Below are 54,496 nucleotides of genomic sequence, written 5' to 3'. Positions count from 1 at the left end.
TTTTCCAAATAGTATTATGTAATTGTTAGGTATTCCAGAAAAAAAATGGATTTCATGGAAAAATATGTCTTAATAAATGCTAGAAAACCATGGGGAAAAAAGGGCTTTACTCAAGAGAATGAGAAGACAAACCATAGCTTGGGAGAAACTCTTCAGAAAAAAAAAAAAAAAACACAACTCTGAGAAACACTCTTTGGACTGTTACCCAAAATACAGAAATAACCCTTAAAATTCAACACTAAGAAAACAATCTAATTTTTAAAATAAGCCAAGACCTGAACAGACACCTCACCACAGAAGGTATACAGATGTCAAGTAAGCATCTGAAAATATGTTCAACATCAGGTCACTAGGAGATTGAAAGTTAAAACCATGACATACTACTACACACTTCTTAGAATGGCCAAAATGGGATCCCTGGGTGGCGCAGCGGTTTAGCGCCTGCCTTTGGCCCAGGGCGCGATCCTGGAGACCCGGGATCGAATCCCACGTCAGCCTCCCGGTACATGGAGCCTGCTTCTCCCTCTGCCTGTGTCTCTGCCTCTCTCTCTTTCTCTCTCTCTCTCTCTCTCTCTCTCTCTGACTATCATAAATTAAAAAAAAATAGAATGGCCAAAGTAAGAAAACACTGACAACATCGAATGCGAGGATGCAGAGCAATGGGAACTCTCACTCACTGCTGATGGGAATGCAACATGGTTCAGCCACTTTGGAAAAGAGCTTGGTAGTTTCGTACAAAAGCAATCATACTCTTATATCCAGTGATCATACTCATCATTATATTTACCCCAATGAATGGTAAAGTTGTGTCCACACAAAAACCTGCACTTGGATGTTTATAGCAACTTTATTTATAATTGCCAACACTTGGAAGCAACCAAGATGTCTATTGGTAATTGATAAACTATGGTACATCCAGACAACGAAATACTCTTCAGTGCTAAAAAGAAATGAACTCTCAAGCCATGAAGAGACATGGAAAAATATTAAATGCATATTTCTAAGTGAAAGAAGTCGATCTGAAAATGGCTACATGTTCTGTGACTCCAACTATGACATTCAGAGAAAGGCAGAACTATGGAGACAGCAAAAAAAAAAAAAAATGTGTATGTGTGTGTGTGTGCGCGCGCGCATGTATCAGTGGTTGTCAGGGTCTAGAGAAGAAGGAGGGATAAATAGGAAGAACACAGAGGGTTTGTACCACTGTGGCATGGGATGAAGATCAACAGTGAAGGAGGCTGTGGGAATAGGGAGCAGGGGGCATATGGGAACTCTCTGTACTTTCTACTCAATTTTGCTGTAAACCTAAAACTGCTTTAAATCATGTCTATTAATTTTTTTGAAGCCTTTACCACAGGACTTTCCAGAGCCATTACTATGTGAATATTATATTCTAGATGCACAAGAGGTGATAGAACATGCAGTCTTTCCCAAACTTATTTCAGGGTTTTTGTGGAACACCTTTTAGCATCTCCTATGCCTCATAAGCAGCTCATGAGCTGCTGCTCTGAGCCACTCCATTCTCCCCTATCCCTCACCTACCAGGGCCCTAGTCCAGCTTTTGCCATCTCTCTGGTCCCCTAGGTCTGGTCTTATTCCCTCAAACACATCATCCTCAGCAATGCAAGAGTGAGCTGCCTAAAACTCAACTCAGATGATGTCACTCCACCATATGTAACACTAAGGCCAAACTCCCTCCTAGGGTATGGGAAGCACCCATGGCCTGGCTTGGCCATACCTCAGTCTCATCTCTTCCACATCAGACCTTACAAACATTGCACTGCTTGTGCTTCCCCAAACGGGTTATGCTCGTGCAGATGTCTTTGTCTTTGTTCACATAGTGCTGTCTGGAATACTCCTTTCCCCACTCCCATCCAACCTGTGGGTTAGCTCCTACCTCTTCCTTAGGACTCAGCTCTAACACCCTTATCTTTAGCGAAGTTCCCCTGACTGTGCTAGGAGACCCTAAGCTCCCATAATATACTGTATAAGCAATTCTAAGTCTGTTGCCCTGTGAGACTGTGAGTTTCTTGAGAGCAGGAACTATGTCAGATTAATTTTTCCTCATCTGTTCTTCCCAAATTCTAAAAGCTGATGGGCCCCCAAGGCTCCATCCTCTTCTGTCCTTTCTCCTTAGGCATTTCATCTGATCTCACAGCTTTACATACCATCCATAACTCTGATGACTCCCAAATGGACACCTCCAGCCAAACAATTTCCAATGCAGACATGTATACTTGCTCCATTCTTTTTCCAGATCTCTATGCAAGTGGCTGCTTATTCAGGTTTCCGTTCAAATGTAACTAACTTCCTGACTACTCCATCTCAGCGGTCCTATCTTGTATCTGAAATTAAATAGTTTACTTGTTTATTTGTCTCTCCTACCACACCATCCCATGAAATTGGGGAGTATTGATTCATTGCTTTATTCCAGAGCCTATGACAGTGTTTGGCACATTGTAAAAACACTTATTAAATATTCATTGAATGAATTAATGCCCAACATAGGTCTGGCACATAATAATCAACATTTGAATGCCAAGGATCCCCTACTGTGCAAAATGTACCACAGGAATTGCTTCATTTTACCTCCAATATGACCATAAGCTCCATTTTACACTGAGACCCAAAGGTTCAGTGGCTTGCCTGGGAGGGGACACAAATACTGGCAGCCTGATCCAGAGCTTACTTTCTTCACCACTACGCTATCCTCTCATTTGCCTCTGGAAGTATTTAAAAAGTACACTCAAAGGAAAGGGGGGGTGGGGATGAAGGGAGGCCGGTCTCAGCTTCTCTATCTGGTGGGGGAGAAATGGGACTTAAGTTTCAATGTTCTGTGGCTCTAGCAGGAGCAGATATCCACAGTTCCCTCAGCTCACAACTCCAGACACCACTGGACAAAGGACATAAAAGGTCCCCTTTCTGACTGCCTGAGCCGGGGTCTGGTCCTTGGCATCTTCAGTATAAAATTTTTTAAGATACAGGGAGTAGGGGACCTGTTCCTGGAAAGCAGAAAACGTAGGTGCAACTCATCCTCGATGAGTGATACACAGTAACAGCCAAGCAAAGGGTCCTTCCCTGCAATATTTATTAAGGAATATACACATACACAGGAGAAAGGCAACCAGGAATTGTGGTTCCCACAGGTGAAATCTTTTAAGCAAAGTTTTCTTGTTTTAATTTTCAAGTAGGGTGAACAACGAGTGAGAGGAAAGCTATCCAAGCTCTCCACCTCATATACCTGCAGAAGGTGGGGAAACAGCAGCCTGGGATACATAGGCATGAAAGAGTGATTGGCAGACTGGGAGAGGGAGGAGGAGGACGGGAGCTATCCATGAGATTACAGTTTTTTTAAAAACTATAAGAAAAAATTGTAACAGTTTTAGGCTGTTGATAAATTAACTCCTCTCTGTGTAAACCTAAAACAAAAACAAAAACACTCAGAGCAGATGGGGAAAGAGTGGGAGGTGAAATACACATACACACACGCACACGCGCACAAGCAGTACACACGTTAAGCTCTGCATTCCCACTGGAGGGGCTGGTCCTCCAGCCATAGAGCCAGATTCCACTGCAGGGAGGATGGAGGTGGGGCAGGGTGTGTGTTCTTGTATGGGACCTTCATAAAGTCTTTGGTGCTAATAAAGGCTAACTGAAGCGACAAGTCCTGAAGCCTCAGGTCCAGAAAGCAAGTCAGGGCAAGGAGAATATTTTTGCTCATCCTCACAGGAGAGGGTTTGCCTCGGCCCAGGGCTAGGGCCAACCTGATCTAAAACCCAAGGTATATTTAATATGATTTCAGTACTTTCTTCATTTCCATAATTATGGGAGCATGACGTCTCCCTCTTCAACCAAAAATTTAAACATGTAGAAATAGCTTAGCAACACATACAGAAGTACCTCTAAAGCTTCCCCACTTTGCCTAAAAGAACCACACCTCCAGACCTTTCTGAGAGTCTGACAGGAGGTTTAACCTAAAGGAAAAGTACTCAAAGGTGTGCACCTTTCTCCCACAGTGTAAGTGCCTTCTGCCAACAATTCCTAAGGTGCTGGTGCCAGGAGAGGACTGGGGTTGAGGCTGCAGAGAGTCGGGATGGCTAGGAGACATGTACAACATAAAGCAACAGAGAGGTCTGCGTGTCCAGGAAGTGGCTGGGCTGGGCAGAATGCCAAACCCCAGGCAACAGATTGAGCAATTTCTAAACCAAACAGAGAGGTAGGAAAGGGAATGGGATGGGGGAGTTGGGGAAGGAGGAAAACTGGGAGAGAGGGGGCTGAGGTGAGTGGGAGCCATACAGGTGTTTTGTTTTTATTTCCACATCTGAGGGCTGAGAGTCTGATTCGCTGCCTGTCCATTTCCGCCGTTCATCGACTGTCCATAGCTCAGCATGCCATGGGCTCCACAGAAGTTCATCCCAGCCATCTGCTGGGTCATCTGAAAGGGAGAGAGGAGACTTTCAGACCAGGCTGTGGGCACGCAGCCAATTACTGCAAAAAAAGCAGGGTAGGAATCCTCCTGTCTGTGGGGAGGGGGAGAACAACAGGACAATGGGGAACTGTTATGGCACAGATCTGCCCTGAACCTTAATAATAGATCATTTTGAGGGCTCCAGACCACGTAAATAAATGAAGGACTTCTCAGAAAGGAGATGTTGACAGAGACTAATGCTCAGGGAGGGAAAGGAGTCCTGGAGCTAGTCAACATAAAAGCAGCATGAGACGTTATTCTCTTCTTTTCTGGTCTCTCATCCTAAAAAGAAGGGGCCTATTGTTAACTTGCCAGCCCTGAGAGTACACAGATGAGCCCCCATGGCAGCGCTCCTGTCTTATCTCCAGCAGAGTTATTACTGTCAGGGCCAGTGAAAGTGCTCGTGCACGCTCAAGCGGAGAGAAAAGGAAAAAGACACTGGGCTGTTCAGAATGAACAAAGGCAGGCAAAAAAAGAAAAAAAAAAAAAAAAGACCAATGGGTCTTCAGTGTGTGAGAGGGGAAGTTGCTGGGAGAAAAGAATCAGTGGAATAAGGTCTGGGTGGGGTCAGGGCCTCTATGAATGAGACTGAAAGCCTGGCCTCTGGCAGTGAACAAAGGAAACTATTTATCAAGAAAAATGCCTTAAATCTCCCAAGCCCGGTACCTTTCTGTGTAAGTTCTCTTTCTTGAGGAGAAGGTCTATTTTTCAATCCCACCAACTTCTTTAGAGAAAACCTCAAGCTTATAGAAAAGTTGAAAGAACAATAGAATGAAACCCATATATCCTTCTTTAAATTCTCAGTTGTTAACACCTTGCCCCATTTTCTCTCTGAGATTTATGTATCTTGTGTGGGATCTTCATACACATGTATGTGTAAATGTTTGGTGAGCATGGAAAACTGCAGGTATCCTGACATTTCACTTCTTAGTAAGGCAGGGGGCATCTCGTAGGAAAGAGTACTTTCCTAAAATCACAATACAAGAAATTTAACATGAATACAATATTCTAATATAGGTTACATTTCATTTTCATATCCCTTTTGTCTCCTAAATTTAATATAGAGCAATTCCCCCACTTTTTCTTTCCTGACATTGTTTTTGGAATCCAGGCCAGTTATTTTGGAGAAAATCTTTCAATTTGGATTTACCTCATATTTTCTCATGATTGGATCCAAGTTAAACATTTTAGGCAGTGATATTGTGTCCTTAGTACAAGATACCAGGAAGCACATGATGTTCATTTGTCCCATTGTTGGTAATCTTATGTTTGAGCACTTGGCTAGGGTAGTATCCACTGTGGGCTTTTTCACTGTAATTAGTAATTAATCTAAAGGGTACTTCTACAAGAATATGTGAATATCCTGTTCTTTCTACAATTACTAGTTGCCATTCTTCTGTAAAGAAGGCTTTCCCTCCCTCTCTCCCACACTCATTTCAAAAAATATATCGCTATGGACTCATGGATTTTTTTTTCCTTTGGTGTTATAATCCATCAGTGTCATTCCTTTTGATGTTCAAATTGTCCCATATTTGGACAATGGGAGCCTCCAGAAGTTGGCCCATGGGTCATTTTGACATGTTCTCATCAGTTTTATAGCACTTCATTACTTATACATATAAACATGGAGGACTGAAAATAAGTGAATTAAAATCCCAACTATGAAAGCTAGAAAAAGATCAAAGTAAGTCAAAAGGCAGCATCCAGAAGGAAATAATAAAGATAAACCAGAAATTGAGGACAAAAACAAACCAAAAATATAGAATAAATAAAACAAAATCCTGTGGTATATATGTATATATATTTTTTGTTTGTTTTAAAAGAATAGATCACTAGTTAACCTAGTTGAAAGAATGGACAAGGAGGGAGGAGAGCACAAACATACAAAATAAGACATGACAAGGGAAAAATAACCACTGAAACAAGAAACTTTAAAAAAAATCATGAGATAGACTGCTTGCTTGGCTTAACCTTTGATAAATGAATCTGAAACCCTAGATGAATTAGCTAATCTACGTAAACAAAGTTTTCCAAAGCTGTCTTTCATAGAACAAAGAGAGAATGCAATCAAAGAATTACTACACAAAAAAAGCACAAGGCTCATACAATTGCACATAAGAATTCCACTCAATCTCCAAAGACCAATACTATATAAATCATTCCAGACTATAGAGAAAGGAAAACATGAAAATAGTTTTCATACAGCAGGTGAACATTGTCACCCAAGCCTGAGAAAGACATGCACACGTGTGGGCACACACATAAGCCATTCCAATAATACCTCTTTGTCCATTTCTTTTTTTTTTAAAGATTTTATTTATTATTCATAAGAGACACAGAGAAAGAGGCAGAGACACAGGCAGAGGGAGAAGCAGGCTCCATGCAGGGAGCCCAATGTGGGACTGATCCCGAGACCCCAGGATCACGCCCTGAGCCGAAGGCAGACACTTAACCTCTGCGCCACCTAGGCGTCCCTGTTTTCAGACTTTTGAATCACTTTGTTTCAGCTGGCTTTGTTTGTATGTAGTTTAAAATTAGGCATTGCTTTGTGAGTCAATTTAAATATCTTTTTCTTTTCATAGGAAAGCTCCTATGACTGCTACCTATGACTGATATGTTTGTTCTTAGTTCTATCACGTTACATTTTTACTGTGTTTATTGTATTTGTTATACTTCATAGTCTATGTATTCCATTTTATTGTAAAATATTCCTTAGGTATCTATAAAATTTTGTTTTTTCTTCTAGTGGATACCTTTATACTAATAATTTCTGTCTTTAGTTTCCTTTATCCTGTCCTCAAGCTTCTACCATTTGGTATGTCAGCTTATTACATCATTTAACTTCCACCTATTTCTTGTACAATAATCAATTTATCCTACCTCATCCTTCTTACCTTCTCCCTTTTTTATCTTCTCTTGTTATCATTGTTTGTTTGTTCTAAAAAATATATGCACAACATATATTTTTTCTATCCTTGTTATTACCTTTAGATTCTCATTTAGTCACCATCAGTTCTTTTGCCAAAATGTCCTCAGTCATCTCTTAAATGGATGTAGCTTAAGTTCTGGTACATTCCACAAGAAAGACATAAGTATGATATTCTCTGATTTCTTGCATATTTAATATTTTTTAAAATAGCCTCAATCCTTGAAAGATAGCTTGTCTGGCTATACTTGTCTCACATGTACATGAGTATCTTGAAAATACTACTCCCATTGCTATGTTTTATGTTGCTGTTAAAAGTCCAATGTCCAAAAAAAAAATAGTCCAATATCAATCTGGGTGTTCTTTTTTCTTTAAAAGTAGCAGAGGGGCTCCTGGGTGGCTCAGTGGTTGAGCCTTTGACTCCAGTCGTGATCCTGGGGTCCTAGGATCAAGTCCTGCATTGGGCTCCCCACAGGGGGCTTGCTTCTCCCTCTGTCTCTGCCTCTCTCTTTCTGTCTTTCATGAATAAACAAAATCTTTAATAAATAATAAATAATAAAAATGGCAGACCTGGGGGTTTGGGAGGTAAGGAGATGGTTAGAGCTCTGAGAATTTTTCTTGTTCCATAAAGTTTAAAAGTTTCCTGGAATGTATGTTAGAATTTACCATTCTGGGTCAACCCTCCATACATACTCAATGGACTCTTTCAATATTATATTCAAGTCTTTTATTTATAGGAAGTTTTCTTGTGTTATAGATTTAAATATATTAATTCTGCTCTACTATTTGGTTTTTCTTGGAGAGTCTCCAAATATATTTATGTTAGGCCTTCTTTGCTTAATTTCTGTATTACCTTCACTTGGATTTATTTTCCTGCTTCCTATATTTAGTTTCCATTCTCTGACCTGTGTCAAACATTTCTTCAATGCCAAATATATTTTCAGTTGAATCTATTCTCTTCTGGCTAATTTGTAATTCAGACATTTCTAAGACAGTTGTGTCTTTTTTCAATTTCTTTCCTGAATTCAGTAAAGTTTCATTTCATAACTTCCAGTTTTTTGTCCATTTTGGTTCTAAGTTTTTAAATTTCTGATTGAAGCTGTTTTGTCTTCAAGTGTTAAAGGACATTTCATTCAGGTTGGTGGTTTGTATAACAGTTTTCTTCTGCTCATGGCTGTTTGGGGGGTGGTGAGAATTTTCATTTCTTAATATGGTTTGATTTTTTTTAAGATTTATTTATTTATTTATTTATTTATTTATTTATTTATTTATTTATTTATGATAGACATAGAGGGGGGGCGGGGGCAGAGACACAGTAGGAGGGAGAAGCAGGCTCCATGCCGGGAGCCCGATGTGGGACTCGATCCCAGGACTCCAGGATCGCGCCCTGGGCCAAAGGTAGGTGCTAAACCGCTGAGCCACCCAGGGATCCCTGGTTTGATTTTCATTTTCTATTTTCTTCTCATAGCAGTTCTATATAAATGTCACCCACCGCTTTCTGTATATTTTGTAGTGCCTTATTTTTCTGAATAAGGAATAATAGAAGGTGTGAGGGTTTGGGGAGGTTTACTAGATTTCTTGGTTCAAGAGCGCCCTCTTCTGTTGGTATAATAATATGATTATATGGAAGGAGGGACGAGGATGGTTTATCTTCTCATTTTGTGATTCCCGTTTCCACTTCTCATTTCTTACTTTCCTTTCATCATCAGGTCCCCCCAGAGCACCTCTTCCTTCTAAGTCATCCCCATAGGACGCTCCTGGGTGGCTCAGTCAGTTAAGCATCCAACTCTGCGTTTTGGCTCAGGTCATGATCTCAGGATCTTGAGATCAAACCCTACATCAGGCTCCATATTGCTGGGTGTGGAGCCTGCTGAAGATCCTAAGTCACTCACATGACCCCAGAAGCAAAGCTTTTTCCAGAGCTATCATCTTTAATCCTACATATTTCAAGCTCCTCATTTTCAATTCTCCACATAACCAGAGTTCTAATTGCCAAGTCTCAGACCTCTTCTCATCATGCTTCTGGTCAAGGTAGGTCTTTCCAGGGGGTGATTTTGTCTACGCTCTGTCACCTTCAGCCCCCTGCTCCCTCTCCTCTTTCTACGTAGTTTCTCTGATGCTGGCTCTGCTGGATTTGGGTGTTTACTGCCATGTAATTTGAAGTTTGCAGTATTATGCCTCCTAGATGTGGCAGTCGTAGTTATGAGGGCCTTTATTTGAATTCCTTATTTACCTATATAAGTTGCTTTTGTTTTTGAGGATTGTGTGAAGAAATTTAGATTGAGGCAATTACCCTCATTCTACATAGTAACCCAGAACTCCTCAGAAAGTTTGACATTAGGTAGATCTTCTACCCAAAAAAAAAAAAAAAAAAGAAAAAGAAAGAAAGAAAAGAAAAGAAAAGGTGGGGTGGGGTGGGGTAGCAAATCTAAGAATGTCTGCATTATCACATTTACACTGTAAGGGTTCAAAGGATAAGGGAAAGATGAGGTGAGACAGCCCTGAGGAAGGCTCAAAACTCTTGTCCCAAGTAAAATGGGGTAGCTTACCTGAGTAAGGTTCCACTGCAGCTGCTGAGCTGGCTGAACCCCATACATGGTCTGGGGAACAGCTGCCATGCCTGCCATGTAGCCAGCCTGCTGGGTGGTCATCATTCCATTTGGCACACCCATCATTGAAGCCTGCATGCCACCCATATAGCCTGCAGGCATGGCCATGGGGGCAACCATCCCAGAAGCTCCTGGCTGAGCTACCATGCCTACTGGTGGGGGCATCATGCTCCCCATTATGCTGTTAGGAGGTGTGACCCCAGGGAAGCTGGGATAGGCCGTGGGATAGGCCATCTGAGCTGGAGCCATGAACATTGCTGCCAAGAAAACATAAATAGAGAATTATTTAAGAGGAAAGTGTCCGTCTAAACCCTCACTGGCTACTCCTTTCCAGCTAAATTTCTAAGTAGCATTTCTACTCAACCCAGAATGCTCTTCTACACAGCAAAACCGACAGATTCCCTACAAGACTTGCAATGGCTTACCAGTGGGCTACTGACCTAGCCACTTTCCTTTCAGGCTCCAGGTCCAGTTCTTGAGTCAGACTTCACAGAGGTGTGACACCAGACCCCACAAAAGTATGGCTCTGAGTTACATTAATATCTATCCACTGACACTTTGTAGCTTCACAAGAAATATCACATTCAGGCCTGTTTGGAGAATAATGTCCTGGCCCCCAAAGCAACTGCCCCCATTACAACAAATAATTCCTGTATGTAAGTCCTCATGTTTCTTTTTTTTTTTTTTTTTAGTCCTCATGTTTCTATCTGACACAATGCCACCATCCCCATGAAATCTACCTTGGGCAGGCATCTGAGGTGTCTGGGATCCATACAGTGAAAGGATGGAGTCTTTAGAGAGCTGTTTCTTGCCTGTTTCTTCTGATTTGCTCCCTGGCTCTGGAAACAGGTTCAGGTTTTCAGGAACAGAGCCGGCACTCCCTGCAGTTGGCATGGAACCTACAACCTGAGGGCAAAGAGGGCAGGAAGAGAGAGTAGAATTGGAATGGTCCTCACAGAGGTCTCGGTAAGGACCACCCCCTTTCTCTGCTGCTTCTAACATCTCCAATAAGAATTCATGGGCAAGTTAATAGCTTCCTGTTATTTCTACCACACAAATATCTGAAAATACTAGACAGTTAAGCTCTGGTACAATTCTTTGTTCTACAAACAATGTGATTAAGTGAAAAACAAACAAAAACAACCTACAAATGATGCACCCACAGAGAACTGAGTTTAGATCCCCATGCAGCCATTTACTAGTTGCATAACAAGAGGCTAGTCATATAATTTTTCTGAATTAATGTTTCCTCATCTATAAAACACCCATTTTTCAGGGCTGTGGTAAATATTTTAAGTTATAAAAGAAATATGCAAACTGATATGCAAAATCACCTAGTGCTGTGCCTGTTCATAAGCAGGTATTCCACGAATGGTAGCCATTAACAGTTTCAAGTCTTTCACATCTACAAATTCTCTGGCAGTAACCCTCATGCTGAGGAGCTAACCTAAAATATCAGCCTTTACAATGGGACACATCTTCAACAAAAGCCCAGTCAAATGATCCACTTTTTTTGGGTGGGAGACAAAATGGAATGAATAGCAATCCTAGGTTGTAACAGAGATGATGCAGGGTGAAGGGAAGAATTAAGAAAACCAAAGTCCAATTCCACCAAGGAAGTATGACTTGCTTCCATACTATCAAAATTATCCTTTTTAGAATGCTCTTTAATTCTAAGGAGCCCACATGACTCACCTTTCTGGAAACTGAAGAGGGGGATGGAACAGAAGCCAAAAGATCTAAATCCTTCTCTAGGGTATTGCTGGTCTTACTATTTGCAATGGAGCAGGACACAGGAGCATCTGGAGAGAGAGAACAAAGCTCAACTGTAGCACTGCTCATTAAGCCTATGCCTTCCACCTATTCTAGACACAAAGAAGAAAAAGCCTCTATGTTCCATCAGGGACTTGGAAATCTAGGCTTCTGCAACCATTTAGCTTGGATGGGGCATCTCACCTTCCCAGGAGCATGCTGGAGAAGTATGGTGGCCAGCTATCAGGGACAGGGCAGCAGAAACCAGGCCTGGAAGCTGTATTAGCCCCATACCAAAGGGGCTGGCTGGCTATTTGAGGGGTACAGCTGTGTAGCTTTTATCTCTTTTTCAGAGATAAACGAAAGGTATGGAAATCATAAGTCTAAATAGCTAGTGACCTAAATCAGCAGAAATGCACTGAACCTAAAGTACAGCCATGAGATCTGTGAAAGGTAAAGAAAAGGTTCTATTTCTGACAAGGGCAGAACCACTAGTTCAGGGTTTCAAAAGTTGAAGAAAAATAACCACAATGTAATAGGTCATCTCAGAGACAGGCTGCACCTGAAAAAATGAGAGGGATGGGGGCATGGCTCATGGCTGCTGGTTTAGTGAAACTTGCTAACATTTACTGAATGCTTAGTTCGTGCCAGGCAAGGGGCTAAGAGCTTGAGAGGAACTATCTCATTTAATCCTCCCCAAAACATTTTTGAAGTAGAGATGCTTATCATCCTTACTACACAGATTAGGAAAGCAATGTTCAGAGGTTGAGTTAACTACCCAGGGTCACACAGACACTAAGTGGCAGAGATGGCACAGATGGCACTCTAACTCCAAAGGCATGCTCTTAACCACTACACTATTGCTCTGAAAAGTGTAAACACTTCTTAGACTAACTGCTCAGATGTAAAACAACAGGAAAAACGTAAGAGAACAATCTTAACGATGAAGAAACAAACTAAAGAATCCCAACAGTACCTATCTTCCCAGGGTGACAGGGAATTCATCATAATTTGTAAGATTATTGGAGTGGAAACATCTAACTCTTACCAAGGCCCAACAAATCCATGACAGGTGCTGAGGATTTCGGGGAGCTTTTCCGAGGTAGCTGTGGATCTTCTTTTTTCTGTGGCTAAGGTGAAAATATGTTAAAGAAAGAAATAAGCAGGTGTTTTTGAACATTTTTTTCCTTTGTCACTGTAAGGACACAGGTGTTCTTGTGGTCTGGCCACTATTATTCAAGGAGTTACTACCAAAGAAAGAAAATTCAGGAAGTGTCATGTAAAAGAATCAAGTCAGGAAACAAAAGTGCATAAACCAAACCTAAAGTGAAAAAGAAATCATCTGTGCTTGTTTGGCTTTCTGAAACCAAGGCAACCACAGATCAAAAGATCCAACAAAAATAGCAGGTTTTGGTCCCAGGAAAAGCCAAGAATAAAGGTAAGTGTCTGATGGTACAAGAGCCAAGAGCCAACAAATCTCCCAGTGATTAGAAAGCCTTTAATACCAAAAGGGAGATCGATTTAAAGATTACCTAATTCATTCTGCCAGTATCATTAATTACTGTGTTCTGCAGACAGTGTGATTCAGAATAATAAAAGACTCTTCCTTAAGCAAATAGTAAAAAGTCCTCTCTCCCAAGATTGCAAGCTCTTAAGAGTATCTACTACTACAGTCACAATGTCCTGTGAAAAAAGAAAGGTGTCTACTTCAATATGACATAGTAAGAATACAAGAAGGATTAAAATGGGTTAGTATGGCCAGGCTTCTGGACTGTTCTTAACTGTAACAGGAAAATGAGGTAAAGAGGGCCTAACGAGAGAACGATGCAGGTAACATCTGCTCAGGAGGTATCACACAGTCACCACATTATGGCATGGAATGTGCCTCTTGCTCAGACAGGACAAATACAGTTCCCAAACTCCCAACTGGTCCCAAAGAGAAGTGTCACAGAGCAGACTGGGCAACAACAAGGTAATGGGAAAGCATGAGAAATGGCAGCAGTGGAACCCTTTGGCCCCAGGTAAAATGGTGCAATAGGCTATCGACCCCACCCCACCCAACCAGGAGGCCTGCTACCCCATCCTTCCACATATAAACACACCTGAGGCCATCCACCCAGTGCAAGAACTTTCCCACTTACCATTTTAACTTTCTCAAAAACAACAGGTTCCATTTTTTTCTCTGGAGCTGGTTCACTTCCTCTTTTCCACTTGTCATCTTTTTCTTTCTATAATGATTCAACAAAATAAGACAAAGAACACACAGGCCCCATGGTAACAAATTATAATTCCAAATGTGCAAAAAGGACACAAAAAATTATTTTTGAATCTTATTAAGGAGTCTGACAAACTCGGGGGTGTCTTTGTATGGGGCATCAGAACTACCTCTTCCACATTAGCCTCAATGCTTTAAGAGGCATCTTTCACATATCATTTAGTATCTCCTCGTTCTGTCTGACTTACCTATGACTCCTGAAATGTGAGCCCAGGCTACCTACAGAAGTTAAAAATGTTTCACCAGTTTGCTGCCCCTATGTGACCCTAAGTTAAACTTGCTCATGCTTTGAGGGGTCCTCCCTCATCTTGGTACACCAGTAAATAAATTCATGTTCATCTTACTTGACATACATCCTTTGTGATTTTAAATTCAATCATAAATTCTCTCAATCTTCATCGCCTTTTTTTAATATCAGAAACTATAATTTCAAGCTTAAAGATCAGGAAAACAAAAATTAAGGAAATAAGCCTCCCCCCCAAAAAAAAGAGTAAAAGGATTAAAGTATCCCTTCTAGAGTGTCCTAAATGAGTTGTCTGAATAAAATTTTTTTAAAAAGCACATCAAAAATAAAAGATGAGAAAGTCTCTCTCAGTTTTTGTTACTTCCAGAGGCAGTTTCATAATACTGTCACAGACTATAATGCTACTGGTCTCGTTTTTAACATCAAATAAACATCTAAATGCAAAACAGAAACACTGAGTAAACTTAAAAACACAGGCATATAAAACGAAGTGCATTCAAAAAGATGTTCAGTCTTGCCAATGATGAAAAAGTGAAACATAAAATACTTTTTTGAGGAAAGAAAAATCTCAATAATACCTAATGTTGATCGGGATGGAGTAAAACTAGCACTCTTATATAATGTTGAGAAGACAGTATAAACAGTACAACCTCCAGAAAGTATACTGGCAAAAATAGGAAGAGACAAATAATGAAGCCCTTTGACCTAGATAATACTATAACTTGTAATGAATCTTTAAAAAATAATCCAAAATGTGGAAATATAACCTATGCACCAAGAAGTTCATCCCAGAATTATTTATGCTGAAGAAAAATTTAAACAACCTTTCTTGTCTTCTATACTGTCTCCTCCACAGAAGGAGAATGGTAAAATATATTGTGATCTAGTTACTCACTGGAGGATGCAACAATTCAAAGTTATAATGAAGGGCAGCCTGGGTGGCTCAGCGGTTCAGCACCTGCCTTCAGCCCAGGGCCTGATCCTGGAGACCCAGGATCAAGTCCCGCATCAGGCTCCCTGCATGGAGCCTGCTTCTCCCTCTGCCTCTGCCTCTGCCTCTGTCTCTCTCTCTCATGAATAAATAAAAAAATAAAAAATTAAAGTTATGAATGCTACATAAGTAACATAAAAATACAGGATATGCTAAATTGAATGAAAATAATAGTTATAACTATATAATTATGCCTCCTAAAAGTAACTACAAAAAAGAGGGAATACACCAAAGTGATAATCACTGGTAAAGATTATAAAGGTAGGCATGGATTTTCCACTTTAATTTTCATGTTATCTGTAATATAATATTATAATCACAAAGAACACATGTGGCTATGTCTTTTTCATACATGATGTAATGCTTTAATACAGAACACTTTATTTCTTGAAGTTAAAAACGCTTTACTGTCCATTTAAAAATAATACTCTAATTAACAGAGCCACTTTTTTTCAATTTGATATTAACTGTCTTCACTTAGCAAATATTAATTCTTGGCATATAAATCTTCACAAGAATATTTTTAGAAACTAAGTACACCAAATAAAAAATTCTTGGAAAAGCTTTTTGGTAAACAGGAGCTATTTCTTTCCTAAGTGAAAATATGCAGTGAGTAGAACAGGCTGTTTACATGGGTACAGTACACCTGCAACATAATTATGAATGTACACTATCTTCATTTGGCAACTCCTTCCTCCTCCATCATCTTTTGGATTATCTCAGATACTCTTTTCTGACCTCGTTGTGATTTCATATCTTTTGGTACAATGAACAAAAGCTAAGCAAACAGATCACAGTTTTCTACAAATCAAAGGAAATGTGTGTGCTTTGGTTCCAAACTTTTCTGATGATGCCATCCAAGCTGTGGCTGTACACTGGGTTGATTATTTCACAGAACAGTTATGACAAATTCCACGTCCCTTTTCTGGATGACTATGAAGTAAGAGTCCTTCACACTAAGTTGAGAAGGAATTATCTTTACCTAACTAAATGTACTACCTTGCACTTACTTGCCTACATTGAAACTCACCTACCAGTTGATGCCCCTTTTCACAGCCTAAAGATCAATCTGGAGCAGATTCCAATTAGTTTGACTTTAAGTTACCTGGAAGGACTTAGAGGCCTGTATATCCTCTGTTAAAATACAAAACAAGATAATGATTGATAGATAAATAGGTAGTAGGTAGGTAGGTAGGTAGATAAGACTTGCTAGAACTGGAGAATCCTATACTCTCTGTACTTCTGTAGCTAAAGAAATAGTCAATTATTCCTAAGCAAATTTACTGTAGAATCTTATTAAAGATTCTCAGCATTATTTTATTTAGGTCGTTATATTGGCGACTCTTTAGTTGTCATTAGCCAGGCACCTTTTCTTCTTCCAGGAATAATTTGTATTTCCTCCTGTATATTATACTTGTCCTAGTTACCAGACTCTGTATTTCAGATTCTAACCACATGCCTAGGATGGAAAGTGGTAGTCCCCTTTTAAAACCCTTCTCAGGAATAGGGTCCCATTGGCAATTAGTCCATCAACACACTGGAAATATATGCTGGTCAAACTGAAGAAAACTCTGATGATTTAGTTAATTTTGTAGACTTCATTTACAGATAAAAATACATATATACACACACATTTATACATATACATACACACATATTACTGTTTGATCTAGTATGGCCAATGTGTCCATTTGAAGAAATAATTTGGAACTGGGAATCACTAAACCTAAATACAGACCAAGGCAAAGAACTCACTGATGGTTTGCCCTCTCCATCCCTGACATGAAAGTCTGTTCCATGATATCTTGTAGTCTTGATTCAATAACTGGCTTTCTTTCTACTTTTTTTTTTTTTTAATGTTTTTGGAGTATTTTGGTAGCACTTCTCAAATTCTTCCCTGGCTTGATGTAAAGCAAATTTTGAGCAAAGCTTGAAAGATTTATAACCAACCCTAAAGGCATTGATGTCCAAACTTCGGTCCATGTATTTCTTCTTCTCATATTTATCCCGAATAAATCCCTCGACAGCTCTGGAAAAAGCTTATTAAGGATAAATCAAATAAATCTTTCCCACAGTATGACTATCACAGGTCGATCTGTATTCAATGGAATGTTGTTCTCTCTCTCCCTCCTGGCTGGTTTCTCCATATGGCTCCTATGTTTCTTCACATGCAGTTCCCTGACCAAAACCTAAAAATGCCTCCTTCATGGTTACTGCGGGGAATCACCACTTCCTATGAGTTTCCTTCAGGATAATCACAGCAGCAAATGGGATTAGTCTTCATAATGACATAAGAGGAACCTGTGGCTCTTCTAGAATACAGGTAAAGCAGGAAATTATCTATTTTAAAGTCTTTAGGTCAACAGGCCTTAAATAAATGCTCTCGGGTACCCCTTAAAACTATAAACCCTTGTGCCCCGCTACCAGATTCTGATTGGTGTGTCTTCTGCAGGGTCCCAAATCTGCATTTTAACAGGTTCCACCTGCACCCAACAAAAAGCAAACTCTAACAAGACAGTCTATAAACCACATTTAGAGAAGCACTGCCTTTAGGAGGTTTGGTTTTGTGAGTAGGGCGCTATCCCCTGTTGAAAGGATGAGGGAAGAAAGTTACTAACTGGTCAATAATAGTTCATTCTTTCACACAGGACATAGAAAAGGCATTAAAAAGTGAATGGTAGTTTTGCTGATTCAATACAGCACAGTAATCTATTCTTTTTAACACACAATAGTTTCAAAGATCCAAAAACTATCAGAGATGTCACTTTATGGGAGAATTCACAGTGAACCACTGCAGTCTTAATTCCTGAATGAGTCTTCCCCGTGTGACAGCACCATTCCGACATTAGAAAGTATACTTTTTGTACGTGTTGGTGGCAGGAAAGGGAAAAGCAAGACTTTGACTAAACCACATAGAGAGGGCCCAGTCAGATCAAGGGGCTTGAGTCTTGTGTAACTCTCCCAAAACACCAAAATACCACTCAGCCTTCTAACTTGCTCCAAAAAAGATACGGGTCTATTTGAGGTCGGCGAAAAGTCTCAGGAAGGTAGGCTTCATAAAGTCGGTTTGCCTTTCCATTCCCCATCTCTTGCATGCACTGCAATCAGAGAGATGTGGAAACATGGAACGTCAGATGAGGAAAGACTTGAAAAGTTTCTCACCCAACTGCAGCATTTTACAACTGAAGAACCAACCTGATAGTGGCAGAACCAAGAGCTATGTGCATACTCTGATTTCTAGACCACGATGGTCTCTATTACCAATCATTTGCCCTCATGGTTGTCCTTCCTGCCCCCTCCACCTTAGTTCTTTTTATTGAAAAATTTGTCTGACAGGATACATTTAATTCAGTAATAATTCAAGACCCCATTTGAAACCCCAAGACACATAACTACCAATTAAAATGTCTACTTGATAGGCAATAATCAGTACCTAATCAGGCAGGCAATAATTGAGCAATAACTACAATTTTGAGTTTATACTATTAATTAAACTATTCAGCTTTATTACCAATAAATGTGTTTCCCATTTGGCCTTTGAAATAGACTCCTTAACACTTGTGAGGGGCAAATCCCAAGGTTTTTTAAATTTTCAAATTCCTAAATACCTCCATGGCATGTAAATTCCTTCATAAGATAAAGTATAACTGAAAAAATAACTAATCTTTTAGACTTTTAGTGAATCTATAAAAGCAGCCTAATGTAATTTCTAAAGCCATTTTCTGGCTAAGAATAACCTCTTATTTCTATCACCAACTTTAGCAACTGTTTTCTTTAGACCCTTTCTCCCATCCCCACTCCTCAAAAAAGAAAAAAAAAAGTTTTAATTACTTCTAAAAGTTTCTATGCAGGAAGAGAATAGAGAAAAATGAAGCCACGTAGAGGTGCAGATCTTAAGTCTGCTAGACTAACTTACGTGTCTTACTCCCAGCCCACCAACCTAACAGCATGCAAGATTCACATACACGTTTTAGCAACAAAATATTATGTCTATAAGTTGGAGGATTTGTGTGTGACTATCTAAAACTACAAATGTTAGATCTGCAAATGCCAGGAGCCTTAGAAAATAATCCAAAGATCCCCCTTTAGACATTGGGGGTATATTCACGGAGTCCTAGACCACAGACTTTGTGTTCTGAAGAAGGTAAAATATGGGTAGAATAAACTCATATCTTAAATAGAAAAAGGAAAAAATTTCTCTATTAAGGTACAAAAAAGTGTTTCACAACTAAATTTTTCCTTTATCTTCATCTTTGTGCCCAATTTGACTGAAAATTCATATGGAACTACTCTTACATGGAAATAGAAGCAGCTGACTCACTGCTGGGCTATGTAAGTACCTGAATTTGTTCTTGAGTCCACTGGTCAAGGTTAACTGATTTTACCCTGGAAATGTGCACCCCCAGATTCCTGTGGATTCCAGCACATCGAATGCAGATGAACACACCAATGTTCCAGGAGGCCCATCGTGGCCCTGTGAAGGTCAGGAACAGGGCAATAAAATACAAATTAAAACAACATTCAAGACCCAAGCTGGAATATTTAGATTATCAGGCAGTCATTCTGCTAGAACATAAATGAGAGAACGGTTACCACATTCACCTTTTTTATTGGATTTGTTCACTCCTCCATGGATCAGCACTTTTTTTTTTTTTAAGATTTACTTTAAATTTAAGGGAATAGACCGTACAGTGGCTTTTCAGTATATTCACAGATTTGTGCAACCATTATCACTATTTAATTCCAAAACATTTTTATCACTCCAAAAAGAAATTGCAAACCTAATACAAGGCACTCCCCATTTCCTTTCAACTCCTCCTCACCAGGCCCCTGACAAACACATGTCTCTGTCTCTATAGATTTGACAATCTGGGATATTTCATGCAAATGGAATTATACAATATGTGGGCATATGTGTATGGAGCAGCTTTTTACAGTGTCTGAAAATATGACTGCTAAAAGGCAGATGTTATAATACTGCCTTTATATTTATATTTTTAAAAATCCCAGGAGAACAGTGCAAAGTCATGTCACATTCTATTTAGTATCTTACACGAATAGCCTTCTCTCAGGAAACTTTTCAGTGGTGCTGGGGCCTGGATTCAGTTTTCCTACCAGGAAAAAAGATACATGGCTTTGCCATGCCAGCCCAAGTCTCAGCCTGAAATTTAAAACTTTGTTTATCTTCCCCTCCCCACCTGGCCTATAAAATATGCATCCTGATTAACTTAATAGGATCCTCTCCCCTTGAGCTGGTGTCCCTACTTTACCCAACTACAGAATTATCTCAATTCAAGATTGTCAAATAACAAAGATGCCTATTGCAAATAAAAAAGAAATCTCAAATATATATTTTAATAAAAAACTGTTATGTAATCTCCCATCCCTTGACAACTTTGCTCATTCTAATAGTCACTCCGGAAAATTATCAAACTCCTCTTCATAATTTTTATACAGGAAAAAAACAACTTGCTTTTATATGATACCTGCCAAAAAATACTGAAAAATCACTAATATCTCTTTCTCTATCATTCCACTAGGCAGAAATTTACCACATAAAATAAGCATGGTATCAAAATTAGAGGTTGTAATAAAGAGTGAAAAGACACCAACTGATTTTTTACAGAGATAAATAGGACCTGTTGCAGGAGCCAAGGGCACTAGACTTCAGTTCTGCCAGACACAATCACTTAGTTGGTCTGCAGGTTTTGACAACCATTTTAATGAAGCAATGCTAGAATTGTATGGCATAAAATCATTCTTAGAAATATGAATTCATGATTATTATAAGTAAGAATGTAATTTTTTATATCATTCTGGTATTATGCAAATACAATGAATACAGAAAGCTCCAATTCTCCCTATAACCACCAGGTGGTGATCTCTGCCAGAAATTTTATCCAAATACCTTCTTATTGCTACTATCTTGATAGGCTCAGATTTATCTTCTAAAAAGACTTTCAGTCCCTTGAAATCCCTATATAGACTGGCATAGGTCTGCCATATAGTTAATACACACAAATGATTAACACACATCTTTCAGTGGTAGGGGGCTATATAGAAACAAAATGAAAAGCCTAAACGGATATGAATGAGGTTTCTTATGGTGGTGTGTGTCTACTTTGTGCTACAGTTTTCATAAAGGGATACGCAGAAGATTTACGTTATATAGAATTAAAAATGCACCAAAAGTTAGTATTTCATGTTTCTTTACCATTTTCTCTTTGTCTAGATTCTAGAACTCATGACGAGATAGTTAAAATATATTTGTTTGCTAATACAATCAGAAGGCACGCTAACTAAAAGTTGGCTGTAGAATGTTACGCTGTTTGCTTCCAGGCCCTAAGTCCAGAGAAGGTGATTTCCAATCATCTAAGTCACTGTCACAGCTGTGGAATTTCTCCAGCTCCCATTACAGAGTATGTAAAGTCCCTTTGCCCTCTGAGGAATATAAAACCAAGAACTGATACTCTGGAGCCACAAACAAGGCCTCAGTACAGAAATGCAGGCAATAGGAATGCCTGGGTTGATCAGTGGTTGAGCATCTGCCTTCGGCTCAGGTCGTGATCCCTGAATCCTGGGATCCAGTCCCGCATCACGCTCCCCACAGGGAGCCTGTTTCTCCCTCTACCTATGTCTCTGCCTCTCTCGTGCACACAAGTCTCAAATAAATAAATAAATAAATAAATAAATAAATAAATAAATAAAATATTTTTTAAAAAAGAAATGCAGGCAATAATAGTTTCATTATTACGAAACTCCTCTGCTCCCCTCCCACATCCATCTGTCCACATCTTCCCAGTGAAATAGTGACAGTTCTAGCTCAGACACTCAGCCTCCTCTAGTTTTAAGCTACTAGATTGATTAGTCAATAACTGCACGCTCCATAAAAGAGTATGAAATTGGAGAAGAGGAAAACACAAAAGATAAAAATTACTTTATATAGCTGAAAGTGTGGGAAAACAGTGTCATTATTAAAAGTACAATTTTTGCAGCCAGAAAAAGCTTAGGTTTGAATGTCAGTTCCATCAATAATTAGCTGTGTGACCTTCAGAGAGCTACTAAAACTTTTTAAGTGTTAGTTTCCTCATCTATAAAATGTGTCTGATTAACTTAATAGGATCCTCTCCCCTTGAGCTGGTGTCCCTAATTTACCCAACTACAGAATTATCTCAATTCAAGATTGTCAAATAACAAAGATGCCTATTGCAAATAAAAAAGAAATCTCAAATATATATTTTAATAAAAAACTGTTATAGAGGGACAATACAGAGGGATGATAATATAAGAGAGCTACATGTAATGATATGCTGTAGAATGAGATATCCAGAACCCGTTTCCCATTCATCATCTTCCCTGTAAAGGCTAGTTAGCTCATTAATATGCATATGCCAACAGTCTATGCAACACCACAGAATACTTCTTTTTAGACAGGAATATGAATTCCAGTTCTAAAATGTCTGAACCAAAATTGACTGACTAAATATCTATCTGAAAGAAAAAATTTACCCTGGATCCAATGTCAAATCTTCTAAAAACCATTAAATTTTACAAGCAGATTCCTTTATTTGCCTGAGAATATTCCTTGAAAATATACTACCTAAAGCCCCACCCATTCCCCTTCTCTGCTGTCCTCCCCCACCCTCCCTTTGTGCCCACACAGGTATTCACAGAACCTACAAAGGCCCCAAACTGTCAACCTGACATACTTGAATTCCACAGTACCTGGGATTGCTGCAACAAGGCCAGCCTACTTAAATCTGGTAAGTTTGCCAAGATAAAACAATTGTTCAATACACATAGGTCATGGCAATGGAGGAGGAAATACAGAAGATACCCCTTCGAAGCTGAAAATGTAAAGAGACTCTGGGAGGCAATATTCTGAACTATTTTGAAAGCAAACAAGCTAGAGAAATGATATAAACTGGTAGCAATTAGCACAACACAAGAACAAGGTCATAGTTAAGTGAACATATTCCACAGGCGCCTAAGAGCAGGCTCCAGAAGCATTAAGTAATGTTAAAACTAACATATAATCACTCTGCAATAAGCAAACTGAAAAAATTTTAAGTATATGGATTTGGCTGATCTGTCAAGAATCTTGCTGTAGTAAGTACCAGCCCAGGATCAGGGAAATCTGGGCTTACACTGACTAGTTGCATGTGTTCTGACAAGTCTTTCTAGGGCTTATGTTTCCATTTGTAAAATGTAAAGCATGTAAATAAATCCTATTTACATTCAACTACTGGACAACTTCTACATACCAACTACTGCTGCCCTGCTGTAAATTTCCTTTGCTGCTACAACTTCCCCCACTACCAGAGCTGTTAGCTTTAAAGGGTTCTAGGCTTGAGAGGTCAACAGAGAGAAGAAAACTAGAGTAACAGATAGCTTGAAACTACTATTATAATAATTACAGCTTGCTGATCTCTAACCTATAGAGTTCTAAACAAATAAATATTGAGCAAAGGAAAGACACACTGATAAATCAAAGGCTACATTTACTGAGACTTGCCAGAAACACACACACACACACACACACACACACACACACACACACACACACACCTTACATCCAAGCCCTGTTGAAACTCCCCAAATCTATCAATCTCTACTTAAATCTATCTCATCTGTAAGTACTCATTCCTTGAACATTATTTACTGAGTACCTACTATGTGCCAAACACTTTGCCCTGCGTAGGTCCTAGGAATACAAAGGCAGGGACAGTAGAGATGAGATCCCCTGATTCAAGCAGCTCACGGACTAACTGGTCTCCAGCCTCCTACCAGAATAATCTTTCTAAAACTCAAATCTATACAGATTGGAAGCCCAAATATAAACCTTACACAGGACTCATATAGAGATATAAAAATGAAGACTGGTGGGAATTTTCTGAATGGCATATTCCAAACTGAGCTCTCAATCTCTTGCCACAAAACTTGCTCTTCTTCCATCCTCAGGATCTTAGTCAATTACACCTTCACCCATTTAACTGTATCAGTCAGAAATGTATAGCTTTCTCTTTCAGGCCCCATATCTACATCATCACCAAGACTGAAATAGTTCAGTATCCCTCCTCTCCATCAGCAACCCTATTTCTCTAATATGAAGTCTCCAGATCTAGACTAGTGCAATAACCTCCTGATGTCTCTCCACTTTCACTTTTATGTTCTCTGTCCCTCTAGCCCTAAACCAAAACCATTCTCCACAAAACAGCCAGCTTGAACTCTTAGGGAGGCACAAGCAATCTTGTCATTCGGCTGCACAAACCTTTCTGTGAAAGGCTTCTTCCTATCATGTTGGGTTAAAGAATAAAATCCTTAACACAGTCTCCAAAATCTAAGTGATCTGGCCCATGCCCACTTCCCCAGCCTCTCTGACACCAGTCTTCTTTCATTTCCTCAAAGCACCAACATGTTCCTTACTTAGGGCTTTTGGCCTTTGTACACACTGACCCCACTGCCTAAAAATCTCCTTCCCTAACCACCATCCGCCACTAGTAGCCTGGTGGACTCCTATGTGTATCAAGGTCTCAGCTGAAAAGTTTCTTCTTCAAAGGAACCTTTCCTTGGCCCCCCCAATCTAAACCAGATGATAATCTCTCTTCCATCTTTTTCTCTAGTTTTTGCATTTTATTATGGAAAATTTCAAACACACAAAAGCAGAGTATAATTAACCACCACCTTCTGCAATTATCAACCTCTGGCCAATGGTTTTTCAGCTCTACTCCCGCACACTTTCCCTTTCTCCCAACCTTGGAACATTTTGAAGCAAATCTCAAATATCATACCATTTGATCTGTACATGATTTGATGTAAATCAGTATGAGATAGGACTTATTAAAGGTTACAAACTTTCATTTATCTTTTACTTTTTCCTAAATCGTACCACACTTTATCATTTTTGTGTGATGTTTTAACACATCTTTCCCACTAAACTGTGAGTGCCACAAGAGACAGCAGACCTGTGATGTTCACTGTCATGTTCCCAGGGCACAGCACAGTTCCTCACAGAGGCAAAATTTATTTAAAAATTATTTAAAAATAGGTAAATCCTTTGACTCCCCCCTCCAAACCCACTCAATTCAACAGGGAAAGAACAGGTAAGAATTCATCAGGGAAACAAGAGGTCAAGAAGCCAAAGAAATATTAAAAACATTAATATATTAAGAATGATTTAATAAAATTAGAAATGACAGATTATATATAAATATAGTAGAATATATAAATATTTCCATGTTATGCTAATTTTTAAAAGGATTTTTATTTTTTTATGTTAGCTAATTTTTTAAAGAAAATTGTAGACTCACATGCAGTTGTGAGAAACAATACAGAGAGATCTTGTGTACCCTTTCCCCAGCTTTCCCCAATGGAAATGTTCTATATCCTGATTGTATTAATGAAAATATCTTAACTGCAACATAAAAGATTTTAAAGTAATCTCTACACCCAACATAGAGCTCAAACCTAAAACCCCCACATCAAGAGTTGCATGCTCCATCAACTGAGCCAGCCAGGCACGCCCCCATGTTATTCTAATTTTAAAATCCAGTTTTATAACAGTATATGCAGGGCACCTGGTGGCTCAGTCGGTTAAGTGTCTGCCTTCGGCTCAGATCATGATCCCAGGATCCTGGGATGAAGTCCAGAATTGGAATAGAGTTCCCTACTCAGTGGGGAGTCTGTTTCTCCCTCTGCCCCTCCCCCCTGTTTATGCTTTCTCTTTCACACACATTCTCTCTCTCTCAAATAAATAAAAGCTCTAAAAAAAAAAAACCGTATATGCAGAACAATTCCATTTTTGTTTAAGAGTGTGAATAAATATATACATATGCACAGAAAAAATGTCTAGAGGAACATATGTAAAATAACAAAAGCTATTACATTTCTGGGTAGCAGGGTTGTGAAACATCTATTTTCTTCTCTATATTTTTATAGATAATCACTGGATTATTTGCAATGAGCTTGTATTACTTTTATAATAAGAAAAAACAGTACAGGTATTTTAAAAACAACACAGCCATCCATGACTCCTTATTGGCTGCAGGAAAGGCAGAAATTCCTTAACATGATTTATAAAGCCGTTTAGGAGCTTGTGCTTTACGTACGTTGAGCAAATCATCATTCTGAAATTTGCCATGTACTCACACCTGTTTGCCTATACCATTCTTCCTACCTGGAATGGCTTTCTCCCCATTTCCTGCTTCACAAACATCAAATCAATGTTACCTCTGTGAAGCCCTCAAATGGAATAAATCTTGACCTTCATGGCTAATTGTCAGAGTATGCTTTGCTCTTCTAATACTTAGTATCTTATTATAGCTAGTTGCTTACAAGTCTCTCTTGCCCTAAATAGACTGTGGGCTCTAGAAGGCAAGGACCATACTCCTTCATCATTTATCTCAAATACTTAGCAGGATGCTTGCAAATGGTACATCCAAAAATCAATATTTGTAAAGCGAAGTCATCAATAAGATAAAGGTATACGTTTTTTCCTGTTTTGCAAAATGAAGGGAGAAGATGTTTTCAAACACCTTAAAGGTGAAGCTACCACACAGAAAAGGGATTAGGTTACTTTGGTGAGGTTCCAAAGGCAGAACTAGCACCACTGAGTAGAAGTTAATCTTAGCACTCTGAGGAAGAAATCTTTAACAATTAAGGCTGTGTGAAAACAAATGCAGCCTCTCCAGAAATGGGAGAATCCAGTGAGTGCAGGTGTTCAAGCAGAGGCTGGATGACTACCTCTCAGGGATGGCCAGCAGGTGGGCAAACCACAAGCCCCAAGTCACTTCTACTACCACAGTTCTACTAGCTGATTTGTAGGTTAATTTGGGGAATCCCTTCCTGCTTGATGTTCAGTGGCTCTGAAAATGCAACATGAGATAATCAATTTATGAAGATGTTAGGTCTTGATGAACCTAAAGAACTAAATCAAATTCAGTTTATGGACCCTGTGACTGGCACTGAAAACTGGTTTGAATGTGAAAGACACATGAGGAAGAAGCTAAATCAACAAACTGGTTTGAAACAGGTAATTTGACTCGGCCTGTCATTAACTCCAACATGAAATTTGGGAGTCAAAGTGATGAAGAAGCAATGATTATATGAAGAACAATTCTAAGCTAGTTACCTCATTCCACTCATCATGTCTCTTTCACCCCAATTCACTACAAAGAATACATAGAAATGCCATCTTGGAGAAATTAAGTAAGGCTGTTGAGAGGTATGTTTACCAGCCTATTTTTATCTACACAAAAGAAAATTCACTTACTTCTCTATTCCAAAATAACAATAAACAGTAACTTTGAACTTCTGTGTGTATGAACATTTTAAGGAACTATCAGATCAAAATAAGGGCTTACTCAATCAACCTCTGCTCTCAGAATGTTCTGCAAGAAAAGTTCCTTTCCATCCGGTCTGTCTTGCAAAAATGCTGTTTCCTTTTACAAAAAAAGACACTGTCCACGTTCATGTATTTGAAAAAAGCAGAAGTAAAGCTTTTTAAAAGTCTGAGACAAAGCAAGTTGAAATATTTCTGAGATTGATTAGAGAATAAAGGTAAACACTACAAGGAATTTTTTTTAAAGATTTTATTTATTTATTCATGAGAGACACAGAGAGAGGCAGAGACACAGGCAGAGGAAGAAGAGAAGTAGGCTCCCTGGAGGAGGGAGCCCACATGGAACTCAATCCCATGACTCCAGGATCACACCCTGAGCTGAAGGCAGACACTTAACCGCTGAGCCACCCAGGCATCCCACTACAAGGAATTTTAAATTGGAAAATCAGAGGTAGAAAGAACCTTAGAAGTCACTGAGTCTAATAATCCCTGACTGAGTATGGGAGATCTTTCTACAGGAAGCCATCTGGGTCCTCCTTGAACAGGTCCAGTGCTAAGTAAGTTATGTACCTTTTTAAAAAGTAGTCACATAAGATAATAAATAAATAAATAAATAAATAAATAAATAAATAAATAAATAAATAATAAAAATAAAAATAAAAATAAAAGGTAGTCATGTTTACTGTTGGATGGTACTATTAGAGATGCCTTCCTTATACTGAGTCCCATTATTCTGCATTTGAATCTTCTGGTGCTGCTTCTAGACTGCTCCTATATTTATATAAAATAACAAGGTATGCAAGATAAAGATGGAAGTTTGGAGATTCTAGCAGAAGATAGCAACTAATCATACACTCAACCAAATACAGGACGATGAGCCAACTCAACCCAGGAGGTCAGTGATAGAACAGAACTAGCAATCAGATTGCTAGGACATCAGTGGAGATGAAGCAAAGCAACACTATCCTCCTATCAGGTAACCTGAAAAAGGTTAGTGAAGCCTAAACCTATTTCAGCAGTTAACTTGTGTTTTCTCTAAAGACATTAAGGCTAAGAAATCAACAGGCAAGTAAACATTCTTCATCTTTCCATAGGTGTTAGCAGTGCTTACAGACCTGGATATGCTTTACTGTGCTCAGCCCTGGGGAAGAGAGGGACCAAAAAATTAAATGCAACTGAAAAAGAGCCTAAAGGAATAAGTCCAAAATAATAACATAGGCAAAGGGCCAGGGGCCAAAACAAAGCACATATCTACAGCTGGGTGTAGTAGCTTTCCTCAGCAACTTTATACACTGGCTGTTCATTTCCTTGATATCCTAGCAAAACCAGTACTTGCACTGAACTAGTCCGAAACATGCTTACACATGGCTTATATTATTTACTTAGCCCCTGCTATCCACACAGCTAAAGATAGGGGTTATCTAAGCTGTGCCACTAATCAGCTGTTTGACTTCAGGCAAGTCAATTCATTTCTCCAAGAGTCAATTTCCTTACCTAGATTAGATTATCTCTGAAACCTACCTCTTCTCAAAGGTAGTAACAGTATCTCTAAAATTCATTGAGCTACTCTGAAAAGACTAAAGAAAGGGCAGTTAATTTTCAGCAAATTTAGGTCCACACCACTCTGATTTTCCTGGTTAGTAGTAGGTATGGATTCACTGTAGGTTACACTGTAACTCTTCATTTCTGTCTGTGCCAGCTGTGGATAGTAACCAGTGCATACCCAGGTGATGTTTCTGGTAATGAAAAACTACCAGATCAACCAACCTGTATCATTATTACTCAACTCTTCAGATTATTTCAGAAGGGAAAGGATGGATCCTACTATGGTCTCTTTTTTTTTTTCTCTCTCTCTCTCTAAAAAGAACATTCTGGCAAGGTATGTTCTGATGTTATCACCTCATTTAAAGACATATAACTAAAAAAAAAAAAAAAAAAAGACATATAACTGGACCCCCATGGTCAAGTGAATTCCAAACTCATAAGTATGGCTTAAATTCTTGTCTGATCTGGGCCTTTCTAGAATCAATTCTTATTACTTCTCTCTTCACTTCTATACACCAATAAAGACACCAATTCCCCCTTAAAACTGTGTGTACCAGTGCCAGCTGGTATTTCCAGCCACAGAGAAATGTCTGAGGGTAAATCCTAACCACAGACACCCAGAGGCCTTTTTCACATTCAAGAACAGGACACAGACAGGGGGACTCCTGGGCGAGGTGAATTCTTGATTCCAATCAGAGGTCCTCCAGCCTGTCTTGGAACAGCTGTGCAAGATTCTTGGTGGTGGTGTCTGAAAGCTTGAAACAAGGTCCAAGTCTCTTGGGGTTTCCTGAGAGGTTTCCACAGCAATCATATGTGCTGCTATGATTGTTTTTATAGTAAAGAACCAACATATTTTAAGGAGGGAGAAAGAGCTAGTCAAAAGATTTTCTGCCTAGGGTTGGAGAATCTCATAAAGTCAATGAGAAGATTAGGCTGGTTACACGAGCTGATGCCTCCAATGGAGGCCAGTCCTCTGATGTTACAAACACAGAGTATGGCAAAAAAACAAAAACAAAAACAAATCTGAACATGTTCACCTCTTCACTTGAAGACACAGTAGCCTTTCTCAAAAAAAGAACAGAAAAGTGAGCTCCCTAAGCTTTCATTTCATGCAGTGATGACAGTTTGTCTTCAAGGACATACATGGTACTCAAAGGTACATCAAAATCTCTCCAATTCCTAGTGACTGGTGCCAAAAACACTAAAAGCATCTCAGAAGAATGTAGAACAACTTCAGAGGAAAAGAATGGATGGTATGGTTGAAAATACTTCTCTTCAGGAAAGCCTAGAGCTGCTTTCCCAAGAAGCTGCAGGGTAGAAGAAAGTGTGGGAACAGAAGGAAAAAAAAATGCTTGAAAACTCAAAGACAAAAATGAAATAGGCATAAACGATACAGAGAGCCAGCTAAAAATCTATGACTGAAACTGTCCTGAGATGGTATACATGCCTGCTCTCTTTAGAGATTACATGAATGATGGCAATTTGGGATTAGACAAAAAGAGTGGATCAGAAAACAGAGACCATCTAGACGAGTCCAAAGTTGATTTGAAGAAACTCATCCATGCTGTTAACTTAAACATCCCCTTCAAAAAGCTTGAAGAAAAAAAGCATGGAACATTTAAAAAAAAAAACTATATGAAAAAAATCAAATGAAAAAAGAGCTTACAGGTCCAATGAGAAATTTCCAAACTGAGCAAGCATCTTTGCAATTTGAATATTCATAGCTTAAAAGTAAAATTCAAGAGCTTAAGCTGAAACTTCAAACACTGACCTAACTATAGCAAGAACACATAATGATAAGTGCAGAAAGCTAATCAAGGGGATAACTTAGAAATAAACAGCTTAGAAATAAAGAAACTTCCCAAAGTGCATGAAAACAGCAGCAGCTCCTATTAAAAAAGGGCCAAAGACCTAGAGAGAGAACTGGAAAGAAACACTTCCTCTGCCAAAGACAGATTATGTCCCACAAGAAAAAAAAACTCAACAAAGTTGGTTGGCGCCCCGGTCGACTGAGAGGAAAGCTCAATGAGCTAAGAAAAGAAAATGGTCACAGCAGACAAAACTTAGCCAAAAGAGTTTAAATTCCAACTTCCCCTCAGTAGCCATTCAGCAAGCAGAGGCCTGAATGAGCCAGGGCATCCCTCTCTTCATCAGGTTCCCCAGGAAGGAGGAGGGTTAAATCGTGAGGCCTGAGGGACCTAGGGTCACATGCAGGTTTGATTTTTTTTTCTACAGGAGCTGCCCCCTGATCATCCACAACCATCCATGGGACATTTGCCCATTTCTCTCTTTAAAAGTAATTTTGGGGATGCCTAGGTGGCTCAGCAGTTAAGCATGTGCCTTTGGCTCAGGGCATGATCCTGAAGTCCTGGGATAGAGTCCCACATCAGGCTCCCTGCATGGAGCCTGCTTCTCCTCTGCCTGTGTCTCTCCCTCTTTCTCTCTTTCTGTGTCTCTCATGAATAAATAAATAAAATCTTTTAAAAAAGTAATTTTGATTTATTTCTTTTTAGGAAATGGCTGTTATTTAATGCATGCTACATTTGCTCTCATAATTTCTAAGATACTGCTTAATATCATTCTTAGGTAATTGGGTGATAGCCCTTAAGGAAGGCATACAATGTGATGAGCACTGGGTGTTATACGCCACTGATAAATTATTGAACACTACAACTGAAACTAATGATGTACTGTATGTAGGCTAAATGAATTCAAATTAAAAAAATATCATTCTTAGGAACATGTTATTAATAATTCATTGGTCCAAATTGGACCATACAATTATTGCACTTTGATGGAAATAAAATATTCACTATCACTTAAACCATTAATTGAAGTTTGACACAATCATGTAGAGATACCTGAAACAATACAGGAAATGCAATGAGCTGTTATTTTAAAATCTATGAAAGTAACGTAGTATTTATCTCAATAAATTTTTATTATTTTTAAAAACAGTGCAACACAGATGCCTGGGTGGCTCACTTGGTTGAGCATCTGACTCTTGATTTCGGCTCAGGTCATGATCTCAGGATCGTGAGATCAATTGAGCCCCTAGATGGGCTCCAAGCCCAGCAAGGAATCTGCTGGAGATTCTCTCCCTCTGCCTCTCCTCCCTCTAAAAAACAAACAAGCAAAAAATAAACAACACCCCCCCCCCCGGCTAAACTTAGTAATATTTATATCCATTTAGCCCTATATTTATAGATTAATTTAGGGGAATTAACATTTTGCAATGATTTCTTTCTTAATTTCTAAATTTCTTTTTAACCACTGTTACTTCATTTAGAATGTGCTTTGCTATTAAAAAAAGAATGTACTTTACTGTTTAACTGTTTTTACATTTTAATGCAGTCAAAATAAAAGTTTTCCCTTAAAAAAAAAAACACAGTATGTACACAGTTCTTGTTAAATAAATCCTCCCATGAGAGAGTAGTATACAAGTTGTGGTACCTACTACTGGGCCTCCAAGTGGAAAGCCTCACTCTTTCTGGAGAACCTTCATTTCTACTTGGAGGATGAGGTCTCTAATTATGTCGATGACCTCAGGAAGAGGCCTAGATGCCTAACTACAGAGAAATGAGTAAAAGAGCCCTACATGAGCAGTAACACAAGAAGACAAATTTGGTTTTACCTCTAGGTCAAGTTCTCTAGAGAGTAAACTCCTGGGTGGTGGATCCTATGATAGCACCTTTCACATAGAGGAGAGCATGATGCTCAGCAAAAACAAATCAAGCAAAGTAACCAGGAAGCTACACTGGTTCTATAAAGCTAAGGCACAGAGACTTTAGGATTAGGAAGTAGAACAGGGACTAGGGCACGAGCCAAATCAGGATCAGCAATTAAACTTTGAAATGGTGATTATTGGGGAGCCTGAGTGACTCAGTGGGTTAAGCATCCACCTTCAGGCCAGGTCATGATCCTGGGGTCCTGGGATCAAGCCCTGCATCGAGTTCCTTGCTCAGCAGGGAGCCTGCTTCTCCCTCTCCCTCTGCTGTTCCCCCTGCTTGTGCTCTCTCTCATTCTGTCAAATAAATAAATAAATAAAATTTTTTTAAATGAAAGGGTGATTTTTAGTTTCATATATTTCATAACAAATTCATTTTTTGTTCTCCCTTTGTACTCAAAGTTCTAAGCAATTTTAATAGGGCTAAGGGGAAAGAATCAAAGGAAGTGATTTGTGTCTCTATTTGAGCCAGAGTTTCAGAACAGAGACAGCAACATGATAAAGCATTGATAATCCAGAAGAAGCAACCCAGAGTGGGAAAGAGAAGCAGGACACATTGGAGCTGCCTGGGGAACCTATCATTTCTACTTTCGGCTCTCCCTCCTAAATTCATATTTTGGATGTTCTAAATTTTGGTATGGAAAACTGGACTACTTATACTTTCCTGGTCAACTTTGGATCTCTCACAAATAGCTGTACCTGGGCCACTACTTGCATTTGCAAAACATCATTTTGTGAAAAACTTGCTCTATCCACTTTCCCAATCAGGCCTCTTCTCCTTCCTGCCCTGATTCCCAGAACATCTTATTGTTGTCCTGTGGCACTCATCTATCTATGGTTATTTTGTTGTTGGGTTTTATTTTTCTTATTGCTTAGTTCTGCAAGCTCCTTTATGTACAACTAACTTAGTATATTTTTTAAAATCTAGTATTTGGAGGCACCTGGGTGGCTCAGTGACTGAGCGTCTGCCTTCAGCTCAGGTCCTGATCCCAGGGTTCTGGGATCAAGTCCCACATCAGGCTCCCTGTGGGGAGCCTGCTTCTCCTTCTGCCTATGTTTCTGCCTCTGTGTGTGTGTGTGTCTTTTATGAATAAACAAATAAACGTTTTTTAGGTTAAATAAATAAAAACCTAGTATTTTTTTTTACATGGACTTGAGGTTTAAATTGCCTATTACTCAGAAAATCACACAGAGTTAATTTAAATATCCTACATAAAAAGTTAGGGAAAGGGTATCCTTAATGCTCTCTGTCTCCTGGTTAGCCCATGATATTTTGGCTCTAGCCAATTTCCTCTGCACAAAGACTCTGCTTAAAGCATTTCTGAATAAGATAGAAGAGGGGCGGCTGAGACTTAGCGTCTCCAAAAAGGGAGGGAGAAAATAAAAAAATAGCTGCTTTCATTGGGGGCAGGAAGGAGATTGTTTCATTAGGAGCTAAACAGTGAGACTATCTCAGTACGAACAATTGTTTGGCTTGCAGGCTCTATGTGGGCAATTACTCCAGCAAAGGCTCAGCTGGGATGGAACGCGGAGCCTGCCAGGATCGAGGGACAGGGACTGACACAGGCTTAAGTGTCTCAATCATGGCTTTGGGATCCCACAGCATCCCAGCAAGGATGGTCACAAATCATACTCTACCCAGTCAGCAAACAGCATCATTCTGTATCGAACACAGTCAAGACTGTGGATTTACAAGAAATGAGGAAAAGATCACACTGAGGGAAAATGCAGAGTTATTCAACCTAAAACCAATATATTACAGCAAAAGTAACAAGTATTAAAATTAGATCTCCTAAGAGAACTGGTACATTCCAATCACTACCTCAATGGTTAACAGCAGGCTGTGGGAAGGAGGTGTACACGGAGGGATCGCTGCGCTAAAAGCTAGGCAACCATTTCAAAGTTGACCAGGTGGACCTGATATTTCAAAACTTGTTATAATTAAACAAATTTCCTATCACTCATGACCTCACTTCAGGTAACAAAAGCTCACTTGATTCACTAGAAGTCACTGTCTTCAACCCCTGGGGACATTTACTTCTTTATATATTTTTAGGTGGTTTCAGGTTAAAGCCTTAACTTCCTCTTGGCAATAATTAGTATCTATTCATATCCTGAAAAAAATACTGAGGATGCAAAGTTAGGAAAGGCGTATCTTGAAAAGAAGCTATTAAAGAAGAGTGATATAGCTCTTGACCAAGAGGCTGCTCTTCATTCAATCCCAGGATTGGTAATAAGAAGAGGAACAATATGAAAATAGACATTAAAAATAGCCCACATTCAAAAAGCACCACTCTTCTCTCTCTCCGAAGCAGTGCTTCTCAAAAGAAGCAATATCCCCTCAGGGGCAACATCAATATCTGAAGACATTTTTAGGTGTCAGAACTGGCAGAGAGTAGGAGGAAAATGCTACTGGCATCTAGTGGGCAAAGCCAGAGATGCTGGTAAACATACTACAAGGCAGAGGACAATCTCTCAACATAGAAGTATCCAAAACATCAATACTGCTGAAGTTGAGAAGTCCTTCTCTACAGGTATCATTTCCAGGCCATTTAGTTTGAAGCATGTGAGATATAAGAATATACCAGTTTTGTGGGAAAATCTCTTCTCTTGTTCTGTAACAAACAGATAAACATTTAGATACAGAATTCCAAAGTTGGAAAGAACCCTAAGGGTTATCTAGTCCAAGCACATCTGGAGAAACTAAGGCCCAAAGAGGTCATTACCTAAGCTCAGAGAAGAAATCACTAGCTGGGATGGAATTAGAATCATCACTACACACCCTCAACTGTATGTTACACACAGATGTTCAATAATGGTCCCTAAATTGATATCCTGTTCTTTAGGTGGTCTTTTCTATTACAACATACAATTCACTCTCTGCTGCTGAGAAGCCCAACATCTGAGACTGGATATGAAGGCTTATTCACATCCCTTCCTACCCACATTCTTCTTCCTCAAAGGAAGCCCAGAAGTAGAGACGAGTGGAATATACTAGAGCCCAAGAACAAGTGGCCAGGCAGATTATGTCTTTCAATTATTTGAAGGGAGGCTCATGCCTTTCAGCCAGAGGAGGCTTTACCCAAAACCTGAGTCCACAAACAAACCCTTGTGTGAGACCACAGACACATGACCTCTCTGCAACCGTGTGTAGCAGCTTTCTTAATGCACAGAGGGCCCCAAACAATGGCAAACAGATGGAAAATCAGTGTCAGTTTAATTGAATCACAACCATACCCAAACAAGCTAGAAAACTTCCATTTCCAAACAAACAGCAGACTAGAAATGAATTCTGGGATCAAAGTACAGTTAGTCCAGTGGCATGCTGAATGTTAGTCATCAAAACAGCCCTGGCCTAAGGGAGGAGAGCAAAGGGTGAAGATCTGGCCCTTTCAAAACGAAAACACTACCATGTTTCAAAACTAGATGTTTCAGAATTGAGTATAATGAGATTCAGGTCAGAAGGTGTGGTACTAAGGGAGTGGGGCAAATGTCAGTGGTGTGGATAGAGAGATCCTGCAAACAGAACATTCTGTTGAGGAACCCAGGGCAGGTCTCTAGGAAAAAAAAAAATCACTTCAAAAGAGCCAAAGCAAGGTTCTTCAAATTAAACAAACTGTTCCAGTAGGTATAAGAAGAGCTTCTAAAACCGCTGCAAGGTTATTAATTTCTGCAGCACCTGAGAACAGTGTCTAAATATTTACTCCCATTCCACAAAAAGGCTAACGGAGTGCTTTTTCAGCCTCCTGTTTCACACTCCATGCTACATTTCTCCCAAGATGCAAGATGATGTGTCACACTAAAACCTCTGAGAGGGCAGAGTACTAGCTTCGTGACTGGCTCCAGGTTTCAATGCGGCACATGTGTCAGAAGCACAAAATAAAAATGGTATGAAGAAATTAATTCCAACAAAGCAACCAGGAAATTTACCTGCTCAGTTTCCCAGAAAGTCACATATCTTCAAGTATCTGAGTTTAAAAGCATGAGGATGACTTTCAGAAAACAAAACAAATAAAGCATATGATCTGGGAGTGCCTGGGTGGCTCAGCCGGTTAAGTGTCTGCCTTCGGTTCAGGTCATGATTCCAGGGGCTTGGGATCGAGCCCTGCATCGAGGTTCCCTGCCAGTGGGGACCCTGCTTCTGCTTCTCCCTTTCCCCCTCCCCCCACTTGTGTGCTCACGCTTTCTCTCTCTCTCTCTCTCTCTCAAATAAATAAAATAGTTTTAAAAAAGAATATGATCTGAGATGCCTGGGTGGCTCAGTAGTTGAGTGCCTCCCTTCGGCCCAGGGCATGATCCTGGAGTCTCAGGATCGAGTCACACATCCAGCTCCCTACAGGGAGCCTGCTTCTCCCTCTGCCTGTATCTCTGACTCTCTCTCTCTGGGTCTCTCATGAATAAATAAATAAAGTATTTACAAATAAATAAATAATAAAAAATATGATCTGAACACACATTAATAAAGTAACAGGGTTCATGTTGTAGGCATAGACACTATGTGCCAGATGCTGTGCATTATGTATACAGATACACATGGAACACAGTCCCTGTCTTGATGTAATTTATAGTCCAAAGAAAGGTCTTATTCAAAAAAGAACCAGGGATGCTTGGGTGGCTCTAAGCACCTAACTCTTGGTTTCAGCTTAGGTCATGATCTCAGGGTGCTAAGAATGAACCCTACATCAGGCTTTGCCCTCAGCATGGAGTCTACTTAAGACTATCTCTCCCTCACCCTCTGCCCCTCCCCACTGCTCTCTCTCTCTCTCTCAAATAAATAAATCTTAAACAAAACAAACAAACAAACAAAAACCCAGTAGTCTTAATCCCTTTCTACCAATATAGGACCTCTAATCCACCTTCCCAGTGGACTGGTTAAGTGAGAGAGGAGAGTGTGAACAACATTAAGATGCTGATGAATACACAATATTTCCATATTTCAAAGCATATAATGTGAAGATTGTGCATGAGATATGAATATATCTTGGCCTATCTTGCTGTGATCATGTTCCATAAATCTGTTCCTTATGGTCAAGCCAGGATTCTCCATACTTCAACACAGTATCTCTCCATTGCCTCAACAGATGTCCACTACAGTGAAGCAGTTCAGAATGACAATTCACAGCAAGGCTGTCTCTGCATGGGCTCAGCCCAGAGGACTCCCTAACAACCTTTTAAAATTAGAGGGCTCATGTGACCACTCACCTCTGATCACATGAATAACCCATAAGTCTAACAGCAACACAAAAATTTACATTGTACTATTATTTATGATACTGAAAAACTAATAATTTGAATGTTCAACAATGGGCAAGAGTTAAATAATGACATATTCAAATAATGGAATATAATAAAGGTATTTAAATGTCATTAATGTTATAAAAATGGTTATGATAAATGTTAAAACAATAATGATATAAAATTATTATGGAATAAGTACAAGTAAAAAAAAAATGGATGATAGGGATTAAGTGAAATATCTTCTGCATCATTATGCTTTCTCATACTTCCCAAAGATTTTTTTCACAAATATAACTTTCAAAATCAGAAAAAAATAAAGTGTTTGCTTTTTTTAAAGATTTTATTTATTTATTTATGAGAGAGAGCACAGGGTTGGGGGGGGGACAAGCATACTCTGTGTCGAGCATGGAGCCTGATGGGGTGATGAGGTGGGGTGGAGTGGGGGGGATGCTTGATCCTATTGACCAAGATCATGACCTGAGCCAAAATCAAGAGTTAACTGCCCTACCAACTGAGCCACCCAGGCATCCCAAAGTGTTTGCTTTTTAAAGAAATAGTATTTAGTGATTTTTAGCTGGTAAGTATAAGAAGGACCCTCATGCATCCCCACCCCCCAATATCCCACAAGAGAAAAAATAACTGGTCTATGGTAATGAATCTTTTTTCTTCCTTAAATGCATTAAGAAGTCTAACGAAATTGAGCCCTATTTTTACTCTGCCCACAATATGGGCCCCTGGTTTGAGTCAGTTGTATCAGACTCCTGTTCAGAAACTAGGCTCAGAATAAAGTCAGAATGCTCAGAGGAACTGCTTTAGAATCTTCCTCCCAATGCTGCGTTTAATGATTCTTCCCTTCTCTCACCTACAAGCTAGGATGTTAACACAGCACTCACACTTCGGTAAAGAGTTTTTCCTCACAATTCTCCTTGGTCTAAAACAGCTCCTCAAACAAAATTCCTCCGGCCTACCTTCAGAGAGACAGGGTCTCAGGCTCAACAGCTATTCTTTCGACAAATATGTTTCAACACAGCAGAAGAGCCTGAATCATTTCACTCTTTCTTTCTCAAATCAGCTGTCACATTTAAATTGGTTTTTCATTAACTGTGCTGTTTTACTGCTATTTTAAACAAAAGCATCATGGTAAGAACAGGGAATTTCCTTCCTATTTCTCATCAAAGGGCTTGTGTTAGTTATACCCCAAGTGGTAAAGTATCAACAAGAAGACACCAGCACCCTCTCCTTTATGAGCTTTATGTTGCAGCATAAGATGTTACCAGCTCACACAGAAAACTCTGTAAGAAATTATTTTTTAAAGGCATAAGAACAAAAGCAACCATCTAAACAATATTAAAAAGTTTAACTCAACGCTTGAAACACTAGAGAACTCATTTCTAAATCTACACATTGGGGGACTTCCAGAAAGGCAAGGAAAGAGGAAGAAGGTGAACAACAAATGTACTTTGAGGGCACTTCAGGAAGTAACGTTGTAGGATTAATATGTAAACTTGAATCTAAAGATGTAAGCTCTGTGGTAGGGGCTTGGGGATTTTATGGTCTTCCCAACATTAGCTGTTAAAGACAGCATGTTTGTTTGAGAAAAAAAAAAAAAAAAAGGTGCTCTGTTCTCTCAAATCACTCTAGGCCAAGCTTATTGACTACAGCTGAGAGACTGTCTCTCTTACTCTGTATTTGTTTTACTATTTTCAACACATAATAAAATGGGAACATTACACATTTATTTTTTGGGTGAGGAGAAAGGACATGGAGCCTGAGAGATCCAGTTCTCATTGTTTCAAATTAAGAAATTTCTTTTTGAATGCTCTGACTTGAAATTTAAAAAAGGAAATCAACAAAGCATTCTCTAATTGGGCTTATGAAATTCAAAACTTTCTAAATAAATTATATCTTATATGCGTTTAAAAACAAACCAGAATACCCACCCATAGGAAATATGCAAACGAAGTGGGGGAGGGGCAGGGAACACAGGGCTATGGTCAACAAAAATGGTCAGAGAACTACTTCACATTACTTGAAAATGAAAAGAAGCACCGATATTAAAATCTTATTACTACCCAGTGATATGTTAAAAAGGTGGGATTCCAGGGCAAGTTTCAGCTACACAGGAGGGAGAATGGGGGAGGGGGAGTAGAGCAGAGGAGTGTTGGACAAACTGAAGACAACCACCAGGGCAACCTTACACTGATGGATGGCCACAGCTGAAGGCAGATTTGGCTCATCTCTGGGGTTTTCCACTGGGAAGGGACCTGCAGTTCAGCCATCAATGGACCAGCATCCACAAAGCCTGTGGAGAAATACAGGAGCCAAAAGAGTGGGGTAGGGAAGGAGAAAGTTTGGAAAATGGAAGAGTCAAATACAGTAGCAAAATATTGTAATTATTAAACATGAGGCTTCAAAAATGCATAGATGTACCTCTTAAATTGAAATGAACTGGCTGAAAAGAACTGGTACTCTGGGAAGCAGTCTCATATGCTTTTTAGAACCAAATTACTTTTTAATTACATCTGTGAATTATACCTGCCAAGAGGAAATTAAATTTTGGAGGAAAGGGAAAAACAACCAAACCTATGCAATTTTTATAGATGGCAACTTTACTCAGAGTCCCCTACCTGTGGCCTCTGTGGAAAATAACAGCCTAAAGAGAAACGCACTCACACTCCACTAAAAACCTTTGCTGGCCTAGTTCCACCAATTCCATTAATGTAGCAGGGGCCCAAAGGCAGGTGACCTGATTGACAAAAAAAGCCCTTCTAGAAAGTGCCAAACTTCTATCAAGTAACTCATTAAACACTTTATAATCAAGAAGAAAACTACTAGCAATAACTTAGAAAGCTTTGCCTTTCAATGGAGCAGCACCAACCTTTCTTATAAGACAAAAAATATTTTTCAGGTCCAGTAGAGAAGAAAGTTGGTCCAGTGGTCTCACCTCCCTCCCACACTGCTAACCTAGCTGAAGCTGTGGGGGAAATACCCCAACAAACCAATGAGACTAGTTAAAATGATATGTGGCAGAAAGAAAATTAGCTCTACTGCAATTACCTTAACTGTCAAAGAAAGTCTAATCTGTACCATGAGGCTGCAATCCTCAAAATTGTCTTTGTATATCTCATGTGTTGACTCAAGTCTTTCAGTTATAGATGGGACAAGCTCAATGTATGTGTGTATATACACATATGTACACACACACACAAAATCACACCCAAGGCATCCCAGGATCAACAGGGTAGGAACTTATTTCCTGAGTAACCAAAATGATAAACTACCAGTAGAAGCGACCAATGATAAATTGGTCAGAAGATTCAACAGAAGCCAATTTTCCTGGTCACATCCTAATTATTTAGGCAATGACTGACTTGTTACATTACTTCCAAGGACTAAGTATTGTTTCAGCAACAGTTAAGATTCTTTAGAAGCACAAAGGGTTGTATCTGTCTGAAAACCCTTCTTATCTCTTGTCCAAAATAACTACTGACTTACAAGGAGAAAGAATTGCATCTTGGGAGATTTTTTTAAGTGTCTTTGGGCCTCTGCCTATTTCCACTTAGATCCTACTCTTGCTCCACTCTGTCAGTGGGAACTACATCTCCTAGGCTCCCCCGCCAACTGGTTTCTGAGTAAGTTCCATCAATGGGAGGTAACCGATAAGGGTAAGAGGTAGGAGGAGAGGGAAGCCAGGGTAATGCTCTCTTAATAGGGTCACAGTTCTAGCTGCCATCAAACAGCTTTTCTTTCCATGCTTCTAGTTCACACCAGATAGCTCAGACTTCTGGCCTTTGGTGACACCAGCACCTTCTAATTTCCTTAGGGGCACACTAGCTCCCAGGTATTGCTAATCCCTCGGTTACCTCACCGGCCCACTTACCTTCTAGGCTCTTATATCATCAGTGTAACCTATTCTGTAGATTAAATTCTCTCTGCTTCTACTACCTACAGTGGTTTCTGTTTCCCTGATAGGTCCTGGACTTTAAAATATGTTTTAGAGGCACCCTATGTGGCTCAGTGGTTGAGCGTCTGCTTTTGGCTCAGGTCATGCATGATCCTGTGGTCCTGGGATTGAGTCCTGCACCAGGCTCTCCCGCAGAGAGCCTGCTTCTCCCTCTGTATATGTCTCTGCCTCTGTGTGTGTGTCTCATGAATAAATAAACAAAATCTTAAAAATAAAAAAAAATGTTTTAAAACTTAGCTTTCTTAAGAATTAAACAAATATTTAGGGCAGCCCAGGTGGCTCAGCGGTTTGGCATCTGCCTTCAGCCCAGGGCCTGATCCTGAAGACCCGGGATCAAGTCCCACATCGGGCTCTCTGCATGGAACTTGCTTCTCCCTCTGCCTGCGTCTCTGCCTCTCTCTCTCTCTCTCTCTCTCTCTCTCTCTCTCTGTGTGTGTGTGTGTCTCATGAATAAATAAATAAAATCTTAAAAAAAAAGAATTAAACAAATATTCAGATAATCTGTTAATGATTTCTTCTAATAAGAAACAAAGGATTTATAGATGACAAGATCAGTTCATTCATTCAAACAAATATTTACTAAGAGCTACATCTATACCGAGCACTACTCTAGGTTCTAAGAATACTACGTGAATGAAATAGGCAAACCACCTCTGCCCTCATGGAGCTTACAATCTAGGGGGCATGTTAACTGTGGCACATTATAATTTTAAAAAATTTATCAGTACAGGAATATTTATTTAACAGTAGAGGAATTCAGTAAAAGTGAATTAACTTTAAGGTGTTCTATTCTACATAGATTTGATTCCTACCTTTTCAGTGTAGTTAAGCTGAACTGTCACATTCCAGGGGCCAATACAGAACTTCTTCAAAATTAGTATCTACTTAAACTGGCCACTTGCTCAAACAGAAGTACAACTGTGATAAGGATTTAAGCAGACACAATAACAGAAGTTAGGCACTGCATGCTTAGAATATAAAACATAAGTGTGTTTTATGCAGATTCCTGCTTGCCATCTTTTTTACAGGAGATAACATTTGGAGCAGTTGAGTCTGAGTCCATTTAACAGGTCACTTTGTCCCTTGTCTGTGGCATAGGTAGGGTGCATTAACATAACATACAGAGCCAGCTGCCAATGTGCATAATGAGAGAAGTGTAGCAGTCACTAATTGCATGACATCATTTCCAAGATGGAATTTTCAGGCAGAAGAATAGAAACAGACAATGACTCATGTGGTGAACAGTTATATAGACAACTGTGCCCAAGAAAGCTGCCACCTACGTTTCATAATGACATCAGAGGGAAAATGCAGAAAGTAGTTTTCTGATTTATTGGAAAGCAATAGATTTGCTGAAAAGTATACTGAGAGATCAGGCTACACTACCTGCTTATACCTCCTAAGCACTGAGAAACTAAGTGCACACATCAAATATTCAGCACTCCTAGGCCACTTGAGTATATAAGCATGCTCAGCCTCAAAAATCAGTATCAACTCCAGAAATGACATAGTATCTACTGCTGGCACTTCACTAGACTTTTCTAAGATAATTTAATGTACTCATGAAGGTACACTTCCATGTTGTCTTCTGGGCACAACACTGAGACCTTTCTAACTATTCATCAGTTAGAAAATATCTCATGTCCGCAATTCTTATAATTTCATTTGAGAGCAGCTATTGGACCTTTCTAACTATTCATCAGTTAGAAAACATCTCATGTCCGCAATTCTTATAATTTCATTTGAGTAGCAGCTATTGGGCCTTTCTAACTATTCATCAGTTAGAAAACATCCCATGTCCGCAATACTTATAATTTCATTGAGTACCAGCTATTGGACTTCCAATCATATGGACTTCTTACACAACAGAGAGTCTAAAGCATATTTATCTCATTATGATACAGCAAATCAACTACAGGGCTAGCATTTTTACCTTATTGGCCCCTGCCTACCTCCTCCCTTGCCACTCCCCAACATGTAGTCAAAATACTAGATAATCCCCCCCACACACAATGACATACACTCAATACCTTAGAGGCCTTGTACATTCTGTTTTCCTCTGCTTAAAATGCCAAGTCCCTTAAATTCACCTGGCAAAGTCATGCTTATCATTGAAGACACAGCCTACTTGTCTCTTTGAAACCATGACTTCCTGAGGCAGACTTGTTTGCTTTCTCCAGCGCTTTCATATCTCCCTGCACGCAATGCCATCATGATAATACTACATTGCATCTTTTATCAGTTTACACATCTGCTTCCCCATTCAACTGTATGATCCCTCAGACCAAAGACAGGATCTGAATCTACCACATATCCTGATATGGTGTCTGACACAAAGTAAGTGCTTAACAAATATTTTCAGAACGAATATATATAGTGTGGGATTGCAGGCTTGCAGAGTTCCCTCTAAGTGATAAGGCATTTTATACTCTCTATCCCACTGTCACAGAATGATATTTAAAGGACAAGGAGAACAAATAGGAAAGTATCTCACAGGGAAAACAGGCTTAACAAGTTCATATTAAAAGACAATCTAATGAGGACTTTGATAAATTACATTCAGTGTAACTGTGTCAAGCTAACCATGACTGTTCAAGTTAAGGTGCATTAGCTGTAAAAACTCAGAAAGTTACTTGATCTTGGCTGGAGAAGGATGTTTAACAATGAGAGATGGACACAAAACTTCTGTTGTCTAAATCTGATGGAACTGTTTTAATCTCTCAAAAGGTGCCACAGATATAGGTAAAGTAATCAAAAATTGATAGGAAAGTTCATGTTTTAAGGAGTGCTACTTAACTAGCAATGACTTAGCTATCAACACAAAATAAATATAAAACAAAGCTAGAGATTAATTTACTGGAGTTAAAATTTAGGACTACTTTAGAAAATTTCTACACAAAGATTTCCTCATCTAATCTTTCATACAAGTTTAAAGAGGAAACATCCAGAGACCATCCTCAAGAGTACCATAAAGTACATCTGCAAAAATGCCAGAACCCCCATGTATAGGAAATGGTTTTGGCTTAAAGACTAGGGAATTATTGGGTGAGTCATACTAACCATGGCTTCCAGTAACCAGAGTATTTAAGGGAATAAAGTCAGAAAGTGAAACAAATAAAACCAAGATAGAGTAAATAAGACCAGCAATCGTGGTAATAAGTAATCTTAAATTTGTATGACACTTTAGTTTACAAGGCACTTTGATTTGTCAAGTGAGGAAAATTAAACTGAGAAACTTTGGTTCAGTGCTGAAGGTCACCAAGCTAAAATAACCTGAGTGAAGGAGTTTAACTGGACATTTCAACATCAAGTCTACAGCCCTTTCCATTACTTTGCTTCTTTCCCACCTGAAGGGTAGGCTTATACGGGCTATGGATAGGCCTAGGACACTTTCTAAGATACCTTCAACAATAGCAGATGTTTCCAAATCCCTTAAGCATATGTTTCAACTTAATCAAGATAACCTAAGGGATAGCCTTAGAAAATCCCTTGAGGGATCCCTGGGTGGCGCAGTGGTTTAGCGCCTGCCTTTGGCCCAGGGCGCGATCCTGGAGACCCAGGATCGAATCCCACGTCGGGCTCCCGGTGCATGGAGCCTGCTTCTCCCTCTGCCTGTGTCTCTGCCTCTCTCTCTCTCTCTCTCTCTCTCTCTGTGACTATCATAAATAAATTAAAAAAAAAAAAAAAAAGAAAATCCCTTGAAAGAGTGAAGAACCCCTCAATGTGCATTAAGACAGCATTTTCACGTTTTCCATGTTATAATGCTGATTGAAAACTGCAAGGTGCCATGAACCGTAATATACTACTACTTCCATAAAAACATTGCAGAAAAATACATTTAAATGTAGTTGTTTGCCTGTGCATATATTATCTCTTAAAAGTCCCATAAGAAATTACCAAAAGCCATTCCTTCTAGGAAGGGAAGGAAAATGGTGACTAAGGGATCAGGGAACAAGAACACAACTTTTCATTATACATGTTCACCTCTGCGCCTTTTAAATTTTGAACACATGAAAGTGCTACCTTTTCCAAAAAGTAAATTTAAATTTAAGAGTATATAATGGAAATTGGAGCAGAGGCAATGGTTAGGTAATTCAAGGTAAAACATTTCAGGTAGGATGTAGCAGAAAAGCACAAAATATTACAAAGTTTCTGTCAAACTCCAGAATTCCAGGTGGTGCTTCACAGCCTGAAGTAAATATTCCACAAGACCATCAAATCTCTTGAATTTGAATTCTTTGCTCATTGAAAAGCTCTCAATTTTTTTTTTATAAACCTCAATATGGAGGAAGTAATGTCCCAGTAGTGGACACAGGTATTCAAGTCATGAGAAAGACAGAATTCTTACATGGTAAATAAGATAGTGCCTAGTTTAAACCAGTCTCTGAAGAGGTTAAGAGTTATTCCAGGCACACAGATAAAATATGGAACCGCAGAGCTAAAGATTAAGCTTTGGACTAGTACAGCTCCACAAGGGTCTATCCAAAAATTGGTCCCAGCCTAAACTAGTTAGTTACCACTGACATATCTGGAATTTTCAGTATGTTTTCCTTTGTCCTATCACTATGTAAGTCAGTCCAAAAATTTACCCTAAAGGTCACGATATCTTTGGGTGATGAGGACACCATATCTTTGGGCCTAAAAGTATGTCAAAGCATTTTTTTAAAGGCAATACTTAAGTAGCTCTCTTTGCCACGCAGGAATCACTTCAATGTCTTAGGGGTCCCAGAAACTGGTGAGTCTTGTGCTTAAGAGAGTTAAAAATCCCAGGACCAACAAAACTCGTACTTTGTAAAGAAAACACATGCTTGTTCTCTACTCTGATGTTCGCATTACATAGCTGAAGATAATAACATCCTTAGACAAGTATAAGATTTTAAAAAGAAGAGCCACTGCCAAAGGGTTATTTTAGAACATCAGAAAAAATACTGCTCACAGGTCTGCAGTCCAGGGCTACATCATCTGATTTAATATTAATAGATCAGCAATCATTCATCAGGTCCTGTCCAATTAGCTCTTAATTTTCTAAGTAAGAAACAACATGAGAGGCGCAGAAAAAAAAAAGAAAAGAAAAGAAAAGGAACAACATGAGACACAGGGATGAATAAACTCAGATCAAAATCTCATTTTCCAAACCAAATAGCTTTTATTTTTTTTTTCAACCCTTATCTATTTATGATAGTCACAGAGAGAAAGAGAGGCAGAGGCATAGGCAGAGGGAGAAGCAGGCTCCATGCACCGGGAGCCCGACGTGGGATTCGATCCCGGGTCTCCAGGATCGCGCCCTGGGCCAAAGGCAGGCGCCAAACCGCTGTGCCACCCAGGGATCCCCACCAAATAGCTTTTAAATACCTCCTCCCACTACATGTATTTTTTACCAGAGCTAAAACGTAACTTAATTTGATACAAGTGTCTCTTCCTTCCATGATCCAATAGTTGCCTGTATGATCATTATAACAACCAAAATTAGGGAAAAGGAGGAGGAAAACGAGTGAGAAGGACTGAAAGAGTGCAAGGAGCCAGATAATTCACAAACTGAATAAACTGAGACCTAAACAACATGTTATTTAAATGACTTGAAAGATGATGGACATCTTGTCATCTCAAGTTTAATACAATGGCCAAGTTACTGAAGCCACCAAGCCAAAATGTAAAACTAATTTGTGAAAATAAATAGTTTCAGGAACCAGGATTCTGCCATTAATAGCCGTTGATAAAATTTACAACCCAGCAGTTAGTAATTCTCATCAAGAATTAACTAATGTTCATTACCTGATCCCCAGTGATGCTATTGATAAAGAGCAATGGAAAATTTGGCAGAAGAGGTGATGAATCAAGCTCTCCCTTCCATGTGCTATATTTCATTGGAATATGAGTAAGTATGAGTGGTAGGAGAAATGGAGAGTTGGGGGTAGTACTAATCATCAAAATGGCATTTGATTCCCCAAATGTGGGGAGTCACTCTAGTGGATTGCTTCACTGTGACTCAAGATTTGTTAACTGAGGACATAAGGGAATTTAAGTAAAGCCAGTAGACATACTCCTAAATTTTACACTGAAATGTTCCAATAAGTCTAGGACAAGATTTAATAAGAGTCACCTATAAGAAATTAACCTACTCAACATAACCAGATCCTAAAATACTTTTTAAAGCAAATTCTTGCTAAGGCAAAAATTCAGGAGAGAAGTCTGGGGACATACTTTCCTAAAAGTACATGCCACTTATCTATTGGAAGAGGACATTAAAATATACTATTAGGTGTTTAAACCAATGTATCATTCCCCTGTTCTTAAGAAGAACGTAACCTTATTTTTCTAAAATAAAAGGTAATTACCTAAGAGCATCAATTAGGCATGTACTTCCCTTCTCAATATCTATAAATACAAATACATTTGAATCTTTGTTGTAGACCATGTGCCCAAAATGTTATATGGCAAACAACTGTGGTAAATCCACTGCATTACGAACAGGAGCAAATTAACAATAGCTCCCAAAATGGGAACTATCCCCTTCTCCCCAAAGGGAAAATAATTTCCCCAACTTCTCCAATTACATCCCAAAAAATGCAGAAAGAAGGGCAGCCCCGGTGGCTCAGCGGTTTAGCGCCACCTTCAGTCCAGGGCCTGATCCTGGAGACCCAGGCCCGAGTCCCACGTCGGGCTCCCTGCATGGAGCCTGCTTCTTCCTCTGCCTGTGTCTCTGCTTGTCTGTCTGTCTGTCTCTCTCTCTCTCTCATGAATAAATAAATAAAATCTTTTAAAAAGAGAGAAAATTAAGGAAACAATATTCACAGAAGTTTGAATCTATAAATTTTCAGTGCTAATAACCCAGCCTTCACTTATAACCAAGCTTTCCTATCATACTGATTTTTTATTGGATCAAATCATGCGTCTTGGAGGGCACAGCAAAGACTAAAATGGCTCTAACAATTCACAGCGCTCATATTTCACCATTTTCGCCTTTGTAATGACCCCAGAAGCGACAAATCTGATGCATCCACCCCGTTTCTTTCTCTCCACTGATTAAACGGAACCTGCACTCCAGCCACGATCTGCCGCTAGTTTCTCCCACCGCACGTGCCCTGCGCCCGCGCACGCGCGCGCACACACACACACACACACACACACACACACACACAGCCTCCAACGCACTTCACGGCCAGGGCCAGGCTGTCTAGAAATCCGCACTGTGTCATTGCATATACGGCAGGTTCCCACTTCACACATCCAGGAAGAAGAAAGCCCCCCACCCCCACCCCGCGCTTGCCAGGTCTCAGCAAAGCCCGTAACAGGACAGAGGGAGCTGCTCAGCCAAGAGCGGGGCAGCAACCATCACCGCCTTTAAAAAAAATTTAAAAAAAATTTTTAAGTGGTTTTCCTGCCGTCATGTCACCTCCCCCCCACACACACACACACACTGCAGTTCATCCCCCAGCTTTGCATGTGGAAGGCGGCGAGCTCCGGGCTGCCCCTGGAATGACAGCCGGCCCGCAACTCACTCGGAGCCCCGCCGCGCCGACGTGCTCACCTGCGCGCCCCCCGCCCCCGCCCTCGCAGCCCCCCGCCCCCCGAGCCGGCGCCGCGGAGCGCCCAGCGGCCGGCCCAGCCAGAGGGGCACGCGCCCCGCCACCTGACAGGATCGGCGGCCTAAGCCCCAGGAGCCCCCTCCCCACACACGCCACCTGCGCGGCGCGGCCGGAGGCTGGACCCCTCGCCCGCCGGGAGGGATGCGCTACCTTTGGACTGGCAGTCGGCACAGAACTTGTTGTCCTCCTCCAGCAGCAGGTTGGCCAGGACCGCCTGGTACCGATCCACGTCCTTCACCGACTTGCCCGTCATGGCCAGGGTGCCGCCGGGGGCAGAGGGCGACGCGCCCTCCCCGCCCCCCCCCCGAAACCCCTGCTCAGTCGGGAGGTGAGGACTCCCGGTCCCCCGCCCAGGGGCACCTCCTGAGCGGGGGTGAGGAGTGAGGGGTGAGGGGTGAGGGGTGGGGGTGGGGAGCCCTCCCTCGGGCCGGGCCCTGCGCCCCTTCTCTCGTCAGCCGCGCCCGCCCCCCACTCTGCAGCCCCTCAGCGCGGCGCCCCCTGGCGGGCTCAGGGAAAGGCCCGAGTCCCGAGGAGGCTGCCGGACTTAGAGACCCTCAGCCCGGGCAAACGGGGCGCGCAGAGACGCCCCCCCGCCCGCCCGCCTGTCTGTCTGCCTGTCTGTCTGTCTGTCAGTCTGCCGGCAGCGAGTCCCGCGCCTCGGTTTCCCTGGCAGCTGCCGCCTGCTCGGCCACCACCTCAGCCGCCTACTTCCGGCAGCTCTTCCTCTCCACCTCCGCCCAGCCCAGCCCAGCCCAGCCCGCGCATGCGCCCCGCCCCTACCGCGTCGCGCCGGGCTCTTCCCTCGGCTCCGCCTCTCGGGAGCCAATCCGGGCGGCGGCGAGGGGTGGGGCTTGGGGAGGGGGCGGAGCGGCCACGCCTCCCGCGCGTCCTTGGAAAAGAATGAATGGAGCCGCGCGGAAAGCTAGTGGAGGGAGTGGAAGCAAGGGAAGGACCTCTACAATTAACACTTGCGGAGTTCTTGCCCTGTGCCAGGCTCTGTGTTAAGCGCTTTATACGAATTATCCCAGTATAATCCTCAAAACGTGTCTATGAGTTAAATATTTGTCATTCTTATGTAACCTGAAGGTTGTGGCTACTCCAAAGTCATCCAGCTTGTCCTTTTCCTCAACAGCCAGATGGAGGGCCCAACCCCCTAATCCGGGATAACGGGAACAGCACATCCTCCCCAAGTTTTCAGAGGATCCTGGTCACCTCTCACTGTTCCCACTGAATTCTGGGTTCCTCTGTTCATTAGATTTCCTGCCATCTTAGGGCATTGTTTACCTGGTGCCTGGATACTTTCATGTCTTAAATCCTCCCCAAACAGCGCAGTTCTGTGCGGCAGAGGTTCACTAAAGGTCATCTGGAGGGATGTGCTAGAGAGGACGGGTGATTACAGCAAAACACACGATAGGGAACTACTTAAAATGATTATTAAGCATCACTGTCCAAAGCCACCCTCACTACACAGAACCCCTCCACAAAAATCCTCTTCTTGGGGAGCCTGGGTGGCTCAGTTGGTTAAGCATCTGACTCTTGGTTTCAGCTCAGGTCATGATCTCAGGGTCCTGGGATTAGCCCTGCATGGGGCTCTGTGCTCAGTGGGAAGTCTCCCTGAGGATTCTCTCTCCTCTCCCCCTCTCTGCTCCTCCTCTCACTCACCCTCTCTCTCTCTCTCTCTAAAATAAATAAATCTTAAAAAAAAAAAAAAAAGTATTTTTCTTTAGGGATTCACCTGCTCCCTGGCTAATGTTTTCATTCATTCATTCACTCAGATAATTGTTACTGAGAAACTTTTAAGTATCAGGCACTGGGCTAGGGGAAAGGGGAACAACATGATCCAATTAGTGGTTTTAAAAGATCACTGGCTGCCTGGGAAGAATGGGTCAAGGAAACTGATTAAGACCAGATGCTCATAGTTCTCTCTAGTAAAACCCTCCAGGCTTCCCTCAAAACTTTCATTTCATCAGAGGGAAACCAATATCTCCTATTTATTAATCAAAATTATTTAATTCTTTGTCGAAACCTCTTCCCTTCTAGGTGTGCCTAGGAGACCTGACTTTCATTAACACATAAGTTCATTAAGGTATTTTTCCTAAACAAAATCTCACTTCTTTCTCTAGAAGGAATTCTGCATTTCTCCTGAGCTAATTTTCTCAGCCTGTAGCCAGCGTGTAATCATTTTTCTTACTTTAACCTATTTAATGTTTGTGACTTTAATATGTGTTTTATAAATGAGCAAACTGAGACTTAGAATAATGAGCTCCCTCATCTAGTGAGTAGTAGAGCTGGGATTTTTAACGTAGATCTCTGTAATTCCAGAGCCTTAGTACTGTCAGTTTTGCTTATGTTATTTTTTATAATCCTCAGAAAAACCCATTAAGATGGATATTACCATAATCATGTTTCAAGAAATGATGAAACAGAGGCTTAAGTTGATGGAACGGAGGCTCAAGATTAATCGCTGTAAATGTGCCTTAGTTCAATCCTCCTCATTCCATCCCTTCACTATGTAAATAGCCTTATAACCTTAGTTCAATTTGATTTTTCAGCCCACTCTCTGGAGAAAGCTTTCTCAATAGCAAATCTGATTGAATCGCACCCTCCCGCTTAAAAATCTTTTAGTGGCTCTCCATCATCTCTGACCATGGCTCTCAAATTTTTCCCATCTAGGGAGAGGCTGCATAGTCTGGTGGTTAAGTTCACAGGCTACAGGACCAGAATGACTGGGTTTAAATCTTCAGCTTCACCTTTACAGTCTATGTGACTTTGATCAGGTTACTTAACCTCTCTGTACCCCAGTTATTTCATCTATCAAATTGGGGGTGATGATAATATTAACAGGACCTATTTCATAGAATTATTACAAAACTTAACTAAGTTAATGCCTATAATATATTTAGAACAACTCTTGCCACAAAGTGAGTGACAGACTATTAATTCTCTTCAGTAAATATTTCTGACTTTCTGCCTTCTGGCCACATGATAGATTTTATTTCCTGGCCCTCTTATGGTTGGATGTGGCCAATGAGTTTGAGCAGAAAGGATATGTGTCACTTCACACCCAAATCATTTATTTGCTGCTTTAAGACTCCTCTGATTCTCTTTTCCTCTAGTATGACAACAATCAACGTTCAAAATACTGGTTGTCTTGGTTCAGAATGCCATAACGGAATACGGTAGACTGTCTAGCTTACAAACAACAGAAATATATTTCTCACAGTTCTGGAGACTGGGAAGTCCATGGTCAACAGATTTCATGTCTGGTGAAAGCCTACTTCCTGGCTCATAGGCTCAATCTCCACAGCCTGACACTCTTGGAAGAGCCATGCTTTTCTGTTGCTGATGGAGCCCACTATGAGAAAGCTGCTGTCTATGTCAACAGCATTCCTTCTTGATGTTCATAGCACCAGGACTCCTTGGGATTCCAGGAGATCCCTTGCAAAGAGGGATAGAGTGGCCTCTCCCCAACTCTGTGTCATACATCGTCATTTGGGCCCCAAATTACTTGTATGTAGTCTCACAGTCTTTGTTAAAGACAGCTTGCCTAGCTTTTGAACCTCTCCCTCTAACCTGGGGGTTCAGACCCATCACCAGGGACCCAAGGAGCCTGATGGGAACAGGCTTCATGTCAATACAAACCCACCACTTTCTTCAAAACAGTTTATGCTCCCTACTCTTATTAAATATCTCTGTCTCTTCCCTCCTCAACCCTAGTTTCACAATATAACTGCCCATTACTGTCAACCAGCATGGATTCTGGGAGAGGAGACATAGTTGTCTGTATTGGCAATATCTGAATCCCAGCCTCACTCCCCACCAATGGGATTGTGTTGTGTTGTCCAGAGGTGCATAATAATGACCAGACATCACACATGAGTGGTGGATTATAGCTACATAACAATGCACCTACATTCACATTTCTTGCATTTTCAGGGCTCAGTCAGGAGGCACTGAGCAAGGATACCTGGCCTGAGCCTACTCTGTGGACCCTGCTGTACAATGATAGAAACTCACCCCTTACCACCTTGCAGAACACTGGGGGGAAAGACAGATCTTAAGTTTCCAGGAAGGAAAAAAAACAAGTCACATAAAAAGGATCAGGAATCAGAATGGCACAGAGTTCTCAATAGCAACTTTGGAAACCAGGAGACAATAGAATATTGCCTTGAAAATTCTGAGTAAAAAGAGTTGCCAACCCAGAATTCCATATCAGCCAAAGCATTGCTCTAGAGGCTGTGTTGAAGAGAGACACTTTTAGTTACACTAGATTTCAAACTCTTACCTGCTGTGCTGGCTGTGCCCCATTGCCCCTCTATATCCATTCCACCTTTCACCCTGTTCTTGCCCCCAGAGGCAACTACTGAGCAAGACAGCGACTCAGCCCCATGGCAGGCTGACATCTGATTGGCTTCAGCCAATGGTAGGCATGACCGGGAAACCAGAGGGCAGAGGTGGAGAGAAGCTGAGTTATTTTCTCTGCTTCCTTCCTGCTGGCAGAACCATCACACCCCTAAGTGACAGCTAGAGTCCTGTGAGGGTGGCGCTCTCCTCCAGCTGTGGCCATTCTGGGACTACCCTCTCTTTTTGCCCTGTCAGGCTTGAGAGACAATAGCTTTTTGCTGTAGCTAGCCCAATGTACATCCATCATGCCCCTTGTTGGTGTTTTTAACCCTGCCCATAATTTTTTGAATGGTCCTTTCTTTAGGGACGCCTGGGTGGCTGAGTTAAGCATCTGAGCATCTGACTCTTGATTTCGGCTCAGGTCTTGGTCTCAGAGTTGTGAATTCAAGCCCCACACTGGGCTCCGTGCTGGGCATGGAGCCTACTT

General features: G+C 40.4%; 1 protein-coding gene across 1 annotated transcript; it reads right to left on the bottom strand.

The window, feature by feature from the left end:
• Nucleotides 1–3,071: 3,071 nt before the first annotated feature.
• On the bottom strand, nucleotides 3,072–50,413 carry SMAP2 (small ArfGAP2). The gene is made up of 10 exons (XM_041738623.1): nucleotides 49,816–50,413; nucleotides 19,606–19,739; nucleotides 18,278–18,363; nucleotides 17,216–17,294; nucleotides 13,897–13,983; nucleotides 12,804–12,885; nucleotides 11,699–11,805; nucleotides 10,744–10,909; nucleotides 9,944–10,260; nucleotides 3,072–4,435 (listed from the first exon to the last, which is right to left on the bottom strand). The coding sequence occupies exons 1-10, from the start codon at nucleotides 49,916–49,918 to the stop codon at nucleotides 4,310–4,312; spliced, it is 1,287 nt and encodes a 428-aa protein (XP_041594557.1). The 5' UTR covers nucleotides 49,919–50,413; the 3' UTR covers nucleotides 3,072–4,309.
• Between the last annotated feature and the right edge of the window lie 4,083 nt (nucleotides 50,414–54,496).

This window comes from Vulpes lagopus, chromosome 23, assembly GCF_018345385.1.
Source record: "Vulpes lagopus strain Blue_001 chromosome 23, ASM1834538v1, whole genome shotgun sequence".
NCBI lineage: Eukaryota > Metazoa > Chordata > Mammalia > Carnivora > Canidae > Vulpes > Vulpes lagopus.
This window is presented reverse-complemented; position numbering and strand designations above follow the sequence as displayed.

Bases quoted from the DNA above. Each gene is read 5' to 3' on its own strand.
- SMAP2 (XM_041738623.1), bottom strand. From the start codon at position 49,918: ATGACGGGCAAGTCGGTGAAGGACGTGGATCGGTACCAGGCGGTCCTG. The intron at 11,806-12,803 runs GTAAGAGTTAGA...CTCTCTCTCCAG, and splicing joins CATGGATTTGTTGGGCCTTG to ATGCTCCTGTGTCCTGCTCC. The intron at 10,261-10,743 runs GTAGATTTCATG...TTTTCTTGGCAG, and splicing joins ACCTCAGATGCCTGCCCAAG to CAATGTTCATGGCTCCAGCT.